This window comes from Alosa sapidissima, chromosome 20, assembly GCF_018492685.1.
Source record: "Alosa sapidissima isolate fAloSap1 chromosome 20, fAloSap1.pri, whole genome shotgun sequence".
NCBI lineage: Eukaryota > Metazoa > Chordata > Actinopteri > Clupeiformes > Clupeidae > Alosa > Alosa sapidissima.
In genome coordinates, this window is record NC_055976.1 from 11,535,364 (window position 1) to 11,607,452 (window position 72,089).

General features: G+C 42.1%; 2 protein-coding genes across 2 annotated transcripts; both read left to right on the top strand.

Annotated features, from left to right (window-relative positions):
• The first annotated feature begins 2,396 nt into the window (after window positions 1-2,396).
• LOC121694833 (myosin heavy chain, fast skeletal muscle-like) lies at window positions 2,397-13,918 on the top strand. Its single transcript, XM_042075211.1, has 38 exons — window positions 2,397-2,612; window positions 2,721-2,864; window positions 2,943-3,099; window positions 3,201-3,228; window positions 3,364-3,481; window positions 3,570-3,662; window positions 3,976-4,039; window positions 4,124-4,222; window positions 4,304-4,407; window positions 4,489-4,627; window positions 5,605-5,723; window positions 5,882-6,031; window positions 6,126-6,296; window positions 6,386-6,686; window positions 6,789-6,859; window positions 6,945-7,032; window positions 7,113-7,230; window positions 7,330-7,453; window positions 7,558-7,694; window positions 8,669-8,924; window positions 9,039-9,281; window positions 9,365-9,541; window positions 9,626-9,771; window positions 9,859-9,949; window positions 10,032-10,421; window positions 10,510-10,755; window positions 10,850-11,046; window positions 11,165-11,348; window positions 11,429-11,594; window positions 11,677-11,801; window positions 11,891-12,199; window positions 12,354-12,557; window positions 12,669-12,794; window positions 12,892-13,062; window positions 13,148-13,252; window positions 13,331-13,426; window positions 13,581-13,712; window positions 13,802-13,918. Exons 1-38 carry the CDS (start codon window positions 2,409-2,411, stop codon window positions 13,820-13,822), a joined length of 5,814 nt encoding a protein of 1,937 aa, XP_041931145.1. The 5' UTR covers window positions 2,397-2,408; the 3' UTR covers window positions 13,823-13,918.
• Window positions 13,919-39,590: 25,672 nt separating this feature from the next.
• On the top strand, window positions 39,591-52,417 carry LOC121694830 (myosin heavy chain, fast skeletal muscle-like). The gene is made up of 38 exons (XM_042075208.1): window positions 39,591-39,806; window positions 39,915-40,058; window positions 40,144-40,300; window positions 40,402-40,429; window positions 40,565-40,682; window positions 40,771-40,863; window positions 41,203-41,266; window positions 41,351-41,449; window positions 41,531-41,634; window positions 41,716-41,854; window positions 42,832-42,950; window positions 43,109-43,258; window positions 43,353-43,523; window positions 43,613-43,913; window positions 44,732-44,802; window positions 44,888-44,975; window positions 45,065-45,182; window positions 45,281-45,404; window positions 45,509-45,645; window positions 46,655-46,910; window positions 47,025-47,267; window positions 47,361-47,537; window positions 47,622-47,767; window positions 47,868-47,958; window positions 48,039-48,428; window positions 48,517-48,762; window positions 48,853-49,049; window positions 49,157-49,340; window positions 49,790-49,955; window positions 50,047-50,171; window positions 50,262-50,570; window positions 50,748-50,951; window positions 51,057-51,182; window positions 51,278-51,448; window positions 51,534-51,638; window positions 51,717-51,812; window positions 52,125-52,256; window positions 52,346-52,417. Exons 1-38 carry the CDS (start codon window positions 39,603-39,605, stop codon window positions 52,364-52,366), a joined length of 5,814 nt encoding a protein of 1,937 aa, XP_041931142.1. The 5' UTR covers window positions 39,591-39,602; the 3' UTR covers window positions 52,367-52,417.
• Window positions 52,418-72,089: the final 19,672 nt, after the last annotated feature.

The window sequence follows — 72,089 nt, forward strand, 5'->3', positions numbered from 1 at the left end:
AACAAGCTACTTGCATTCTGGGAAAGTAAATCTTTCGGCGGGCATTTACAGCACACACCTGTGCCATAGCATTTTAATTTCTATGGCACAGGTGTAGCTCCTTTCATGGTCTTATTTGTATATTTTTACAGTGCATGAAAATGCACTGTTCTGTTATCCGAAGTCTTATTATTACAGGGCATGTAATTTCTGTGTTTAAAGGATAATTCCGGTGTGATATTGACCTAAAGTGTGTTGAAACATGATACCGAGTGTGAACGTATGTCTCATAGCCCATCTCGGCTTGTCCCATGCACTCCAAAATCTGGCGCTAGTTAGCCGATGCTACCAACAGCTTTTTCAATGGTGGTGCTTCGGCATCAGGCTAGCCATGCAAATAAATCACTGTTTTACACCATTTACGAGGCTCAATGTATCTCCACACTTCATTGGTAGACTTCCGAGGGCCCTGACATTTAAAACGAGACATTGAGAACTTTGAAAAAGCACTGGTAGTTTACTTACAAGACGATTTATACAGACAGTATCTTCACGAAGTTTAGCGTTTGCAGCCATCTTGAATTTAGTCACGATAAGTTGAGCGACGAGTAAGAATGTTCATTCTTACTTGTCGCTCGACTTATCATCAGCGGAAGTCTACCAATGAACTTTGTAACGTAGGTCTTGAAAAGGACACCTGTGCAATGTATTTTTCGTTTCTGAGATATTAACAAAAAACAAGCTTATTTTTCCCCATAGACTTTGCATTGGCACTATGACATCACAATGGCCTAATTAAACTGATTTGCACCTGTATCAATTGCCAGCTGCTCAACTAGGCCCCCTCTAAGAGACAATTAAACTGATTGCACCTGTATCAACTGCATTCTGCTCATTAGGCCAACTCTCTCTGTGTCTCTGTATTCTACAAGGATATAAGGCACATTCCATCCAACTTTCTATCCATCCATCTTCTTCGAACCATTCACTCATCCACCCATTAAACTATCTAACTAACTTGATATCTAACTAACTAATTTCCCCTTGGGGATCAATAAAGTATCTATCTATCTATCTATCTATCTATCTATCTATCTCATGTTTGTCTCACGTTTTAAGCATACAGTCTGACTCTCTTTAGACTACAGATCCTGTTCACACTGCATGAAAAGTGTGATTTTCGTCCCCGTAAACGACCGGAGATCTCCCTCATTTTCGGTAGTTGACGACATTTTGCAACCAACTGTTTCCTCTGCCTTAAAAGCAGAGGAAAGATTGATTAGGCTATATATAAGTAGCTACTTGCCATTGTGTGTGCATCCATGGTAAGTCGTTTTAACATTTAAAGTTATGGCAAGCCATCTGCAATTAATTATGCCTAGAAGCAATAAAAGTACAGATATTGATAATAAACTAAATGCCTGTATTGAAGTATTTTGATTCCCGGCGCTAATAGGCATTTTAACAGCAACTATGCACAAAACATTAGGCTACCTCCCGTCAGAGCACCTTAATTAGCAATAACATGCGGTGATGGTTCTGTAGCCTCCTTAACAGCTCGGGAATATCAATGCAGCAGAGGTATGTTTGTCACCTACATATTTATGTTTTTACAAGCAAACTTTTTGCATCAGCTTCAAATTCATTGTGACGCTATACGGGTCTCATGAATGATAGATTAATGTTATTATGTAGGTTGGAAGTTATCAGAACATACTGTGAAACAAAATTTTTGCATTACAACTTTGCTGATAACATTTCAAATAAATGCCAGTTTTTGTGTAAACTAGACGTGTTTCATAGCCTTTCGCTTGTGTGTAGTTATTTGCTAGATTTGGACAAGAGCTTGTGATAGCATGGGCTCACACAAACTGTCAAACATAGTCCACTAGCCTATTTGGTGCACCCCTCTTCTTTAAGCTTATATCTTAATGTGTCTATCAACACACTGTATAGAACTAACTCTAACTGTATAGAATGTGGTGATATCAGAGCAAGATGTTACAGATGGCAGATAGGCAGAGATTTCAGTGGCATCAAATTAAGGCACCAAAATCCATGTTGTTATTCGATGTCATTGCTACTGTCTGCCATACTGCCAATCCTATATTCAATGTATTTGAATAGTATAATGTGGGATGGGATTACATTTCAGGACAATAATAATGCAATAAATTGGTTCCATTATTATTTAGATATCAAAGGACTGTTTTTTATTTGACATTTTAATAAATTGCAGTTTGAGGACCCTATGTACATTGATAAGCTTCATATATTGAAGTCTGACAAACAACTGTGGTTTTGTCCACTAATGACTGTCAACCACTTTATTTACAGTACCGTATCTGTACATGTCTGATTGTGCAAAGCATTTTATGTTGAAAACTGTCTGCTCTTCATGTTTATGATTAATGCAGTAACCAGCAACCATGGGGGACGGTGATATGGCCACGTATGGCAAAGCTGCCATCTACCTTCGTAAGCCCGAGAGGGAGAGACTTGAGGCCCAAACCAGGCCCTTTGATGCAAAGACTGCTTGCTTTGTGGTTGATAAAGAGGAGTTGTACGTCAAGGGTACAATTAAAAAGAAGGAAGGCGGCAAAGTCGTCGTTGAAACGGTTGAAACCAAGGAGGTACTTTAAGCAAGGCTGTTGAAATTGCTCTGATGTAAAAATTACATTTTCACAGAAAGTTTATTGAATACATCTCTTTGATAACGCTGTTTTCTACATTGGTTTTAGGAAAAGACAGTGAAGGATGACGAAGTCTTCCCCTTGAATCCTCCCAAATATGACAAAATTGAGGACATGGCCATGATGACCCACCTCAATGAAGCGTCTGTCCTGTATAACCTCAAAGAGCGTTATGCAGCATGGATGATCTACGTAAGCCTTACACTTTTAAATAAATTAAGAAAATAAAATGAATTTAAAAAGCTAAAAAAACTATTTTCTTCATTCTAGACCTACTCTGGACTTTTCTGTGTCACTGTGAACCCCTACAAGTGGCTCCCAGTATACGACCAAGAAGTGGTGGATGCCTACAGAGGCAAGAAGCGTGTGGAGGCCCCGCCCCACATCTTCTCTGTCTCTGACAACGCATTTCAGTTCATGCTCCAAGGTATGCTTTCAGTTTTAAATCCATCACTAAATAATACATTATATATTTGATTAGTTTATGTAAAATGAACCATTCATATCAATCTCTATTTTGCCCCACAGACAGAGAGAATCAGTCTGTCCTGATCACGTAAGTGTCCATGCATCCCTTAAAACTTTTTACATTATTAAAAGGCTAAACCTTTACATCATCTTCTATGTACTGTGTACTGGTACACTTTGTAATTATGATATAAAAAATTGCAATATCTTCTGTTTAATACAGCGGAGAATCTGGTGCTGGCAAGACTGTAAACACCAAGCGTGTCATCCAGTACTTTGCAACAATTGCAGTGGCTGGTGGGAAGAAAGATGCATCATCCGGCAGCAGTGGAAAAATTAAGGTACAGGACCACTTGCATATTAATAGGCTAATATTCACATAGCAACACAGACATTAACTTCAATGACGATATATGTATTGACTTGCAGGGCTCTCTTGAAGACCAGATTATTGCCGCCAACCCATTGCTGGAGTCTTATGGTAATGCCAAGACAGTGAGGAATGACAACTCTTCACGTTTTGTAAGTTTAGTTTATCATAGAATAATTAGATAGAATCAACTTTTTAGGGTTTTTGTTTTAACTCAAACTTATCATGCACTTTGTTTTATATCTATTAATATCTCTTTTTCAAAACATCCTCCAATGTCTACTTAAACCTCTACACTATCATCTTTTGCTTTTTTTTATTAGTAAAGGCAGTATTTATTGTTACTCTTAGGTCTATTACTGAATATTTATTGAATACTTGAGTATTTTCCTCATGTGTAACCTGCTTTGGTTAAAAGCATGAGCTAAATGAATACATGTTATGTCAAAATGTAATCTCAAACAGGGAAAATTCATCAGAATTCACTTTGCCACATCTGGAAAACTGGCTAGTGCTGATATTGAGACTTGTAAGTATAATTGTTCCAAGTAGAAATGTTCTTTTATTGCCTTAAATGTATCAATTGACAATACATCCTTCCCTGCGTAAAAAGACCTGCTGGAGAAGTCTAGAGTGACATTCCAGCTTCCTGATGAGAGAGGCTACCACATCTTCTTCCAGATGATGACCAACCACAAGCCTGAAATTATAGGTACGGTTTTTGGTTTTCACCAAACGTTCAATCAATAAATGTAATTCTGAATTTGTAAATTATTTTTTTTAATCCCGACAGAAATGTCCCTCATCACATCCAACCCCTATGACTTCCCAATGTGCAGTCAGGGTCAGATCACTGTGGCGAGCATTGATGACAAAGAGGAGTTGGATGCCACAGATGTAAGTCTTCAAATAATGGGTTTTCCCCTCTTCAGTTTCTTGAAGATAGTTTTAAAATAATCAAACAATTTATCATTCTAGGATGCCATTGACATCCTGGGTTTCAATGCAGAGGAGAAAGTCACCATTTACAAGCTGACTGGTGCTGTGCTTCATCATGGCAACATGAAATTCAAGCAGAAGCAGCGAGAAGAGCAGGCTGAGCCTGATGGCACTGAGAGTAGGTTACAACACTCTACTAAATCAGTCAGTTCTAGTAATAACTACAAGGTACTTGAGTATAAGTTTAAGTTATTGAGATAATTTTTTTATGTTAAATTAAAGTTATGGAGTGTCTATTTACACCCCTGGTACGAATAGCCTTGGCCACACAGCTGAGCTATTCACACCGGTGACATAACAACAAAAAGACATTGCTCACGTGCACAAAAAACATGGCGGACATTCTTTTGCAGAAAGTGAAGAATTCTGAAAGGTTTCGGCACTAATATCTGTTCAGATTAAGTTTAAGATTGCATTAAGTTTAAGATTGCAAAAAGTTGTGTTTTATTTTCATACTCTTGTCACATACAACCGTCAGTTTGTTAGTTAACAGAAATCTTGTGAATATGACGTTCAGGCCTATAAACTATAAGTTTACCCGCAATCACCATTTACATGTTGAAAAGGATAGTGCAGTGGTCACAGATGTGGGCTAACATGTGGGAGACCAGGGTTCGTTTCCCGTGTGATGCATTTTGGCAGAGTGAGTGTGCATGTGTATCAACGTCTCAGGAGAGAAGGCGCGCAATTTGAACAAGAAATCGGTTCTCAAACGGAAGTTTTGATTGCAATAATTAGCTAGTTCATGCACCAGGGTGTAAATAGCATACAGTACTATATACACCAGGGTATGAATAGCATCCACTTCTAACAATACAAACAGCATGCCTTATTCAGAGTGTCTAATACACAGCTGAGCTATTCACACCCTGTTACGTAACAACAAAAAAAACATGTTGCTTGTTTTTTTATTATTATTATTACATTGTGTGATCAATATGCCAGAATAAATCACAGGGGTGCAAATATCTAGGGAGAGGAGACTGAGGTGGACAAACTTGTTTCATATGTTGTCCCAAATTTGTTTGGAGTGTGGAGTATGAAATTGGTCGCTATACATTTCACCAAAATGCTTCACTGTTGCACATTTTTTAGCTGCTGACAAAATCTGTTACCTCTTGGGCCTGAACTCCGCTGACATGCTGAAGGCTTTATGCTACCCAAGAGTGAAAGTCGGAAATGAGTATGTCACCAAGGGTCAGACTGTGCCACAGGTATTATTTTAGTCACTAAAGAGTTTACTTAAGATCACAATCCACATTGCAGTATTTGGACAGAATTACTAGTAGTAAAATGACCTGCTTTTGTCCTTATAAGCATTTTACTTTTTGGTCTCTGAGCATAGGATGACCCCTGCTATATTCTGTTTCAGGTCAACAACTCAGTTTCGGCCTTGTCCAAGTCCATCTATGAGAGGATGTTCTTGTGGATGGTCATTCGTATAAACCAGATGTTGGACACTAAACAGCCAAGGCAGTTCTATATCGGTGTGCTGGATATTGCTGGCTTTGAGATTTTTGATGTAAGCATAAGTTAACACCATTTTTCACTCACACCACAATGTAGTATAATCTCAGTAGGGAACATTAATATTACAAACTGTTTTTCAATCACAGTACAACAGCATGGAACAGCTATGCATCAACTTCACCAATGAGAAACTGCAACAGTTCTTCAACCACACCATGTTCGTTCTGGAGCAAGAGGAGTACAAGAAAGATGGCATTGTATGGGATTTCATTGACTTCGGCATGGACTTAGCCGCTTGCATTGAGCTCATTGAGAAGGTCAGTTTTAATCAGTCAAATGAGCCAAGTGCTAGATTTGTATTGTTTTATAATAGCCACTTTTAAAACTAAGCTCATTTTTCCAACAGCCTATGGGAATCTTTGCCATCCTTGAAGAGGAGTGCATGTTCCCCAAGGCCTCTGACACCACTTTCAAGAACAAGCTGTATGACCAGCATCTTGGCAAAAATAAGGCCTTTGAGAAGCCCAAGCCTGCCAAAGGCAAGGCTGAGGCCCACTTCTCCCTGGTGCACTATGCCGGCACTGTGGACTACAATGTTACTGGGTGGCTGGACAAGAACAAGGATCCACTGAACGATTCTGTTATACAGCTGTACCAGAAGTCGGGAGTTAAACTCCTGCCTGTCCTGTACCCACCTGTTGTTGAAGGTAACAAAAAACTACACAAGTCTACAAGCTAATGTAAAAATACCCATTGATGAATTTATATATATGTATACCTCAATAATTGAATAATGTTTATGTCAACAGAGACTGGTGGTGGTGGTGGTAAGAAGAAGAAGAAGGGTGGCTCCATGCAGACAGTGTCATCACAGTTCAGGGCATGTATATTAATCCAATAACAAACAAATCAATCATCTAAAAGAAAGGTGAGGGCATGTTTTGATTGCATTCTTATCCCAACAGGAGAACTTGGGCAAACTGATGACCAACTTGAGGAGCACCCATCCTCACTTTGTGCGTTGTCTGATTCCAAATGAAATTAAGAAACCAGGTAAAGTGCGCTTGGAAGTCAATAAAGATGAGTGCATTACTCATGTATTGCATTGAGATCTAATGACATGTATTTGACAGGTTATATGCAGAACTTCCTGGTCATCCACCAGCTCAGGTGCAATGGTGTGCTGGAGGGTATCAGAATCTGCAGAAAGGGTTTCCCAAGCAGAATCCTCTATGGTGACTTCAAGCAGAGGTGAACTGAGAAAGCCAATGAAGTATTACACTTATTCAATACTGCATTTATAGAGGAGAAAAGTAATGTTCTATATGGACATTTATTTATTCTGTCCAGATACAAAGTGCTAAATGCCAGTGTCATTCCTGACGGCCAGTTCATTGATAACAAGAAGGCTGCTGAGAAGCTCTTGGGATCCATTGATGTTGATCACACGCAATACATGTTTGGACACACAAAGGTAGATAGGTTTCATGCAATCTATTATCTGTATCTCATGAGTACAAACTAGAGCACAGCTTTTTCTGTGTCAGATAGATGCTTATATTTTCATTCATCCCTCAGGTGTTCTTCAAAGCTGGTCTGCTGGGTGACCTTGAGGAGATGCGAGATGAGAAACTGGCTTCCCTGGTCACAATGACTCAGGCTCTCTGCCGTGCATACCTGATGAGGAGGGAGTTTTCAAAGATGATGGAAAGGAGGTAAATTTGTATATCAAAGGAACCCAGAAGTCTAAAAGACTGCTATAGTATGAGTAGTAGGCCTATTAATTGTAAAGTGTACCTCGTTATCCCTACATGAAATGTATTTCTCAAAATATGTCTGAGAATTTCACGATATCACAATAACAAAAGTGTCTCGATATTGTCATGGACATGTGACGGTATCAAACCATAGGTTTGGTATCAAGCAATAGGTCTTCTGGGCAAAAAAACGGTTTAGTTTCAGCTGCCATGGAGCAGAGTGAAGGGAAAATTAAAAATACAGAGACCATCATCCTATTCGTGCCTATTATCCTTTGCGCTTTGCTCGTTGGTTGCCTGTACAGATCTAGGCCTACAGCAAAAATGGTAGATGCCGGTGTTGGCGAGACAATATAAAGCATGAATACAAGAGTTTCAAGTGTCAAGTGTTTCTCATGCTATTTTTTCATCTGCGCCTCCTCCGGTCTATATTTGATTAGACCTGTTATAAGAGTTGAGCTGATGACGGGATCTGTCCATTTTCATTATGGTATGGTTATGGTATTTAACAGACGCTTTTGTCCAAAGCCACCTACAAATAACAACAATACAATAGTTAAATTTAACAGTACAAGACATGTACAGGCTACACACACACACCTTATGCAACTATGCAGTGCCTCCAAACGAGAGTTTGAATTCACGGAGATGTTTTATGTATCAACCGAATGACTTAACTCATTTATGAATGCACCATTAGGCTACTTTCTGTCTAATGTAGGCTATTGGTGTCTTAGTTCATAGACAAACGGAGTCAGACTGAAACATAGCCAAAAAAAGGTAGAACTGCGAAGGAGATCGGTGATCTGGTAGTAAATGATCATATACGATTTTGATATGGATGCATCCCTTCTTTCTACACAATTCATGTAATTATACAGTCATTCTACAACCTATATTTAAGGATACATTTCACCACCCTTCTTGTGTAGGGAGGCTGTCTACACCATCCAGTACAATATACGCTCATTCATGAATGTCAAGACCTGGCCATGGATGAAGGTTTACTACAAGATCAAGCCTTTGCTGAAAAGTGCTGAAACTGAGAAGGAGCTGGCCGACATGAAGGAGAACTTTGGGAAACTCAAAGAGGAGTGTGCAAAGGCAACAGCCAGGAAGAAGGAGCTAGAGGAGAAGATGGTGTCTCTGGTGCAAGAGAGGAATGACCTGGCGATGCAAGTGTCATCTGTAAGTGTATATTGTATCATTTCAATATTCACAATCATACCACTACCCAGTCTCAGCATTGTGTTTTCAATACAAGTTATATATTGTCATGCTCCCATCATCAATTTACAATAGGGAAATGAGGGTCTCAATGATGCTGAGGAGAGGTGTGAGGGTCTTATCAAAAGTAAGATCCAGCTCGAGGCCAAGCTCAAAGAGACAACCGAGAGACTGGAGGATGAAGAGGAAATCAATGCTGAGCTGACTGCTAAGAAAAGGAAACTGGAGGATGAGTGCTCTGAGCTCAAGAAGGATATTGATGATCTGGAGCTGACGCTAGCCAAAGTGGAGAAGGAAAAACATGCCACCGAGAACAAGGTTGGGATTTATAAAGGGTTGATTAATGTAGTCTGTAGCATCTTATTTACACTGTTCACTGATGTAAAACTTTCTATGTGCAGGTCAAGAACCTAACTGAAGAGATGGCCTCTCAGGATGAGTCCCTTGCTAAGCTGACAAAGGAGAAGAAAGCCCTCCAAGAGGCCCACCAGCAGACTCTTGATGATCTTCAAGCAGAGGAAGACAAAGTCAACACTCTGACCAAATCAAAGACTAAGCTTGAACAGCAAGTGGATGATGTAAGTACAAAAATCAACATTTGACAACATTACACTGAAATTTGACCATTTACCACATACTCACCTCACACTTTAAATTGTCAGCTTGAGGGTTCCCTGGAGCAAGAAAAGAAGCTCCGTATGGACCTTGAGAGAACCAAGCGAAAGCTTGAGGGTGACCTGAAGCTGGCCCAGGAGACCATCATGGATCTTGAGAATGACAAGCAGCAATCAGAGGAGAAGATAAAGAAGTAAAGGCATTATTTATTATAAAATATCACTGTTCTATTCCCATGTATGCAGCCAACTTCAAAAATGATTCTTCCTTTTTAAATCAGGAAGGACTTTGAAACAAGTCAACTTCTTAGTAAGATTGAAGATGAACAATCGCTTGGTGCTCAGCTACAGAAAAAGATCAAGGAGCTTCAGGTTTAATTATTCTCCACCAACTCAAACTCTGATTGTTTTTGCAGTTTTCTGTTGTACTAACATAATATTTTTTTTTCAATAGGCCCGCATTGAGGAACTAGAGGAAGAGATTGAGTCTGAGCGTGCAGCTCGTGCCAAGGTTGAGAAGCAGAGAGCTGATCTCTCCAGGGAACTTGAGGAGATCAGTGAAAGGCTTGAGGAGGCTGGTGGTGCCACTGCTGCTCAAATTGAGATGAACAAGAAGCGTGAGGCTGAGTTCCAGAAGCTGCGTCGTGACCTTGAAGAGTCCACCCTTCAGCACGAAGCCACTGCGTCAGCTCTCCGTAAGAAGCAGGCAGACAGTGTGGCTGAGCTGGGAGAGCAGATTGACAACCTCCAACGTGTCAAGCAGAAGCTTGAGAAGGAGAAGAGTGAATACAAGATGGAAATAGATGATCTCGCCAGCAACATGGAGGCTGTTGCTAAAGCTAAGGTTGATGAGATGTTTACCCTCATGTTATTGTTTAAACAAACCAACTTACAATAAACGTTTTTCTACTAATGGGCATTTTCATAAACAGGGAAATCTGGAGAAGATGTGCCGCACCCTCGAGGACCAACTCAGTGAAACCAAGGCTAAGAGTGATGAGGCTGCCCGTCAGGTCAATGACCTCAGTGGTCAGAGAGCAAGACTTCAGACTGAAAATGGTGAGCTTGGCCGCCAGGTTGAGGAGAAAGATGCTCTTGTGTCTCAGCTGACCAGAAGCAAGCAGGCATTCACTCAGCAAGTTGAGGAGCTGAAGAGACTGAATGAAGAGGAAGTCAAGGTACTGATACCTAAGCATGAAATGAAGAAATTGGATTACATCAGTCACATTTGGGGAAATGCTTTCATAAACACCCTTACTTGTTAACTAACAGGCCAAGAATGCCCTGGCTCATGCTGTTCAGTCGGCTCGCCACGACTGTGACCTTCTAAGGGAGCAGTTTGAGGAGGAGCAGGAAGCAAAGGCTGAGCTTCAACGTGGCATGTCTAAGGCCAACAGCGAAGTTGCTCAGTGGAGGACCAAGTACGAAACTGATGCCATTCAGCGCACTGAGGAGCTTGAGGAGTCCAAGTATGTGCTAAAGATGCAAAAACACAGTTTTGGACATATTTTGTTCACGAAAACAATTGTTTTTTTTTTTTAAAAATCATCATATTTCCTGTCTTAAATCTGATGTTTTTTCCTTCAGAAAAAAGCTTGCCCAGCGTCTCCAGGAGGCTGAGGAGCAAATCGAGGCAACCAACTCAAAATGTGCCTCTCTAGATAAGACCAAGCAGAGACTCCAGGGTGAGGTTGAGGACCTCATGATTGATGTGGAGAGAGCCAATGGTCTAGCTGCCAACCTTGACAAGAAGCAAAGAAACTTTGACAAGGTAATACATCCAAAACATCATTCAGATATGGAATGTAGGTAAATAAGTATAAGACTCACAAAAACAACTCCTTCTAAAAGGTCCTGGCAGAATGGAAGCAAAAGTACGAGGAGGGTCAGGCAGAGTTGGAGGGTGCCCAGAAAGAGGCTCGTTCTCTCAGTACTGAGCTGTTCAAGATGAAGAACTCATATGAGGAGTCTCTTGACCACCTTGAGACCCTGAAGAGGGAGAGCAAGAATTTGCAACGTGAGTCAAAAACAACCCAATACATATCCCACTCAAAAAATATTAAGACTATCTTTGCTGTAATATAACTGCATATTTGCAGAAGAGATTTCGGATCTGACTGAGCAACTTGGTGAAACTGGAAAGAGCATCCATGAGCTTGAGAAGTCCAAGAAGACTGTAGAGACTGAAAAGACTGAGATCCAGACAGCCCTGGAAGAGGCTGAGGTAAAAAAATCAGGAGGGCTTTCCTACACAGTGAGAAAAATGTATTAAGATGCTGTTTATATTTAAAAATTCTTGATTTTCTTGTTTAGGGAACTCTTGAGCATGAGGAGTCCAAGATTCTTCGTGTCCAACTTGAACTCAACCAGATTAAGGGTGAGGTTGACAGGAAGCTTGCAGAGAAGGATGAGGAGATGGAGCAGATCAAGAGGAATGCCCAGAGGATAGCCGACTCCATGCAGAGCACTCTGGACTCTGAGGTCAGGAGCAGAAATGATGCCCTGAGAATCAAGAAGAAGATGGAGGGAGACCTCAATGAGATGGAGATTCAGTTGAGCCATGCTAACCGCCAGGCTGCTGAGTCCCAGAAACAACTGAGAAATGTGCAGGGTCAACTCAAGGTCAGTTACGCAATAAAGCAGTACAAGGATCCTACCTTACCATAATTACTATTTGTTTAATAGTTCAAGAATGTCCATAAATCATTATATGATTTTGTCCAAACTCTTTCTTGGTAGTATGGCATGTCTTTTGTCATTCCATGTTTTTTATTAGGATGCCCAACTGCACCTTGATGATGCTGTCAGAGGACAAGAAGACGGGAAGGAGCAGGTTGCCATGGTTGAGCGCAGGAACACCCTGATGTTGGCTGAGATTGAGGAGCTCAGAGTTGCTCTGGAGCAGACAGAGAGAGGCCGCAAAGTGGCTGAACAGGAGCTGGTTGATGCTAGTGAGCGTGTTGGCCTCCTGCACTCTCAGGTGGGGATATATTTTTCTCACCCCCAAAAAATCTTTTTCATCGTACTCGCAGTTCTTTCAAAATATTTGTATATACCATGTAACATATTTGAAATTATTTCTGAATGTTAGAACACAAGTCTGATTAACACCAAGAAGAAGCTTGAGGCTGACTTGGTTCAGATCCAAGGTGAGGTTGATGACATCGTCCAGGAGGCTAGAAATGCTGAGGACAAGGCCAAGAAAGCCATCACTGATGTGAGCAATGTTTTGTTTTGAACGTTAGTACTTTATATTATGAGCTAAATACTGTACATAGCTTGTGTGATCTAAAACAAAATTTCCCATTATTCAGGCTGCCATGATGGCAGAGGAGCTGAAGAAAGAGCAGGACACCAGTTCTCATCTGGAGAGGATGAAGAAGAACCTGGAGGTCACTGTGAAGGATTTGCAGCACCGCCTGGATGAGGCTGAGAATCTGGCCATGAAGGGTGGCAAGAAACAACTCCAGAAACTGGAGTCCAGGGTAAGTGATTAAATTTGTGTGAGATATTCAGAATGTAATAAATAAAATGAAGACATTGTGAAATGAAAATCTTGCTTATGTAAAGGTTCGTGAGCTGGAAAGTGAGGTTGAGAATGAACAACGACGTGGTGTTGATGCTGTCAAGGGAGTCCGCAAATACGAGAGGAGAGTGAAGGAGCTCACCTACCAGGTACAAAGTTTCTTTAACCACTATTGAACAGCATTTATCTTGTGGAGGACAATGATTGACAGATTTTTTTCTTTTCAGACTGAGGAGGACAAGAAAAACGTCAACAGACTGCAAGACCTGGTTGACAAGCTGCAGCTGAAGGTCAAAGCCTACAAGAGACAGGCTGAGGAAGCTGTAAGTTGTTTCTTGTGTTGCCTATATGGTCAAATGTATTGCCTTTCGCATTAATAAAATTGATAATGTCTAATATGAAAACACTGTACTAAAATAATAAAAGATAAACAACTTTTTGGTTCATCTGCACTCAAACATACTTTCTCATTATTAGGAGGAGCAATCCAACTCCCACCTGTCTAAGTTCAGGAAGGTTCAGCATGAGCTGGAGGAGGCTGAGGAGCGTGCTGACATTGCTGAATCCCAGGTCAACAAGATGAGAGCAAAGAGCCGTGATTCTGGAAAGGTAAATCTAATTTGCCATATTTTAATGTATTATAAGCCTTCATATGTTCATAGTCAATTTAATTTCATTCCTCAATTTCTCTTTCTCAGGGCAAGGAGGCTGCAGAGTAAATCCTGTGAAATCTTCTAACCAGTCACTCATTTGGATTAATATCCTGATTACTGTGACCACTCTGTAACTCCTACATAATAAAAGTCTCTTCAGAATATGAGTTTATTGTTTTTTTTTTTTTTTATTACAATCAGAATTAATTGTGGTCCGAATTTGTACCATGTTTTGACTCCCCTATTTGCATTTAAAATCACTTTAAGATTTAAGATTTAAGATTGTTGACTAAAACAGACTTGTTTGCCAATAATGAACAATGCGGTAACACTTTCTATGAAGGTCACGGTTATAATGAGTTATGCACAGGGGTTAAAGTGGGTGGGGGACGGGGAAGAACGCAGTTCCGCCACCTCAGTTAAATTAATAATAAATATATTCTTTCATACCAATGATATAGTGCGATGATATTGGTAAAATAAATAGTGAGTTAATTTTTCGTGTGTACAGAGGTGACCAAGAAGCTAGCAATTCTTGTACAAAATGTATTGCTACACCACGATACTCAATATGTTGTCCAACGGTAATTTTTCCCTGTTGCACCGACACTGTATTTTAGGGTTCCCCCACCTGCCAAATCCCACTTTAACCACTGGTTATGCATACATTCATTACACCTTATAATGCGATCATAAGTAATTATAATAATAATTAAAATAGTTCACAAACAAGCATGAGACTCTTTAGCAATCTTCATAATGCATTATGAACTGTTGCTTTAATGCAGGGGTGGGCAAAATGTTTGGCTCAAGGTCCACATTGGGTTTTGAAAATTGGCCGGCAGGCCGCACCCAACACCCCCCCCCCCCCCCTCACATACACACACACACACACAAATACATTTTTTATAGCCTATCATTTAGTATCAACAGTAATTTTGTTTTAAAATATGAATTGCTCTTTAAAAAATACTGCTAATTTGATGCTGTTTAACAAACGTATAAATTGTGCACTGTCGCTTTAACACCAATTCACGTTTAGTTCTCAGTGATCTTCTGCCCGCTCTGCTATGGCTAGTGTTGTACCTGGCTGTGCCCTATCTCAGTTTATAAATGGTCAGTAGTGGGAACTACTGTTGCCCTCATGATTTCCTTTTAAAATACCGTTTCTTGGTAACACTTTACAATAAGGGTACACAATTTAGCATTAGTTACAGTAAGTATTATTTAAGCATTAACACACACTTAATTCATCATTATTCTTTAGAGAACATCTCCTCTCATAGCACCACTTACAACAAGTCTTGCTGATCCTAGCACTTACAGCCATCTTAAACTGACATGTAGCTGTTAAAAATAGCACTTATTGATGCATTTATTCTTACTGTACTCTACCGTTTTTAAATTGTCCTAAAATTGTTGAGAATTGCTTTAAAACTTAAACTGTTTACCATTTTGTTAGTCGCTTTGGTTAAAAATGCGTCAGCCAAATGTAATTTATTATGTATGTTTACAACATTACTTAAGGATTAACAAATATGTTTTTCCTCATTAATAGTCTTATTTAGTAGGTGTTATCAGTGTGTTTTCTTTTCTTATAAATGATGAATTCCTAATGTGTATACTGAATTTATGATGATTTCATAAGGTACAAACCATACTCATAATTCTTAATGTGTACATATTAAACTCATGATTAATTCATAAGGTACAAGCAGTAAACTAATTCACAATTCCATATGTTTACATACTAAATACATGTTGAATTCATAATGAGCTAGAGATTATGTCAATGTTACTTTAGATGAATACCTACCATTTAATTGCCAATTCAATGTTATTCAGACTTCATCATAGACCTACTGTTTGCCAGCTGGTCGACAGTACTGTGTGCAATGATGTGTTGTGTCTGTGACAAGTGAACCTTTTAGAAGTCTTGTGGTATCTACAGCTTGCTGAAATTGTATTGTTCAGCAAATTTATTTAAGTTACCGTCCCATTCAGATGACACTTTTACTACATGAAATCTTTTTAACCTTAATGGATGTTTTTTCTTGAGCTAATCATTAGGTAAGTGTAACCTAGATTAAAATAGTTTAATTTAATGTTAATTTGAATAAATAACAATAATATACACAGACAAATTTCATAATATTCGGCATATTACATAATATTAGTTCATAATTCAACCAGGTTAAATAAAAATTAAAATGAATATCCAAGTTTTAGTAATACATCCTATTAGTTTTGTCATGTTAAAAAGTTTCCTAGTACTTTAAGATACTGTTGTATAAGAATGGCTGTAGCACTTCCTGTTGTGGGTAAAACGTCAGATTGCAAGTGTAATGGCTTGCCTATAATTCAAGTAATATATAATACACTTCAATAGTATGCTGAGCTCTTGGAGTGACGACCGACCACCTTAAGTATTATTCCACACTGGTTTTTATAAACTGATGCATACATCAATACAATCGTAGGTAGCATAGCGTCCCCTACTGGTTTGGTGTGATAAACCATAGTAGGCTATTACCAATACATCACAGCAAGAGATCAACGCAAACGCTAACGTAAGGGAAAAATTTTGTGCTTTGTTGGATTAGGATTTTGGTAAAAGTGGACTCACTTCAAACCAACAACTTTTTTCCTTCTGGATGAGAGATAAGTGGTTTTATTCATGACAGAAAAAAGAAAAACTAGATGTACCACAGAGCGGTACAAAATATGACCGCTGCCCAGTCCAGCACATTTTTTCAACAAAAATAATGCATATATGATTCTAACTGTCTCCCTGAATTGCATTATGCACACTCAATTCTCACTGGTATCTGCTAGACAACAAGTACCAAAACATGATTAGTTCATAGATTTCACATGTAAAATACATTTTATACAACCCTACCCCCATCTTGCCTGTTCATAATTCTGAGAAATTCTTGAATTGTGTGCATGTGTGCGTGTACATGTTTATGTTTATGTGTGTGTGGGTGGGTGTGTGTGTGCGTGCATGTGCTTGTGTGTGTGCATGTGCATGCATGCGTACATATGTCTACTGTGTGAGTACTGTACTGTATGTGTCATACGTATGATTACTGTGAATGTATGTGTGCGTGTGTATCTGTTTATGCACATGTGTGCATATGGAATGGGTTAACATGACCCCTGGAGGCAAATATACGCAAAAATTTGGTCATCCTAGGCCCTACGGTTCTCAAGATATTCACAGAAAACTCTGTTGGTGTACGGTCACTAAATGTACACATAAATTATTTTATTGTATGGCCCCCCCATAAACGAAAGTCCACAAACTTGGCATGCATTCGAAGGGTGTCATAATGATCCTACACTTTCAATTTTGTGCAGTTTTGACCATGTCAGCCAGAGATATTGTGATTAAAACACCTAATTTTTTGCTTTTTAATTTTTAACTAGGTGGTGCTATATATGAAATAAGTGGTAATGGGATGGGTTGACATGGCCCCTTAAGACCAACATACAAAAAAAAGGTGGTCCTCCTAGGCCCTACGGTTCTCGAGATATTCACAGAAAACTGTGTCCGGCCACTTACAGGCCAGTTGGTGTACAGTAACATAAATTAATTTATTGTGTGGCCCCCCATGAACGGAATTCCACGAAACTTGGCGTGCATTCAGAGGGTGTCATAATGATCCTACACTTCCAATTTCGTGCAGTTTTGACTATGTTAGGTCACAGATACCTGCGAATACAACACCTCATTTTTACTTTTTTGTTTTTAACTAGGTGGCGCTATACATGAAATGAGTGGTTATGGAATGGGTTGACATGGCCCCTTAAGATCAACATACAAAAAAAAGTTGGTCCTCCTAAACCCTACAGTTCTCGAGATATTCACAGAAAACTGTGTCTGCCCTACCCTCCTTTCGGGGGGGGGTCCAGTCCAGGAAAACGATTGTTCCATGCTATCCATGTGGGGCTACATGCCCACCAAGTTTCGTGTACCCCGGTCTTTCAGTGTCCCAGGAATCCTTGACGGAAATTTGGCCATGCGAAAAAGAAAAAAGAAAAAAAAAAATCTGACTAAACCGAGGAACACAATTGTCTCTCAGATTTGGAGCATTTCTACCACCTGCTGCTTCCCTGCTTGGCTCCATCCTGCTCCTGAGGATTGCTTAACAAAGTATGCCTTGATTTCCTATCATATTTTGACTCATTTTAGCTGACACATTTCCTATCAGCTGAATTTGTTCAAAAAAGAAAACACTAGAAAATACAGTCTACACAGTTACATTATTGGGAGTTCTCTTGCTCCAAAGCAAGGAGAAATGGCATTTAGCTATTGTAGCCGGCCCAACTAGATTACGCAGCTGTAACACCTGTTCAGCCTGCGCAGCCCTCTGTCCCGTTGGCTGCGTCGACCACGCCCACTCCAGTCTTGCTCCGCCTGCTCCAGTCCACTCCGCTGCCGGAGTTCTAAGCACCGGCAGTCTATCAACTAATTAGCCACTGGCTTTAAAATGACTCTGTCTCCCTTGCCTCAGTGTGAGGTATTGTATATAGACTGGCGAACTTCAGGAAAAACTCAGGAATCAAGTTTATTCTGTTACAAGCAGAGAGGGTACAAAAAAAATGGTGTTTTGTACAGGCCTGGAAGGCCTAGGTAGGCCTGTACCCAACTTCTCCCTCTTCCGTTCTACATCCTTCTAGTCTTAGTCTAAGTCCAAGTCTAAATCTGACAAACATTGCAGTTTAGTTACTTTTGTAAGGGTTAAACAAAGGAGAATTTTGGCGCCAAAACAAGCCCACTTGGTTGGCTCTCCACTTGGCATCAGAAACACCTACTCACACCCACTTCACACCTATCTGAATAGCATGAGGAGAGATAGCTTATATATCAGAAATATCACTTATAGAATGTTCCAAACATTCTCACAATCAAATCATTACAATCCTTGTACTGAGACTATCACAATGATACCAGACATGAATACATTTACATTTCATGACACATGGATACATTATATCAAGGTAACATCCTTTGTCCTGTGTACCTGATAGCCCTTGAACCACTACATTAGCGTTTCATTGGGGGAGGGGAGGGTGTCTTTGTTTTAAACCAAGAAGGGCCACATGGATAACAGAAACTAGTCTAGAAATTAAATTATTATTAATTTTAACAGTAAAATTATTGCTATCAGAGCCGTGTGTACCCGTTATCCATTCCCGAGACGGAGGCAATGGAGAGTTACATCGACGAAGCGCTGAATCAGGGATTTATTCGTCCGTCTACTTCACCTGCTGCTTCAGGGTTCTTTTTTGTGAAGAAGGACGGAGGTCTGAGACCTTGCATAGACTATCGCAGTTTGAATACTAGCACAGTCAAGTTCAGTTATCCGCTCCCTTTGATCCCCGCTGCGCTGGAGCAGATGCACAAAGCTATCTTCATACGAAACTTGACCTCCGCAGCGCCTATAACCTGGTTAGAATTAGGGAGGGCGACGAGTGGAAAACAGTGTTTGTCACCACTAGAGGACATTACGAATACCTCATTATGCCATATGGATTAACTAACGCCCCCTCCGTTTTTCAGTCCTTTATGAACAAGATTTTCCGAGACATGATTAACAAATTTTCAATTGTTTTTATTGACGATCTTCTGATATACTCTTCAGATCCAGTTCAGCATGTGACCCATGTCCACCAGGTGTTGTAACGTCTCAGGGAGCACCAGCTGTTTGTCAAAGCAGAGAAGTGCAAGTTCAGCCGGCCAACAATTTCGTTCCTGGGGTATGTTCTTGGACCAGAGGGAGTTTGCATGGATGACCACAAGGTGAAGGCAGTTCTGGAATGGCCAGTCTTACACACAGGTGAAGGAGCTACAGCGGTTCCTGGGATTTGCAAACTTCTACAGACGCTTCATTCGCAATTTCAGTGCAGTAGCGGCACCTCTCACCGTCTTTATTCGAAAGGGTCAGAAGCTTCTTAAGTGGAATGACCAGGCTCAAGAGGCTTTTGACAAGCTGAAGAATCTCTTCTGCTCCGCTCCGGTCCTGAAGCAACCCGACCCCGCACTGCCTTTCGTGGTGGAGGTGGAAGCTGTATCCCTGCACTTATTATTCTTACAAACTCTCACCAGCTGAACGAAATTATGATGTGGGTAACAGAGAACTCCTTGTAGTAAAACTGGCCTTAGAAGAATGGAGGCCATCGCAACCTGGAGTACATCAAAGGCGCAAGGAGAATGAACGCATGACAAGCCAGGTGGGCCTTATACTTCACACGTTTCAATTTTGTTGTTACATATCGCCCTGGGTCTAAGAATAGCAAAGCTGATGCTCTGTCACAAAGATTTTGTTCCCAGGACGCAGTCCTGGGTCGACACTAGGGATATTCTGGACCCGAATATGATGGCGGCGTTCCACCGGAGCCGTCCAGACCGCCCTGCACCTCGTCGCCGGGGACGGCCGTCGACTTTAAGGTTGTCGGAGCCTCCCGTGAAGAGTACTGTAACACCTGTTCAGCCTGCGCAGCCCTCTCTGTCCCGTCGGCTGCGTCGACCACGCCCACTCCACTCCAGCCCTGCTCCTCTTCGCCGGAGTTCTAAGCACCGGCAGTCTATCAACTAATTAGCCACTGGCTTTAAAATGACTCTGTCTCCCTTGCCTAAGCATGAGGTATTGTTTCTGTTGGAATTTACTAAACCGTGAGATTATTGTATTGCGAGATTTACGACGTTATTGTTCTTTGACCTTGTTCCGTACCCTGACTTTGATTCTTGGACCTGAGATTTTGGATTATTTGCCTTACTGTACCTGTGAAACTGTGTATGACCTGGATTGTGCTACTGGATTTTGCCACTGGATTTGCCCTTTGTGTCAATACTTATAAAAGTCTTCTCCGCATCTGAGTCGTATTCATCACAGCAGCACTGCTCAATCAACGTAATACACTTCCGCATTTGAGCTTGGCTTTAAATAGCAGCCATTGTTGGCTTCTTTGCGGCCTGACTTCTCGGAGTGTACCCCCCTTTAGATCACTGGTTGTTGACAGATAAGCTTGGGTTTTTGGCCATATGATGGGTCCCAGAATTTAATGTTTCATTAATTTATGTAATAGGTTCCTATTGTCGGCACTGAACCCCAGGCAAACATTCCGCCACTTCCCCCTGTTTAAGCCTTGGTAGTCCTGATCAGGTGCGTTTTATCTTGCATGCACGCATTGCTTTCTTGTGTTTTGATGGTTTTAGTATTTTAATCTGCCGATCGTTAACAGGAAGGCTTGGTGCGACGATGACTGGGTGAAAGACGAGCTTTCTTAGAGTTGGTAGCCTACAAGGTAATATTCACCCATTGTTATGGAACGCACTGAATGCCTGTTCTATGTATTTACTGCAATATGTGATGTTAATATTGGCTCCGTTTGCTTTTAGGAAGAACTCCCGTTAAAGGAATTATCCGGAGTAAAATGCACTTTAGATCAATTTACGGATGATTGGGAGTACATACGTTGAGTTGACATCAAAATCATGTCATTCGGATGTGTTTTGAGAAAGTTTGATTTTACTGTTTTTAGTCAAAACCCGGGCATGTCATTTCGCCGCTACAAACCGCTATTTTTATACCTCTTCTACAGTTCCAAACAACATTACACTTACGTGGTAGTGAGTAGAGGGTCCCTTAAGCCAAACCGAAGTATCCAGAGGTCTTTATGTGGTCGGATGTGCTGGACTGGGCGGCGGTCATATTTTGTACCGCTCTGCGGTACATCTAGTTCCTTTAATGCCACTGCTGATTTGCCATATGTATTTTGTTTTCTGTGATTGGTGTAACTTGTTTGTGTTGTCTGCGATAACTGGTTGCCCGTTTAACACTATCGCTGGTTAGGCTACACGGCTGGTGTAGGCTACGCTTGGCTTGTCCTGTCGCGTATGAATGTATGTCCGTGTCCTTGTTTTTTTTGGATACATGTGTTGGTTTCTTTGTTTTGTTTGTCAAACCAACTGTGTTCGTTCAATCCCTCTAAAAAAAGTGCATCTAAGAAACAGTCTCTTTCTCTCGTAGCCTATTAGTTCCGTTGCTGGAGAGTTTACACATCAGGCCCACGGATGGTGCAGGCCCTTTTCTTCCTCCCCTCTGTTCACTGCATGCTTAGCGAGTCTTTCTGGTGTTCACCCATAAATGTGTGACTGCACTATTTGCTTGCTGTGAGTGTAGATAACTGTGTGTTTGGTGTGTGTGAATATTTTCTCTTGCACAGGTGAGGGGTGTCTTGGGGTCTTCCTTCGCCCTCCAGTGGCTCACCTGATGCTCTCTCTCTCTCCACGGCGGTATTGACTAGAACATAAATATCTATATCTAGGCTATCTAGTTTTTCAGACTGCATTTATTGGATGGGATTGATATGATATCAGTAGCTCTATTTATTGTTACATATTTATTGGACCTGTAATAAAATATATAGTTTTACTAATTGGCTTCCTTCCCCAGCTTATTGTCCCACTAAAGGTCAATAAAGTACTGAACTTGAGAATCTGATCTCTGCTCTCTTCTGTTTTACTTACGAACTTGTTAAACTTGTTTAGAACTGTACGGTGGGATTTCCTCCCCTCTTTTTGTCCCTCTGGGTGGCATAGTCGGGTCATTGTAATTTCGGGACTAATGCTGGCCCCGGTCACACTATTATGCCACACAGCGCTGGAATCAGCCCAGTAACAGTTCTTAAAAAGAAACCCAAAACTGAAGCTTTTTCATATAGCATTTGTCGATGACTGAATTTACTTTAGATGGGTTATGTAAAATAAAAAGGTTTATTACAGTGCATGAAAATGCACTATTTGCTTGCATTTGCTTGCAGTCTGCATCAGCCTTTAGAGGGAGGGAAAGTGAAAACCAGCGCCCCAAGTGGTTGCGTTCCTATCGAAGAGCAGCTCCAATGTTAAGTCCCATAGACCTATTTTAAAAATCAGCGATGTTATCCACCAAAAATATTGTTCAGTGTCTATACAGTAATAATCTTCTAATTGTGAAAATGTCAGACCCTATTTTGCCTTATTTAAGAAAATCGAAATGGCTCCTTTTGTTTCATAAACGAACTACAAAAGAAGTCACGTGACTTTACCCTTCGACGTTAAACGGTAGCATGGTTTGTTTATTAGCCTGGTTAGTATGGACACTTAACAAGGTTAACACCACGCGCTTTACATCACGTTCCGTTATAACAAAAATATGTTAAGCAAATTGCCGTATTGATTAGTTAGAGATTAAGCGGCCAAACATGTGACGTCACATGCAGCTGTAGTTCCTTATCACCGTGTTACGACAAAAACTCAAAACAATTCAACTGATCCCAAAAATAAGGTATGACCACTTGAAGCAATAGAGGTGACCCCAGTGCCTAACATGTGGAAGGCATTAAATTAAGATCCCAATGTGCACCGAGATATATTTTTTCTAAAAAAAAAAATCCCATCCACTCCGCTAAACTCTAGGAACGCAACCACTAGATGGCGATGATATTACTTTCCCTCCTATAATCACTTTACTTTGCACCTGCCTGTTGCTTTCAGGTGCCGATTTTCGATGTTCCGTATCCATGCATGCGTAGCTAGTCATTCACTTCGCCACAACTTTTAACATGTGATGCCGTCACAGACCAGTAGCTTACCTTACGTCCGCTTCAACCAGTAGCTTACCTTACAACCGCTTCAAATTGTTGCCACTGTTCGGGTTGTCCGCCCGGTCTTATCGACGGAAGAGACAAGTTCCACGGCTTTTAAGGGTTTTCTCTTTCACCCTAGTCTCGTGTTAGATCCTAGTTGCTTAATGATGTTAACGTGTATCGCTGACAACGCAAATATGGTTGCTAAACTTTCTGACGAAAATCACCTATGATTTACCTATGTTCCCCGCTATTTGTATGGGACCGGGGAACATAGGACCCTTTTTGTAGAATCTGACCACGGAAATTGCATGGGATATGCTTGCGAGTGCACATTTCGTGCACAAACGGTAGCAAAGTGTATTTTTCTGTCAATGTTGCTTGCCGTAGCACACCAGGTAGACCTACACATACACGCACGGTGCAATATTGACACAAGCCAGAAGGGCGATTTTCCTAACTTCCACGTTGAGTATAGCGGAGTAAAAGAATAGATGAAGAACATTTTTTATAACATAGGCCTACAATGGTTTTACTTGTGTAGTGCTTCTTTACTGAATACAACGAGTTCAAAGTTAACATTCTAGGTAACTTCGCATTGGCCGCTTCAGCACTAAATTGAGGACAGCAACACACACGAGCTGCACCTCTCACAGAAGAAAAGCGCTACAACTACATGCCTTTTCAAGTTGATATTTAATTGGTTTGTTTTGTTCATTTTTCCATTCGCTGGCACGCTGCAGGGGGGACTGCGCGTTGCTCCGAAGCCCCTTCTGACTCGTCAATAATCCAAAAATGTCCCTTTGGGTCTACAGCCCAGTATAGTTTGATATCTCTTTGTTCCATTAAAATTAATCCCATTCTTCCGACAGCTCAACTAAAGGCTATTTTAGATCACCTCCTTCACCTCTTGTACAGTAAGAATCAACAATGACATGCCAATTGCAAAGACAATGACAAGCTTGGGACTGAAGCCATGCAGACTCGGCTAGATTTAAACACAGCAGGCCGTTGCAGCAAGACAGTGAGCCAATCCTAATATCATAGGAAAACAGGTGGGGCTGTGTCATTAGGCTGATTGCCACTGACACCAGCTACTGTTACATACAAGACTTAAGTGTCTCAATTAAATCAATTAAACGTGACTACTGTATATCGCACTGGGCTCCGCACTGCTCCTCTGTGCAAAGAACTTCAGTTCGCAGTGCCCCCTCTTCCTTCCCTCCTTCCCTCATCACAAACAAAGTGTTTTCCACCAAAAGCTGTCACCGGTCCGCACGTCTGTTGTAACTGTGTTGACTGAAGGGATTGTGTGTTTCTGGTTAAATAAAACGGATATATGTGAATGTGTGTATATGTGAATATTTTCCTCATTTATTGATGTCATAAGCATGCTTTATAGGTATAAGTTAAGTTTATGCCAACATAGCCTAGCATTATTAACTTAAACTCGTCTCTCTTAGCATCTGTTGAACCTTCTTTTCATCTTCTGAAATTATCGATGCGCATTAAACCGCAAATAAGTCAAGCAGCTATTTCAAGCAGCTACTGTTACAATTAAATCAATTAAACGTGACTATATCACACTGGGCTCCGCACTGCGCCTCTGTGCAAAGAACTTCAGTTCACGGCGCCCCCTCTCCTTCCCTCATCACAAACAAAGTCTGGGCACGGAGCAACAACAACCCGCGCCTTGCCGTGCGGCTGCAGTCTACTTGGAAGCAGCGGGGAACATAGGACCCTTTTTTGAAAAAAGGGTCCTATGTTCCCCGGTAGCGGGGAACATAGGGATGACCCCCGTGTATGAAAGGCCAACAGGGACAAAAGTAGGCTACTCTGCTGCAGTGCACTGGTCTATTTCTTAGTGACTGCAGTTCAGGAGACGGGATGTTAGTTGCAATGCTGTTGGTTTTATCTGCAGGGCTGTAGCCTACTAATGTCATTAACCCATAATATTTCCGATGCACCTGAAGGCCATAGATTAATCTTATTTTCATTATCTCATGTATGGCTGATCATTATTGTCTGTTACTATCATTGGTTAAATGTGTCTACATAATATAGGCCCATACATTGTTTGTTGATTTAACTAATGGCAACGTAAATGTATCATGGCTGTTTATTTGCCTGCGTGCTAGGTCCTTTCGAAAATGCTATATTATATGTCTCATCTCTAACCACTCCATTCCTCCTTGCAGGTCTTCAGGCTGTAAGGACTAGAAAAAGAGCTTTCCTCAAACTCTGGCAAAAGAGCAACACCTCTAGCAGGCACAAAGTCTCCTTCAGGCCAATACCGCACTCACTCGTATATTTTTCCAAGCACAATGCACTTAGCTTGTCGTCATTCGTAATCCCCCATTACGTCATGGCAGCCACAAGCACAGGGATGACATTCCTTCCCAGTTCTTCATTACTTAACATCTTAATCTTTCAATTTCAGGAGCAGCTCATCTTCGTTTAATGTAAATGCTTCTCTCTAATTTAAGAGTATGCATCTGTCGGCAGTGGAGTAGGCTACTGTCCCCTAACTCACTGTAATTATCTACTTCATGCATGGATGCGGGGCTGGTTCACGTAGGCCTATAGCCAAAATGTTCATCGAGGGACATTGCTTTGGTTCATATTTAATCTTACTTCATCCAGGTCATGTGTTGTCAACTTACCTCCTTATCTAAGCTATACGCTAACCCTGTACTCTTCATGTCTTTATCCCACCACAGTAGGAGCAGCAGCATTAGTGAACTTGCATTGTTAAATCATTACATTTTGCAATTCACTCTTGAATATCCATATGTCCCCGAATCTCAATCACATAATTCTCAATTGTCATATAATCAAATCAATCAGTCAATCAATTCTCAATCAGCAATTATTAGGCTACATCACCAATTCACACTATTTACTTCTTTACAAGGACTGTGGTGCTGGTTCACATATTCTAAACACCCATTTACTTTCGGCTCTGGAGCAGTGCTTTGTTTTACATTTAATCTTATTTCACTCAGTCAGCATGAGAATTACTCTTTTATCTCTTGTCTTTATATGCTAAACCATCCTCAGCGACCATCCATAAGTGCCAGTATACTCCAGCTATGTATCTGTTGATTGTATTTTGTCTTGTTTTAAGTTATGTTGTGTCCTTAGGTCTGCTGCTGGTTAGTTAACCCTGGCTTCTCAAAGGTCTCGCTAAATCCACTCTTTCAGTCCCCGATAAACGCCTGCCTTTAACCCCTCACCTATTACGTCTTTTGGTGTCAAAATTACACGAACGCTCTCTTTTCACTCCCTATATCAATTCACTCCTCGAAGCCGTGTTCCTCATGGCTCTCTATGGGTTTTATGCGCTCCGGGGATTTTGCTCCGACAACCAGGTTTTTAACCCTTCTCAGGATCTGGCTTTCTCAGCCATCCTCTTCTCCCACTTCTATAGTGGCCTGTATTTCTGAAACATTCTTAAATAGACACCTCAGGTTCTGGTGTCTGGTGTTTAGAGTTTCTAAAGTAATAACTCTTTATGTCCCTATACTTCTATGATCAACTATCTTAAACTTCGCCCACACACTTATCCTAATGCACCTCCCTTTCTTCTACCTACTGGGTTATCTATGTCTAAACAATGGTTCAGAATCCACTCGTCTACAGTGGTTGGTAGTTGTGGGCTCTCAACCTCCCACTACACTGGCCATTTCTTTCGCATAGGTGCTGCAACATCAGCAGCCGCTCTAGGATTACCTGCATCCTCAATCAAGTTGCTCGGAAGATGGTCGTCGGCTTACGAGTCCTATAAGACCTCAGGATAAAGCCCTTCTAGCTGCGCAAATAGCTCTTGCAAGTGTCAATTAAGGTAAGCTACCTTGCAAAGGTCTGGTGGTGGTTATTCGGCTCAGCTAAAGCATTATTTTAATTATGATGGACCCGAGCCACTCTTCTCCAGTCACTACGCACAGCCGGCACTTTAGGCACAGAATAAAGTGTTAATACATTCTAGACACATTCGCACCGCCGCCCTTGGTCTAGCTTCTGCAAGCAAAACCTCGGGTAATCTCACATCACAACAGTTAATGTCTTTTATATCCTACCATCACAACACTTCACTCATCATATACATACGCAACTCGACTCGACAGTCGACTCGAATCGCAATCATCATCGAAGCTCGATCGTTATCGAACCGAATTACATTCTTGCCGTGCAAGAACCGAGCTTACGCAAGCTCTGAGCTTATGCAAACTCCTCGACGCTGCAACCTCTGCATAGACCAATGCTGGTCATTTTCTTCTTTTCACCAGAGAGAGCTCAAGCTTTCTATCTGTTTCTCAATACCTTTTCTCTCTAAACTTATTACCCTTGGACAATGTCTATTTCATGTTTTCCTGTCTCATTTAGCCAACTTTACCTATGCTGCTCATCTTATTTTGGGGGGCCTTTCCAAGAGCAAGGTACAAAAGCATGGCCTCTTTTCATCTTGCCCTTGGATCTGCTTTAGCTCCATTCCATTGCAGGATGCGGCTTGCTCACGGAAACAATCACATTTCATTAGGGGTCGTACTTAAAGGAACACGCCACCCAATGTCAGTAGTAATATATGTTCTTACCTTAACTTTCACGAGTTGAGTCATACCTCTCCCGTGTCGGTACGTGCACTCAAACGCTTTGGTGCGCGGCTGGACTGTGTTAGCATGTTTCTATGCTAGCGGGCTTTGCCGTAACTAGCCGTAGAAGTAATCAAAAACATCCACGTTTTCCCGACTTAAATACAGTTGCACGAGTAGTTGATAGAAATGTCTACACGCAACATGAAACGTGGCGATTTTCCAAGCGAATAAACAGGAGAACTACAATGTGTGGCGCAATAGCACTTGGGAGTACTTCGACCTAGCGTAGTAGTATTGTTAACACTTAATTGTAGATCCTATCCACCACAGAGTTTAGAATCCATGCTGGATCGACCCTCAGCCTCTCCCTCCCCTCTGAGCGAGAGAGAGGCACACACACTAGAGATGCGCTGATGGGCTATTATTTCAACCATAACTGCATAGCAAAACTTATCATCCATCAGCCATCCATCAGCACCAAAGTTTTTTGACCAATTTTCAAAACCGCACCCGCCCACCATCCGCTGGTTGTTTTAATGTAGGCTATATGGGTGATGCAGCGCTGCTGACGTGAGGCTAGAAAGCCCTTGCCTGTTCTAGAAAGACTGATCCAATGCAGCAAATATATTAAAAGGCTAAAGTCGTACATTGGCTATGTTGTAGCCTATCCCCAGAATATCAGCAGCAAAACAGTCTCCAAATAAAATGCACATCGGCCTGTTGCCTATTCTGCCAGCTTGTGACAATATATCGTCCAAAATGCTTGATTGCATTGCATTCTCCACATTTTTAGCTAAATTTTCATGTACCACATCAGCATTTTTGTTCAGTGAATCTTTTGTAAATTGCTTTACAATTACCGTCGGGCCTATAGGCCTATTGCCTGGCTTGCCTCAGATGGAGTGAATAGTGGCAAGAGGCAAGCCGAAGGCTGCTGACAAGGGCCCGATGCTATTGCAATGCAATCAAGCATTTTGGACGATATATTGTCACAAGCTGGCAGAATAGGCAACAGGCCGGAAATGTCAGAATGTAATTTCTTCCAAAAATCTGTGGGGGGGGGCAGAGCGGAATCATTGAGCTGACAAAATTAATTCTTGGCAAAATGTTCATCTTTACAATGGCAATTCGGGCCTGAAGTGAGGCAGGCAGAATAGTCCACCTATCCATATCACTCTTAACGATTTTGTGTATTTCCAAAAAATTATGAGTTGTGGTACGATGTAGAGAAGGAAAAATCTGAATTCCAAGATATTTAAAGTGCTGGACAACAGGGACCTTAGCGGGAGAAGGCAGTGATTTTGCAGTGGCATTCAAAGGAAGAAGAGCAGATTTGGACCAATTGATTTTAAATCCAGAGTAAGCACCAAACTCCTCACAAACCGATAACAAATTTGGTATAGACTGGTTTGGGTTTTCCATAAAAACTAAAATATCGTCTGCAAAAAGAGCTACTTTATGTTCTGTGTTTAAAATGGAAATGGGTTTTATGGAGGCAGATTGTCGTATCATTTGCGCCAAGGGCTCGAGTGAAAGAGCGAAGGGCTCAAGTGACAGCCCTGTCTTGATGACCTAGTGACAGGGAATGCATTGGAGAATAATTGCCCGGTTAGAACTTGAGCTGAGGGGCTAGAGTATAACACCTGAATCATATGAATGAACCCTTTGCCAAATCCCATAATTTCCAATACAGACCATAAAAAGTCCCACTCCAGCCTATCAAAGGCCTTCATGGCATCAAGGGACAGTACACCTAGTGGAACTTTTACATCTGTCGCAGCATCAATAACGTGAAGAAGTCGCCTAACATTATCAGAGGCAAGTCTGGACTTAATAAAACCAGTCTGATCGCAATGAACCAGAAGTGGCATAAACTTTTCAATACGCCGTGCAAGTAGCTTAGCATAGATTTTTAGGTCTGCGTTTAGTAGACTCAGAGGTCTGTAGCTAGCACAGTCTGTGGGGTCTTTTCCTTTCTTTAAGAGAAGTGACATAAGAGCTGTATTAACATCCCTTGAAAAACCACCATTCTCAATTGATGCCATGATCATATCTAAAAGTAGAGGACCTAATTTTTCCCAAAATGTAACATAAAACTCTGGAGGTACTCCATCCAACCCAGGGGATTTGTTAGATTGCATAGACAATGCTGCCCTTTCCAGCTCTTCTAATATTAAAGGGTTGTCAAGGCTCAAAGAATCTTCTGCTGACAAAGATAGTAAATCTAGCTGTTTAAGGTAGTTCTGAGATCCATTTTCATCTAGTTGCCCCTCAGACTGATATAAAGTAGAATAGAAATCTCTAAAAGTTACATTAATCTGTTTGGGTTCTGTTGTAATAAGTCTGTAAGACGTCACTCGTCAGGACCAATGAGGGAACTGGGAGTGGTCGAAGGAAATCGTGAAGCTGTCCGCGCGCTGTTGGAAAAAACAATTGATTATAGAACCCCTGTTAACCTAATGATTCTGACCCCGCTAGATATGGAGAAGTTTCGGTCAACGTAATATTACTATCCATAGTAGGCCGATGTGGGCCTACCCACAATGCTGTTACAAGAATGCCTTCTAGCTATTTAATTAGACGCATCTTCCCCAAGAATAGTGTGCGAGGCCCTCCTCGGCCGATTAATTCGGGAGGCGCCTTCACTTGAGTAATGATCCTAGTGTGAAAGTCGGTCAGAGGCTATAGTGCTGGCCTGGACCACTATGCTCATCTGGACAGAACACCTTACCGAAGCTACAGAGGGTTCAGGGTGTGCTAAGGTTAGCTGTCTAATTCCAGACTACTAATAAAATCAGTGACCCACCACAGTACAATACGATGGCCAGTTCTCCTGGTAGCATGCCTACACTTTCACTGATTTAGCCCCCACGGCCCTGGAGACTAATCCTAGCCGTTCCTCCTGGCCCATCTTCAACTTGAGGGATATCTAAAGAAACTCTAGAAAACTATGCGGGTCAAAGCATAACAATTTATTTGTCAGACACAAGCTATTCATCCAATACATTATAGAAGGTACATCTAAATGAATAATGTGAAAGTCACGAAAACAGGTTAAAGGAACATTTAGGAAACCATATGAAGCAATCAGAGAATGAACATACCAGCTCAGAGGATGATGACTACACACCTTAGTGGTGCGGGAGATTCTGACTACAGAATGGCTCCTAGAATGCTCTGTGAACCTCACTTAAATACGGTAGGCTACCTAGTTTGTGGTTGGTTACATTGATTTGGGATCACATGGTTGGAGGTCATCTGATTTGAGAGTACTTTGATGAGACTTGAGACCATTGTTGTAGTGAGAGTGAATCAATCAAGACATGACAAGGTATACATTTGATTACATTTCCTGTCCCTATAGTTAACTGCTCCTGTGGACATGTGACAGTAGGCCCACAATAGGCCCACACTTAGTAGTTGATCAAGAGTCAATATATGACTGAAAAGATTATCATCAGCCTGGTAATTAGGATCCTTACAAGTCCATCTGCAGATCTAATGGATAGCCAGTAAATGACTGGGTCTGGATGCATGAAAATAGTACCTTTGCCTAGTTCTGTGCAATAGAAATCCGGATTGCTGTTTCAAAATGTTTCAAAAAAATAATTTCTTTTATGACAAGATCACGTTTAGTCTCTATGTCTAAAGAGTAATTACTTTGCAAAAGAAAATCCAGTCTAGAAAATTCCGCTTCAAGGGTTTGTAATTTGGCAGATTTTGTTTTACACAAGGATCCCATAATACCCTAGAGTCATCTACTGAGCCCACATTAAAAGAAAGGAACTCGTCCAACCCAGACAGAAATTGTGCTTTAAACTCCTCATTCTTTAGTAACGAAGTGTTAAAACGCCACCTAGTGGCGCGTTTGGACAAGCGTTTCAGAGTAGCGCGACAGAAGACACCTTTGTGGTCTGACAGAGCAATGGGAAGCAACATAGTTGCATCAATCCTCTGAAAAAGACGGGGGGATGAAAAAAGAAAATCTATTCTAGAAAATGATTTGTGCCTATGAGAGAAGAAAGAATAATCTTTAAGGGTCGGATTCATTGATCGCCAAACATCTACAAGACCTAGGCTCTGTGCCCAAGATCGTAGAGCAGCAGTGGCCAACTCTTGATCCCTTGAGGCTCTTGGATGGGAGCGATCCAGAGCAACATCCCACACAGCATTCATGTCAGCACCGACTACTATTGAATACTCCGTCAGTTCTAGCATATGACGCGTTGAACTATCATAAAAATCTTTCTCGTGTTTGTTCGGAGCATAAACCGAGACAAAAGCGACTTTCAGTCCATAAAGCTCTGCTTTGACAATTGCCATTCTGCCTACAGTGTCTGCCCTGACGTCCAGCACCTTAATCGGAAGATTACGTCTAGCTACTACTGCCACTCCCCTAGTTTTCGCATTGACTGATGAAGACGCAATGACATGGTAGAATTTATTTGCCAGGCGCTTAGAATCATGGCTTAACAAATGTGTTTCCTGTAGAAGGGCGATGTCAATTTTCCTACGGCGGAGCAGTGACAACACACTAGCCCGCTTATGCGGTGCATTTAAACCGCCAGCATTCCATACTAAAACAGACAGTTCACCCATTATCGTATCGGTAAAATCTAATGACAAAACAGGGAAATGGAAAACATTGGCAGCAACCGAAGACAACAATCCCGTGGAAAACTCACCATGGTAGTTAAAGATCCCATGGCAATTTTTGCAAAGAGTAGGTGGTTCCCTGATTTGCTTTATGTACACATACATAAAGACACACACACATTACACATGCACACACATACATGCACACACACGATACGCACAAACACGCACATGCACACAAACACATATACACACACACACACACACACACCCATACAAACACACCTACATACACAAATACACGCACACAAAAAAACACACACAAAACACATATACACAAAAACAACCACTCACTCTGCACACACTCAATTACAAACACACAAAAAAGGAACAAAGTAGGAAATGAACACATGAATTTGACAAGCGTGACTTATTTTTGTGGAAAAAATGTGCTGGACTGAGTGGCGGTCATATTTTGTACCGCTCTGCGGTACATTTAGTTCTTCTTTTTGTAACGCGTTTTTGCAGCTTTAACCGCTTAACTTCATTCAAACTGCGTTGCGTAGGTCTTACTTAGGACATGTGTGCTTTGTATTTTTCCTCTTTGTAACTTTTATACTTTTTAAACTATTAATTAAAAATGATTAACAACCTAACAACCACCATAGCAGCCAACATGATTACCCTAGCAACCAGCATAGCAACCACTTTATTTAGCATAGCAACAACCATATCTACCATAGCAAAAGTAGATGTAAAATACATGCCAATCGTCCTCTGTACCTACCCGCTGCAGTAGACCATAGGATGTGAGGATGCGCTCCACAACATAGCTGTAAATGAAAGCAAGGACTGAGGTGTCAAGGCCAACATGCTTCCAGGTCTGCACCAGGTATGACGCTGGGGTGCCATTCTGCCGCTGTCACACTGGGGGCAGGCCGGTTTCCATCGCTCCCGAGTAGAGCGATTTACAGTGGCGGGATGCTGCCATCAGCCCAGATCTCCTTTTCCTGTGGCCGAGGGCGGGCTTCTTCATTTCAGGTTGGCTCCGTCTGCTGGGCCCAGCAGGTGGCCATGGGCGAGCGCGCTGTCAGAGAGCCGTCTTGGAAGGAGACTCATCATCGCCAGGGCTTCGGGTGCAGCCTTCTCCTCCCGTCTAGTGGGGGTCGACATCCCACTTCTGACACCAGTGTAACAAACCACAATGTTTATCGCAGAATCGATTTATTGGTTCAACACACTCAAACACATGAACACCCCATGCCGGGCCAGCTGCGGTGCTTATGCCCCAGTAATGCACATTTGCTTCAGGCTGTGCTGACAGCACACACTGGTTGACCCTGGTACCAACCACTCTAGCAAATAGCACACAGCCACCACTGTCACGACAATGCATCAACACAACCAACAATGCAGGTAATCAAATACCAACATGTATACACACATTGCACAGCATTATGGGAGTTCAGTTCTGAACCAGCTAGGCTCGGTTTGTTACAATATGTATATTTCAGATTTAGATAATGATAATAATAGAAAAATATAGCCTATAATGGATCATGTAAATCCCAGACTGAAATTACCAATGCAATTTTCTAAATAATAAATCGCCCGTTGACTATAGCTGAGATTGGGGCAGTGAAAATTCAACCAAAATCCAAAAATCACCAGAATCCTCCTCGAATTAATGTGCACTGACATTTTGTACGCATTATGTACTACACTTGTTTTGAGATCAGGCTGACTTGCTATGTTGCTTGATTTTCTGTAATAAATGCAACCTGTAGCCTAGGCTACTTCAGCAAACCCAGACCGGTTCTGGCATCAGTTTCGCTTTTAAAACTCAACAGTGTAGCGTGAGGGAGAGTGCCTGTTGTGGGCTATTTAATTTGCAGCGTATAGGGCATGACATACAAGCTCCCATTGTGAGCACACTGGACCAGCGGCATCTTTAGTAGCATTTATTATTATCCCCCCCCCAGCAATCAGTAGAAATAAGCATTGTTATATACAACAATTCAGCAAGATAGATTTGACCAAAGGCGAATTAAGCCCTGCGAGGACCCTGTCTTCCAGACTTTATTCAAGTCAAGTCGAGTCAGTTTTATTTTTAAAGCGCATTTAACATGCACAGAGTGCAACCCAAAGCGCTCCACAAACAAGACACATAACAACAAGACAAAAGATGCTGGATGGAGCGGCGTAGTCGCCAGCGTGCCCATGACATCAAGACATGACAACTACATTTAAAAAAATAACAAATACAAAAAATGCAGGACGAGCGGCATAGTCGCCAGGGTACCCGTGACACCTAGACATAGCTACAAGACAGACAACAAAACAAATAAAAAGTAAAAAAAAAAGATTAATAGAATATTTAATGTTTAAAAAGGGGGAAAAGACACTTTTCCTGTCTGCTCACCCCGTGACATATGTATTGTGTGTGATGTCTGCTACTGGGACCTTAAATTTCCCCTTGGGGATCAATAAAGTATATATCTATCTATTACATGATGTGCTTACGTAATTGCAAGATCCAACTTTATAGCACCACCAGATCCAACCTGAAGACAGGAATAAAGGAGGCTAAGGCGGCCTATAGGAGAAGGATAGAGGGGCACTTCAATGCGGGGGATCCCAGACGTGTCTGGCAGGGAATCCAACATCTCACGAACTTCAAGGGCTCAAAAGACCGAAGCCCAAGTGCCAGCTGCAATCTGGTCGAGGAGCTCAATCTCTTCTTTGCACGCTTTGAGGTGAATGAAACCAGGACTGAGCCAACACCAGCAACAATATCAACACTCATGCCTACAGATGCTCAAGCTTTTTCTGTAAACACAGAGGTCAGGAGAGCTTTTCGCAGCGTGAACCCCAGGAAGGCTGCCGGCCCTGACGGGATCTCAGGGAGAGTGCTGAAGGACTGTGCCGACCAGCTGGCTGAGGTTTTCACCCACATCTTCAACCTCTCTCTGTCTACCTGCTCCATCCCCAAGTGCCTCAAATCTGCCACCATTGTGCCGATCCCGAAAAAGCCAGGGGCGACTAGCCTCAATGGCTACTGACCAGTGGCGTTACCTCTACCATCATGAAATGCTTTGAAAGACTACTGCTACACCACATAAAAGATTCCCTCCCCCCCATACTGGATCAGCACCAGTTTGCCTACAAGGCCGCGGATGCTATAAACACAGACCTGCACAGTGTGCTAACTCGCCTTGAACATTCTGGTGCCTACGCAAGGCTGTTGTTTGTTGACTTCAGTTCTGCATTCAACTGCATTATCCCTGCAAGACTGGTGTCCAAGCTACATGGCCTTGGCATCAATACCGGCATCTGCAGTTGGATTTAGAACTTTTTAACAGATCACCCCCAGTCAGTTTGCCTGGGCTCACAACTTTCCTCCGTTCTCATACTCAGTACTGGAGCACCCCAGGGCTGTGTGTTAAGTCCCCTTCTCTACACCCTATACACTCACGACTGCACCCCAGTTCATGACCGTAACATCAAGTTTGCAGATGACACTACGGTTGTTGGACTCATTCACAACAATGAGGAGTCCGCCTACAGGGATGAAATACAAAAACTCGCCACCTGGTGCTCCATCAACAAGAGTTTTTACCCAAGTGCCATTAAACACCTGAACAATTGACGGCACTGCACCCTTTGGACTGTCTATTTTAGCTACTTATTTATTTATTACTGTGCATATATTGTCTTGCTGTCTTTTGTCTTAGGTGTAGTTCATGTTCCATGTTTCATGTGTCTTGTTATGTGTCACCACTAGGGGAAGTGCAATTGAATTTCGTTGTCACTATGTGCAATGACAATAAAGGCATTCTAAAAGGCTTCTCCAATATTTTCAGTTAGCCTTTTAAAATTATATCAGATTAGTAAACAGAATGTGCCATTGGATCATTGGGTGAATGGTTGCTGGGCATCTGTAGACTTGGGTAGATATTGCATTAAAGATCAGCCATCTATCTATCTATCTATCTATCTATCTATCTATCTATCTATCTATCTAGCCAAAGTAGGAAACAAATGGTGAACAATAAATAATATCAATATTTTAGAGTCAAGACCTGAATTCATAAAAAAGTGAGCACAAGGCCCGAGTCAAGAATCGTTCCTTCCTCAGAACTCGGATTGCTGCTAAGAAGGTGTGGTGTACAATCATCGTGGAGAAATGGAGAGGCTTGGTAGGTATTATGAGAACCATTTTGAAAGCTGTGATGGCAAATAAAGATGATTCCCTTGATTATTTAAAAAAAAGTATGAATAATTTTGGACACACCATTTTTCATAAAAAAAAAAAAAATGTAAAAGATGAACATGCTTCTTTGTATGAGTCCATGTTTCTACCACATAATGTAATAAATAAATAAATAGTGTCAGAAGGTTAAAGAAGAATACAGAGGAAATTATTGCTTCACTTGTGATACCTACATTAAGCTTCAATTTCTTCACAGTGATGTCCATTTTGCACATTTGGTAGTGCAGTGTGTCCAGGCAGAGAGTGTACAAGAAATCTGTCACTGAACACCAGTAGTAAAACTGCTGTGCTCTTCACTTTTGGAATGTTGCCCTAAAATGCTGCTGCTTCACTCACTGCCAAAACAAAACTAGTGACACATGCTATGTATGCATGGTGGGCATAAATAGAATACAGTACATTAATAGGACATATTAATTACATTGGGAAACACGCTGATGGGATATGATGTCTCACAGGGGTAAATGGCAGATATTAACCATGAATGATGTCTAAATGTATGTCATTGGTAATTGAGCTAAAGTAAACACCTGATAAGTATTTTTAGATAAATTGTTATGGCTGTATTGATTAAAAACATTACAATGTGGTGGGTCCACCAGACCCTTGAACAAGGGCTGAGTAACAAAAACATTAGCACCTTACAAGGGTTAAATTAAAAAATATATTAAAACCCCATGATATCCAAGTTAAGTAACTAATCTGATCCTTCATTACAAAATGACTATGTTAAAACAAACAGCCTGAATGAGATGTTTGATTGACATAATCATGTTTGATCTACGTTTCTAAAAAAGTAGCAAAACAACCAGACTCACAAAGTTAGCCAAACATGATTGGGGTCACCAACGTTTTGTTACAGGGAATAGGGAAACCTGCCAAAAAAGGTTGGGAACCCCTGACATAGACAAACAGACTCATGGGGCAGACAATACACTTTAATTATGATATATGATAACAATTGCATTTGATACTATGTTCATAGTGAAAACATATTCATAGACAACATTACTCAATGTGCCAATTCATTTAACTTCTTTTTGCAGTTTTGTTTTCTGCTCAGTTAAAAATAGTCACAGGTTTGACCATAATGAGCATCTCCAGATATCAAATCCTAATGTATCTCCAGATGTCAAATCGTAATGTATCCCATAAATTAATCAGTTGAAATACACAAAAAACAATTCCACAAAGTGATTAATAAAAAACAACATATTTTAATTATGGCCCCTTAATTTGAGGTAAACCATCTAGTCTGCTGTTGTACAGTATGTCTCAGTGAGGTTGAGGTGATGTTTAAATAGATTCAAACACACCTTGCCTTATTAGAGCTCTGCTTAGTTGACAGAATACGGCCAATATAAGGACCTGCAGGGAGGGCTGCAAAAGGTGGGGGTCCAGTGCACAGTAAGTCTTTCCTTGCTTTCACAGACAGGCAGATAGGAGGTGGCTCCTATTAGAGAATGTGTTATGACAAACTGCATCTCTAAAGCATGTAATTAATAAACTTAAGATTACTACATTAAATGTATTGATACACTAAAATACTTGTCTTTCTATGTTTTTATCATTTTTAGATACTCATAACAACTGTGGAAATTTCATCTTCTTTTGGGAGGAAAAGGTAAGGCACATCTGATTTACAGTACATCTGATTTATCTGAACAGCTAAATGATTAAAACAAGATACTTGCATTCTAGTAAAGTAAATCTTTTGAGGGCATTTACTGATTATTGCTACAACACAGGTCTTATTTGTATAGAAATATTCAAGCTATGCAGATTGTGTCCAATATGCCTACACCATTAATTACCCAATGTCACTGGTTATAATTCTAAGGACTTCACAGGTCTTAAATGGAAGCTTAAACATCCCCACCCTCCACCATAAGGCGGGGATCACATCAGCCAGTGGCAAGCGGCAGCGGCAAACGTAACGCAACGCTCAGACCATAATAAGTTTTAAGTATAAGTATAAGTATATATACTTTTTTGATCCCGTGAGGGAAATTTGGTCTCTGCATTTAACCCAATCGGTGAATTAGTGAAACACAAACAGCACACAGTGAGGTGAAGGACACACTAATCCCGGCGCAGTGAGCTGCCTGCTAAAATGGTGGCACTCGGGGAGCAGTGAGGGGTTAGGTGCCTTGCTCAAGGGCACTTCAGCCGCAGCCCACTGGTCGGGGCTCGAACCGGCAACCCTCCGGTTACAAGTCCAGAGTGCTAACCAGTGGGCCACGGCTGCCCCCTGTTTTAACTTGTTCCTATGCAACACAAACGGTTTGTCAATTGAATACGCTCGTGTTGCGCTTTGAAAGTTGAACCAAGTTCAACGCTCAGCTAGTTCAGCGCTATCGTTACGCCAGCTTTGCCACCGTTCCGCTGCCGAAACATAGAGAACAAAAAGAAACCTGCCGCTTGCCACTGGTTAATGTGATCCCCGCCTAATTCATTGATATCTGGATATGTTTGTATATTCAATGTGTATGATGGGGATGAGATTACATTTCAGGACAATGATGCAGTACATAAATTGGTTCCATTATTATTATCAAAATACTGTGTTGTATTTTACTTTTTAATGCATTGCGCAGTTTGTGTCCCCTTTTGATAAGATCCCTACATGTCCCCTAATGACCACTTTATTTACAGTACCGTATCTGTACATGTCTGATTGTGCAAAGCATTTTATGTTGAAACTGTCTGCTCTTCATGTTTATGATTAATGCAGTAACCAGCAACCATGGGGGACGGTGATATGGCCACGTATGGCAAAGCTGCCATCTACCTTCGTAAGCCCGAGAGGGAGAGACTTGAGGCCCAAACCAGGCCCTTTGATGCAAAGACTGCTTGCTTTGTGGTTGATAAAGAGGAGTTGTACGTCAAGGGTACAATTAAAAAGAAGGAAGGCGGCAAAGTCGTTGTTGAAACGGTTGAAACCAAGGAGGTACTTTAAGCAAGGCTGTTGAAATTGCTCTGATGTAAAAATGTCATTTTCAAAGAAAGTTTCTTGAATACATCTCTTTGATAAAGCTGTTTTCTACATTGGTTTTAGGAAAAGACAGTGAAGGATGACGAAGTCTTCCCCTTGAATCCTCCCAAATATGACAAAATTGAGGACATGGCCATGATGACCCACCTCAATGAAGCGTCTGTCCTGTATAACCTCAAAGAGCGTTATGCAGCATGGATGATCTACGTAAGCCTTACACTTTTAAATAAATTAAGAAAATAAAATGAATTTAAAAAGCTAAAAAACTCTTTTATTCATTTCTTCATTCTAGACCTACTCTGGACTTTTCTGTGTCACTGTGAACCCCTACAAGTGGCTCCCAGTATACGACCAAGAAGTGGTGGATGCCTACAGAGGCAAGAAGCGTGTGGAGGCCCCGCCCCACATCTTCTCTGTCTCTGACAATGCATTTCAGTTCATGCTCCAAGGTATGCTTTCAGTTTTAAATCCATCACTAAATAATACATTATATATTTGATTCATTTATGTAAAATGAACCATTCATGTCAATCTCTATTTTTCCCCACAGACAGAGAGAATCAGTCTGTCCTGATCACGTAAGTGTCCATGCATCCCTTAAAACTTTTTACATTATTAAAAGGCTAAACCTTTACATCATCTTCTATGTACTGTGTACTGGTACACTTTGTAATTATGATATAAAAAATTGCAATATCTTCTGTTTAATACAGCGGAGAATCTGGTGCTGGCAAGACTGTAAACACCAAGCGTGTCATCCAGTACTTTGCAACAATTGCAGTGGCTGGTGGGAAGAAAGATGCATCATCCGGCAGCAGCGGAAAAATTAAGGTACAGGACCACTTGCATATTAATAGGCTAATATTCACATAGCAACACAGACATTAACTTCAATGACGATATATGTATTGACTTGCAGGGCTCTCTTGAAGACCAGATTATTGCCGCCAACCCATTGCTGGAGTCTTATGGTAATGCCAAGACAGTGAGGAATGACAACTCTTCACGTTTTGTAAGTTTAGTTTATCATCTAATCTCTTACATGTTTTTTGTTGTTTTGTTTTTAGATAGAATCAACTTTTTAGGGTTTTTGTTTTAACTCAAACTTATCATGCACTTTGTTTTATATCTATTAATATATCTTTTTCAAAACATCCTCCAATGTCTACTTAAACCTCTACACTATCATCTTTTGCTTTTTTTTATTAGTAAAGGCAGTATTTATTGTTACTCTTAGGTCTATTACTGAATATTTATTGAATACTTGAGTATTTTCCTCATGTGTAACCTGCTTTGGTTAAAAGCATGAGCTAAATGAATACATGTTATGTCAAAATGTAATCTCAAACAGGGAAAATTCATCAGAATTCACTTTGCCACATCTGGAAAACTGGCTAGTGCTGATATTGAGACTTGTAAGTATAATTGTTCCAAGTAGAAATGTTCTTTTATTGCCTTAAATGTATCAATTGACAATACATCCTTCCCTGCGTAAAAAGACCTGCTGGAGAAGTCTAGAGTGACATTCCAGCTTCCTGATGAGAGAGGCTACCACATCTTCTTCCAGATGATGACCAACCACAAGCCTGAAATTATAGGTACGGTTTTTGGTTTTCACCAAACGTTCAATCAATAAATGTAATTCTGAATTTGTAAATTATTTTTTTTAATCCCGACAGAAATGTCCCTCATCACATCCAACCCCTATGACTTCCCAATGTGCAGTCAGGGTCAGATCACTGTGGCGAGCATTGATGACAAAGAGGAGTTGGATGCCACAGATGTAAGTCTTCAAATAATGGGTTTTCCCCTCTTCAGTTTCTTGAAGATAGTTTTAAAATAATCAAACAATTTATCATTCTAGGATGCCATTGACATCCTGGGTTTCAATGCAGAGGAGAAAGTCACCATTTACAAGCTGACTGGTGCTGTGCTTCATCATGGCAACATGAAATTCAAGCAGAAGCAGCGAGAAGAGCAGGCTGAGCCTGATGGCACTGAGAGTAGGTTACAACACTCTACTAAATCAGTCAGTTCTAGTAATAACTACAAGGTACTTGAGTATAAGTTTAAGTTATTGAGATAATTTTTTTATATTAAATTAAAGTTATGGAGTGTCTATTTACACCCCTGGTACGAATAGCCTTGGCCACACAGCTGAGCTATTCACACCGGTGACATAACAACAAAAAGACATTGCTCACGTGCACAAAAAACATGGCGGACATTCTTTTGCAGAAAGTGAAGAATTCTGAAAGGTTTCGGCACTAATATCTGTTCAGATTAAGTTTAAGATTGCATTAAGTTTAAGATTGCAAAAAGTTGTGTTTTATTTTCATACTCTTGTCACATACAACCGTCAGTTTGTTAGTTAACAGAAATCTTGTGAATATGACGTTCAGGCCTATAAACTATAAGTTTACCCGCAATCACCATTTACATGTTGAAAAGGATAGTGCAGTGGTCACAGATGTGGGCTAACATGTGGGAGACCAGGGTTCGTTTCCCGTGTGATGCATTTTGGCAGAGTGAGTGTGCATGTGTATCAACGTCTCAGGAGAGAAGGCGCGCAATTTGAACAAGAAATCGGTTCTCAAACGGAAGTTTTGATTGCAATAATTAGCTAGTTCATGCACCAGGGTGTAAATAGCATACAGTACTATATACACCAGGGTATGAATAGCATCCACTTCTAACAATACAAACAGCATGCCTTATTCAGAGTGTCTAATACACAGCTGAGCTATTCACACCCTGTTACGTAACAACAAAAAAAACATGTTGCTTGTTTTTTTATTATTATTATTACATTGTGTGATCAATATGCCAGAATAAATCACAGGGGTGCAAATATCTAGGGAGAGGAGACTGAGGTGGACAAACTTGTTTCATATGTTGTCCCAAATTTGTTTGGAGTGTGGAGTATGAAATTGGTCGCTATACATTTCACCAAAATGCTTCACTGTTGCACATTTTTTAGCTGCTGACAAAATCTGTTACCTCTTGGGCCTGAACTCCGCTGACATGCTGAAGGCTTTATGCTACCCAAGAGTGAAAGTCGGAAATGAGTATGTCACCAAGGGTCAGACTGTGCCACAGGTATTATTTTAGTCACTAAAAAGTTTACTTAAGATCACAATCCACATTGCAGTATTTGGACAGAATTACTAGTAGTAAAATGACCTGCTTTTGTCCTTATAAGCATTTTACTTTTTGGTCTCTGAGCATAGGATGACCCCTGCTATATTCTGTTTCAGGTCAACAACTCAGTTTCGGCCTTGTCCAAGTCCATCTATGAGAGGATGTTCTTGTGGATGGTCATTCGTATAAACCAGATGTTGGACACTAAACAGCCAAGGCAGTTCTATATCGGTGTGCTGGATATTGCTGGCTTTGAGATTTTTGATGTAAGCATAAGTTAACACCATTTTTCACTCACACCACAATGTAGTATAATCTCAGTAGGGAACATTAATATTACAAACTGTTTTTCAATCACAGTACAACAGCATGGAACAGCTATGCATCAACTTCACCAATGAGAAACTGCAACAGTTCTTCAACCACACCATGTTCGTTCTGGAGCAAGAGGAGTACAAGAAAGATGGCATTGTATGGGATTTCATTGACTTCGGCATGGACTTAGCCGCTTGCATTGAGCTCATTGAGAAGGTCAGTTTTAATCAGTCAAATGAGCCAAGTGCTAGATTTGTATTGTTTTATAATAGCCACTTTTAAAACTAAGCTCATTTTTCCAACAGCCTATGGGAATCTTTGCCATCCTTGAAGAGGAGTGCATGTTCCCCAAGGCCTCTGACACCACTTTCAAGAACAAGCTGTATGATCAGCATCTTGGCAAAAATAAGGCCTTTGAGAAGCCCAAGCCTGCCAAAGGCAAGGCTGAGGCCCACTTCTCCCTGGTGCACTATGCCGGCACTGTGGACTACAATGTTACTGGGTGGCTGGACAAGAACAAGGATCCACTGAACGATTCTGTTATACAGCTGTACCAGAAGTCGGGAGTTAAACTCCTGCCTGTCCTGTACCCACCTGTTGTTGAGGGTAACAAAAAGTTATATAAAGTAAAAGCTAACACAGGAATAGAGCTCAACAGTCCCACCACTCCTCCGAGAGAGTTTGGTTTCCCATTCTCCAATTGACATCTGGAATAATCCATATATAAAAAGTTTTAAACCCTGACTTTATAATAAATTATAAAGCTATAATGTGGCTCATGTTGGGCAAAAAAAAAAAAAAAAATCAAAAAAAAAAAAAAAGGCAAAGGTACAAGACTCTGTACATATTTACATTTCAGAGGGAAGGAACTATCATCCCATAAGTCTTTTTTCGAACTGACACATTCGAACATTTGCAGCCTAACGATAGTTTAACATGCTTCTTTTTAACAGTTTTCATCGGACAGCCACACATTGGTTCTGACAGTCTTAGTATCCATCTTGATTCCAGCAAGTAACAAGCTGACATGTGGCATAAACATTTCCATGGCAACAGTGATCTCTACCAATCAAAGGCTCTGCTTTTACAGGCTTTTACATGTTAGGATTTTGGGTAGTGTAGTACTTTTCTGTTAAATGGCGAATATTTTTTTTTCTTTCTCAAAACAAGGTTGATGCCCCATGAAATGTTAATGTCTATATGAGCATGTACAATCGCTTAGACATGTCACTGCTGGTTTTAAGTCTACCATGGACAGTTATGATTTTATGGCTTATACTCCAGTTGTCAATTGATAAGTTGTATTGAATTCTTTATTCCAGAATCAGCGGTGGGCGGGAATGTTGAGCTCTATATCCAGTCTATAAGCTTTCTGTGCATGTAAACTCAAGAGTCACATTTTTCACTTGTTTGTATGTCAACAGAGACTGGTGGCGCTAAGAAGGGTGGTAAGAAGAAGGGTGGCTCCATGCAAACAGTGTCATCACAGTTCAGGGTATGTATATTAAACAAATAACAAACACATCAATCATCCTAAAGAAAGGTGAGGGGATGTTTTAATAGCTTTGCTATCTCAACAGGAGAACTTGGGCAAACTGATGACCAACTTGAGGAGCACCCATCCCCACTTTGTGCGTTGTCTGATTCCAAATGAAATTAAGAAACCAGGTGAAGGACGTATGGTAGTCAATAAAGATGTGTGAATTATTTATGTAATTACATTGAGAATAGAAGATCTTATGACATGTATTTGACAGGTTATATGCAGAACTTCCTGGTCATCCACCAGCTCAGGTGCAATGGTGTGCTGGAGGGTATCAGAATCTGCAGAAAGGGTTTCCCAAGCAGAATCCTCTATGGTGACTTCAAGCAGAGGTGAACTGAGAAAGCCAATGAAGTATTACACTTATTCAATACTGCATGTAGAAAAGAAAAAGTAATGCTCTATATGGACATTTATTTATTCTGTCCAGATACAAAGTGCTAAATGCCAGTGTCATTCCTGACGGCCAGTTCATTGATAACAAGAAGGCTGCTGAGAAGCTCTTGGGATCCATTGATGTTGATCACACGCAATACATGTTTGGACACACAAAGGTAGATAGGTTTCATGCAATCTATTATCTGTATCTCATGAGTACAAACTAGAGCACAGCTTTTTCTGTGTCAGATAGATGCTTATATTTTCATTCATCCCTCAGGTGTTCTTCAAAGCTGGTCTGCTGGGTGACCTTGAGGAGATGCGAGATGAGAAACTGGCTTCCCTGGTCACAATGACTCAGGCTCTCTGCCGTGCATACCTGATGAGGAGGGAGTTTTCAAAGATGATGGAAAGGAGGTAAATTTGTATATCAAAGGAACCCAGAAGTCTAAAAGACTGCTATAGTATGAGTAGTAGGCCTATTAATTGTAAAGTGTGCCTCGTTATCCCTACATGAAATGTATTTCTCAAAAATATGTCTGAGAAGATCCTAATACACTTTCTACTAGGGATGTAACGATATTGTCAATTTCACGATATCACAATAACAAAAGTTTCTCGATATCATCATGGACATGTGATGGTATCAAACCATAGGTTTGGTATCAAGCAATAGGTCTTCTGGGCAAAAAAACGGTTTAGTTTCAGCTGCCATGGAGCAGAGTGAAGGGAAAATTAAAAATACAGAGACCATCATCCTATTCGTGCCTAATATCCTTTGCGCTTTGCTCGTCGGTTGTCTGTACAGATCTAGGCCTACAGCAAAAATGGTAGATGCCGGTGTTGGCGAGACAATATAAAGTATGAATACAAGAGTTTCAAGTGTCAAGTGTTTCTCATGCTATTTTTTCATCTGCGCCTCCTCCGGTCTATATTTGATTAGACCTGTTATAAGAGTTGAGCTGATGACGGGATCTGTCCATTTTCATTATGGTATGGTTATGGTATTTAACAGACGCTTTTGTCCAAAGCCACCTACAAATAACAACAATACAATAGTTAAATTTAACAGTACAAGACATGTACAGGCTACACACACACACTTTATGCAGTGCCTCCAAACGAGAGTTTGAATTCATGGAGATGTTTTATGTATCAACCGAATGACTAAACTCATTTATGAATGCACCATTAGGCTACTTTCTGTCTAAAGTAGGCTATTGGTGTCTTAGTTCATAGACAAACGGAGTCAGACTGAAACATAGCCAAAAAAGGTAGAACTGCGAAGGAGATCGGTGATCTGGTAGTAAATGATCATATACGATTTTGATATGGATGCATCCCTTCTTTCTACACAATTCATGTAATTATACAGTCATTCTACAACCTATATTTAAGGATACATTTCACCACCCTTCTTGTGTAGGGAGGCTGTCTACACCATCCAGTACAATATACGCTCATTCATGAATGTCAAGACCTGGCCATGGATGAAGGTTTACTACAAGATCAAGCCTTTGCTGAAAAGTGCTGAAACTGAGAAGGAGCTGGCCGACATGAAGGAGAACTTTGGGAAACTCAAAGAGGAGTGTGCAAAGGCAACAGCCAGGAAGAAGGAGCTTGAGGAGAAGATGGTGTCTCTGGTGCAAGAGAGGAATGACCTGGCGTTGCAAGTGTCATCTGTAAGTGTATATTGTACCATTTCAATATTCACAATCATACCACTACCCAGTCTCAGCATTGTGTTTTCAATACAAATTATATATTGTCATGCTCCCATCTTTAATTTTCAATAGGGAAATGAGGGTCTCAATGATGCTGAGGAGAGGTGTGAGGGTCTTATCAAAAGTAAGATCCAGCTCGAGGCCAAGCTCAAAGAGACAACCGAGAGACTGGAGGATGAAGAGGAAATCAATGCTGAGCTGACTGCTAAGAAAAGGAAACTGGAGGATGAGTGCTCTGAGCTCAAGAAGGATATTGATGATCTGGAGCTGACGCTAGCCAAAGTGGAGAAGGAAAAACATGCCACCGAGAACAAGGTTGGGATTTATAAAGGGCCAATCAATGTAGTCTGTCGGAAAATGAAGCATCTTATTTACACTTTTCACTGATGTAAAACTTTCTATGTGCAGGTCAAGAACCTAACTGAAGAGATGGCCTCTCAGGATGAGTCCATTGCTAAGCTGACAAAGGAGAAGAAAGCCCTCCAAGAGGCCCACCAGCAGACTCTTGATGATCTTCAAGCAGAGGAAGACAAAGTAAACACTCTGACCAAATCCAAGACTAAGCTTGAACAGCAAGTGGATGATGTAAGTACAAAAATCAACATTTGACAACATTACACTGAATTTTGACCATTTACCACATACTCACCTCACACTTTAAATTGACAGCTTGAGGGTTCCCTGGAGCAAGAAAAGAAGCTCCGTATGGACCTTGAGAGAACCAAGCGAAAGCTTGAGGGTGACCTGAAGCTGGCCCAGGAGACCATCATGGATCTTGAGAATGACAAGCAGCAATCAGAGGAGAAGATAAAAAAGTAAAGGCATTATTTATTATAAAATATCACTGTTCTATTCCCATGTATGCAGCCAACTTTAGAAATGATTCTTCCTTTTCTCCAATCTTATTTTAATCAGGAAGGACTTTGAAACAAGTCAACTTCTTAGTAAGATCGAAGATGAACAGTCACTTGGTGCTCAGCTGCAGAAAAAGATCAAGGAGCTTCAGGTTTAATTATTCTCCACCAACTCAAACTCTGAGCGTTCTGCAAGTTTCTGTCTTACTAAGATAATATTTTTTTTCCATAGGCCCGCATTGAGGAACTGGAGGAAGAGATTGAGTCTGAACGTGCAGCTAGAGCCAAGGTTGAGAAGCAGAGAGCTGATCTCTCCAGGGAACTTGAGGAGATCAGTGAAAGGCTTGAGGAGGCTGGTGGTGCCACTGCTGCTCAAATTGAGATGAACAAGAAGCGTGAGGCTGAGTTCCAGAAGCTGCGTCGTGACCTTGAGGAGTCCACCCTGCAGCATGAAGCCACTGCTGCAGCTCTCCGCAAGAAGCAGGCAGACAGTGTGGCTGAGCTGGGAGAGCAGATTGACAACCTCCAACGTGTCAAGCAGAAGCTTGAGAAGGAGAAGAGTGAATACAAGATGGAAATTGATGATCTCGCCAGCAACATGGAGGCTGTTGCTAAAGCTAAGGTTGATGAGATGTTTACACTCATGTTATCTTTTAAACAAGCCAACTTACAATAAACTTTTTGCTACTAATGGGTATTTTCATAAACAGGGAAATCTGGAGAAGATGTGCCGCACCCTTGAGGACCAACTCAGTGAAACCAAGGCCAAGAGTGATGAGGGTGCCCGTCAGGTCAATGACCTCAGTGGTCAGAGAGCAAGACTTCAGACTGAAAATGGTGAGCTTGGCCGCCAGGTTGAGGAGAAAGATGCTCTTGTGTCTCAGCTGACCAGAAGCAAGCAGGCATTCACTCAGCAAGTTGAGGAGCTGAAGAGACTGAATGAAGAGGAAGTCAAGGTACTGATACCTAAGCATGAAATGAAGAAATTGGATTACATCAGTCACATTTGGGGAAAAGCTTTCATAAACACCCTTACTTGTTAACAGGCCAAGAATGCCCTGGCTCATGCTGTTCAGTCGGCTCGCCACGACTGTGACCTTCTAAGGGAGCAGTTTGAGGAGGAGCAGGAAGCAAAGGCTGAGCTTCAACGTGGCATGTCCAAGGCCAACAGCGAAGTTGCTCAGTGGAGGACCAAGTACGAAACTGATGCCATCCAGCGCACTGAGGAGCTTGAGGAGTCCAAGTATGTGCTACAGATGCAAAAACAGTTTTGGATATGGATTTTGTTCACTAAAACGTTTTAAAAAATCATCATGTTTTCTGTCTTAAATCTGATGCTTTTTCCTTTAGAAAAAAGCTTGCCCAGCGTCTCCAGGAGGCTGAGGAGCAAATTGAGGCTGTCAACTCAAAATGTGCCTCTCTAGATAAGACCAAGCAGAGACTCCAGGGTGAGGTTGAGGACCTCATGATTGATGTGGAGAGAGCCAATGGTCTAGCTGCCAACCTTGACAAGAAGCAAAGAAACTTTGACAAGGTAATACCTCCAACACATCATTCAGATGTAGAATGTAGGCAGGGATGTAGTGTAGGCTAAACGGAAGTACAGTTTATCCACCTCTGAAATGTCAGAAATAGACTTTATCCACCTCTTTTTAGAGTTTATCCACCTCTCAAAGGGTTTATTCACCAATTGCAACTTTTAACATTCAAAAATCACACTTTTTTATCCACATGCCCAATATGTACGCTCATCAACACTCTAGGAACCATTTAATACCACTGGCATTGTTATAAACATTGTACAATAACCTTCGCCATCATCAGACATGTTCTGAATACCTTTTTTTAAAATCTGACACCGCATGGCGCAGTCCACCTCACCGTGATCACAGAATTCATAGTTTACCCACCTCTTATTGTACCACTACATCCCTGAATGTAAGTGAATAAGTATAGCCTCACAACAACAACTCTTTCTAAAAGGTCCTGGCAGAATGGAAGCAGAAATACGAGGAGGGTCAGGCCGAGTTGGAGGGTGCCCAGAAAGAGGCTCGTTCTCTCAGCACTGAGCTGTTCAAGATGAAGAACTCCTATGAGGAGTCGCTTGACCATCTTGAGACCCTGAAGAGGGAGAGCAAGAATTTGCAACGTGAGTCAAAAACAACCCAATACATATCCCACTCAAAAATATTTTTAAACTTTCAGACTATGTTTGCTGTAATATAACTGCATATTTGTAGAAGAGATTTCGGATCTGACTGAGCAGCTTGGTGAAACTGGAAAGAGCATCCATGAGCTTGAGAAGTCCAAGAAGACTGTAGAGACTGAAAAGACTGAGATCCAGACAGCCCTGGAAGAGGCTGAGGTAAAAAAAATCAGGAGGGCTTTCCTACACAGTGAGAAACAGAAATTATGATGCTGTTTATATTTAAACATTCTTGATTTTTTTTATTAGGGAACTCTTGAGCATGAGGAGTCCAAGATTCTTCGTGTCCAACTTGAACTCAACCAGATCAAGGGTGAGGTTGACAGGAAGCTTGCAGAGAAGGATGAGGAGATGGAGCAGATCAAGAGGAATGCCCAGAGGATAGCCGACTCCATGCAGAGCACTCTGGACTCTGAGGTCAGGAGCAGAAATGATGCCCTGAGAATCAAGAAGAAGATGGAGGGAGACCTCAATGAGATGGAGATTCAGTTGAGCCATGCTAACCGCCAGGCTGCTGAGTCCCAGAAACAACTGAGAAATGTGCAAGGTCAACTCAAGGTCAGTTATGCAATAAAACAGTACAAGGATCCTATCTTACCATAATTACTATTTGTGTAATAGTTCAACAATGTCCATAAATCAATATTACTGTACATTGATACTGTATATGATTTTGTCTGAACTCTCTCTTGGTAGTATAGCACATCTTTTGTCATTCCATATTTCTTTTATTAGGATGCCCAACTGCACCTTGATGATGCTGTCAGAGGACAAGAAGATGGGAAGGAACAGGTTGCCATGGTTGAGCGCAGGAACACCCTGATGTTGGCTGAGATTGAGGAGCTCAGAGTTGCTCTGGAGCAGACAGAGAGAGGCCGCAAAGTGGCTGAACAGGAGCTGGTTGATGCCAGTGAGCGTGTTGGCCTCCTGCACTCTCAGGTGGGGATATATTTTTCTCACCCCAAAAAAATCTTTTTAATCGCAGTTCTTTCAAAATATTTGTATATACCATGTAACATATTTGAAATTATTTCTGAATGTTAGAACACAAGTCTGATTAACACCAAGAAGAAGCTTGAGGCAGACTTGATTCAGATCCAAGGTGAGGTTGATGACATCGTCCAGGAGGCTAGGAATGCTGAGGACAAGGCCAAGAAAGCCATCACTGATGTAAGCAATGTTTTGCTTTGAACTAGTACTGTATATTATGAGCTAAATACTGTATTTAGCTAGTGTGATTTAAAACACAATTTCCCATTATTCAGGCTGCCATGATGGCAGAGGAGCTGAAGAAAGAGCAGGACACCAGTTCTCATCTGGAGAGGATGAAGAAGAACCTGGAGGTCACTGTGAAGGATTTGCAGCACCGCCTGGATGAGGCGGAGAATCTGGCCATGAAGGGTGGCAAGAAACAACTCCAGAAACTGGAGTCCAGGGTAAGTGATTACATTTGTGTGAGATATTCAGAATGTAATAAATAAAATGAAGATATTGTGAAATGAAAATCTTGCTTATGTAAAGGTTCGTGAGCTGGAAAGTGAGGTTGAGAATGAACAACGACGTGGTGTTGATGCTGTCAAGGGAGTCCGCAAATACGAGAGGAGAGTGAAGGAGCTCACCTACCAGGTACAAAGTTTCTTTAACCACTATTGAACTGCATTGATCTCAAGGAGGACAATGATTGACAGATTTTTTTCTTTTCAGACTGAGGAGGACAAGAAAAACGTCAACAGACTGCAAGACCTGGTTGACAAGCTGCAGCTGAAGGTCAAAGCCTACAAGAGGCAGGCTGAGGAAGCTGTAAGTTGTTTCTTGTGTTGCCTATATTGTCAAATGTATTGCCTTTCATATTAATAAAAATGATAGTCTAATTTGAAAACACTGTCCCAAAAATAATAAAAGATAAACAACTTTTCGGTTCCTCCAAACACCATCATCAGTTGTAATTAATGCAACAGGATGAACACCAAAACATTTTGTATCTCTTAGTCCTTTCACTCCAGTGTTTTCAAAGTGAACTTTTTTAAATAACTACCATCACCTGGACCTTAAATGAATCTTCATAGACACAAATAGAAGCCTCTGCACTCAAACATATTTTCTCATTATTAGGAGGAGCAATCCAACTCCCACCTGTCTAAGTTCAGGAAGGTTCAGCATGAGCTGGAGGAGGCTGAGGAGCGTGCTGACATTGCTGAATCCCAGGTCAACAAGATGAGAGCAAAGAGCCGTGATTCTGGAAAGGTAAATCTAATTTGCCATATTTTAACATATTATAAGCAATCATATGTTCATACTCAATTTCATTTCATTCTTCAATTTCTCTTTCTCAGGGCAAGGAGGTTGCAGAGTAAATCCTGTGAAATCTTCTGACCAGTCATTCATTTGGATTAATATCCTGATTACTGTGGCCATTCTGTAACTCCTACATAATAAAAGTCTCTTCAAAATATGAGTATATTGTTTTTATTCAGAATCAGAATGAATTGTAATGACAATTTGTAACAATATTTGCATTTAAAATCATTCAATCAATCGAGATTTCCTGGTCTGTTGGCTAAAACCCTGTGACGGCTCAACAGAGACTTCTGCTACTTCTACATCCATCGAGATCAGTTTATTACAATCCATAAACAGCAAACTTGCAATACTGGAATATCTGCACGCAGATATTAAGGACTTAAAAGCCAGCCTCAAATTTTCCCAATCACAGATCGACACACTCGCATTAGAAAACCGTGAACTCAAAGGAAATATCACAAACTTATCCGACCAGGTTAATCAACTCACCCGCGAAAATCGGATCATGAAAGAAACAATCCTAGACCTCCAGTGCCGCAGCATGCGCGATAACCTCATTTTTTCCGGAATTCCCCTGCCAACTTCTAAAGATACACCTGACGACCCAGAGAAAGCAGTTAAATAATTCTTGCAGTCATCTCTCAAACTACTGCCAAAAACAGTTGACAAGATTACCTTCCACCGTGTACACCGTCTCACTTCCAAAGACAATAAAAAACCTCCTCTGATTATTGCCAAGTTCGAACACTTCAAACACAAAGAACTCATCAAAAGCAAAGGAAAAGAACTGAAAGGCACTTCATTCGGACTAAACGACCAATTCCCACAAGAAATACAGGAAAGAAGAAGAGCCCTCTTGCCCATAATGAAACAACTTGGGCAAGAGGGCAAACGAGCAGCACTGTCAGTCGATAAACTGTATGTCAATGGAACTCTGTATCGCAACCCCAATATCACCACCTGGCTATAGCACATTATACCTCACGCCAACACTCATCTTGATTATAACATTGTCACCCTCAACACTCTCTAACCCACTGTAGCCTACTGATGCTTGCACCTCTCTCTTCTTATGTTTCACTCCTTTTGCTCCCCCTACCCACCCATTCTCTTTTGCTCTCTCAATGCTTAATGTTATTCATTGTGTTTTGTCTATACATGTTTGCTTGTGTGTCTTGTCTGTTTGTTTGTTATGTCTATAGGCTAACGTCAAATTATGATCTGTATGTTTTCAATGCTAAACAGGAAATGTTCATGCGGTCACCACTCCAGAACCAAATTCCTACCTCCTTATTCTCTATATTCTTCTCAGCCCTTACCCTTTACATCTCATTCACACACCACATTACATACCTATTCCTCCACCCTCCTTTCTCCCTCTATCTCACTGACACCTGCACACACTCTCACACACACACAATACCCATCTTATCAAACATTTTCATAACTGTATCACAACATGGTACCACTTACATTCCTGATCTGGAACATCCGTGGGATTGGATCTCAGGCGAAGAGGCTCAAAATCTTAAATCATTTGGATAGTTTAAAAGCTGACATATGTCTCCTACAAGAAACTCATCTCTCAGAATCAGACTACACCCGTATCAAATCAGGACAATTTAATCACATTTTCTCAGCTCATTACAATACAAAACAAAGGGGAGTTTGCATTCTGATTAACAAAAGAATCTCATTCATCCATAACGCCACCATCACAGACCCAGAAGGACGTTTTGTCATCATAAACATCTCAATTCACAATACCCCTGTAACAATTGTTAATGTTTATGGCCCTAACACAGACAACCCAGTTTTCTTTCAGAACCTCTTCACCCCCATCTCAACTCTATCTGGCTGTCCCATCATAATCGCAGGCGACTTCAATACAGTGGTAGACCCCACAATTGACAGATCTGATCACTCTAAAAGCAAACGAATCTGGCAATCCACAAAAACAATAAAACAGTTCATGAGTGATTCTGGCCTTGGCGATTGTTGGCGGCTTCAGCACCCAGACTCCAAATGCTACTCTTTTTTCTCTCCGGTCCACCACTCTTATTCCCGTATTGGTTATTATGACCGCCGCACAGCGAAGCGGCGGTCATATAGGTTTAGTCAGGTTTTTTTTTCTTTTTTTCTTTTTTGCATGTCCAAATTTCCGTCAAGGATTCCCGGGACACTGAAAGACAGAGGTAGACGAAACTTGGTGGGCATGTAACCCCATATGGATAGCATGGAACCATCGTTTTTCGTTTTGATCTGTAGCCCCCCAGCTGGACTGCACCCCCGAAAGGAGGGTAGGGCAGACACAGTTTTCTGTGAATATCTCGAGAACCGTAAGGTTTAGGACCATTTTTTTTTGTATGTTGATCTCAAGGGGCCATGTCAACCCATTCCATAACCACTCATTTCATGTATAGCGCCACCTAGTTAAACACAAAAAAGTAAAAATGAGGTGTTGTAATCGCAGGTATCTGTGACCTAACATAGTCAAAACTGCACAAAATTGGACGTGTAGGATCATTATGACACCCTCTGAATGCACGCCAAGTTTCGTGGAATTCCGTTCATGGGGGGCCACATAATAAATTAATTTATGTTACTATACACCAACTGGCCTGTAGGTGGCCGGAGACAGTTTTCTGTGAATATCGAGAACCGTAGGGCCTAGGAGGTCCACCTTTTTTTTGTATGTTGGTCTTAAGGGGGCATGTCAACCCATCCCATTACCACTTATTTCATGTATAGCGCCACCTAGTTAAAAATGAAAAAGCAAAAAATTAGGTGTTTTCATCACAATATCTCTGGCTGATGGTCAAAACTGCACAAAATTGAAAGTGTAGGATCATTATGACACCCTCCGAATGCATGCCAAGTTTTGTGAACTTCGTTCATGGGGGGCCTTACAATAAAATAATGTATGTGTACATTTAGTGACCGTACACCAACAAGGATTCCCGGGACACTGAAAGACTGGGGTACACAAAACTTGGTGGGCATGTAACCCCACATGGATAGCATGGAACCATCGTTTTTTGATCTGTAGCCCACCCGCTGTACTGGACCCCCCGAAAGGAGTGTAGGGCAGACACAGTTTTCTGTGAATATATTGAGAACCGTAGGGCCTAGGATGACCAATTTTTTCCGTATGTTTGCCTCCAGGGGTCATGTTAACCCATTCCATGTGCACACATGTGCATAAACAGATACACACGCACACACATACATTCACAGTAATCACACAGTAGACATATGTACGCATGCATGCACAGGCACATATGCAGGCACACACACAAGCACGCACACACACACACACACACATAACATAAACATGTACATGCACACAATTCAAGAATTTCTCAGAATTATGAACAGGCAAGATGGAGGTGGGGTTGTATCAAATGAATTTTACATGTGAAATCTATGAACTAATCATGTTTTGGTACTTGTTGCCTAGCAGATACCAGTGAGAATTGAGTGTGGATAATGCAATTTAGTGAGACAGTTCGCGCACCTGCGTGGGCCACCGTTATTATTTCTGTTTACTGCTCTGGCAGCCGGAACGTGTGTGGGCCTGATCCAGTTTACCAGTTGTCCACTAGTGTACGTCGGCGCGTGCGTTCACGCACTGGTGACCGCCTTCTTTGTACATCTGTTTTATACCCCGTCGCCGCTGTCCGCAGCTAGCTGGGCCAGTGTGAGCCTGCTAAGCGTGTCCGCACGCTGCTTCAGGCCACCCGTGTACGGGTATTACACCACTGGTGTATCTCTTTTACGGGCTGCTGCTTGCAGACCCAGTGCGTTGAACGGCCAAGGTAAGTGCCTTATTGTATTGTATTGCATTGTGTTTTTCTGTGGTAGGCTATGGTGGCACACTACTAGAGTCTACAGGGCCACGATGGTCCCCAATGACGGGCATAGAGAGTGTCCCGCTTGCCTTGGGGCCGCCCACCTCCTGGAGGATGTCGACAGCCCCTGCAGCGCAGCCTGTGACCTTCCTAGGGAGGAACGGCTCCGCCGGGCAGACCAGGCATGCGGACACGTGCGTGAGGGCAGACGGGACAGGTGGCGCTCACCCGACCGACCGTCCCACTCGCATAGGCATGGCCGTAAGCATACGCACAAGCGTAAATGGGACCAGCAACATGAGTCCCCTTCCAGGCATGGTCAGGTGGAGGTCCCTGGACCTGCTAAGCGCCCGGCTCCAGCTGCCGTGACTGAGAGTGGTGGCACAGAGTCGCTTCAGATTCTCTCAGCTCTCCAGGCTCTGGCTAGGAGGATGGACTGGCTGGAGGGTCTCCAGGGCACGTCATCCTCTTCTCTGCCCCCTGGCCAGGAAGGTCTCTCCTCATCCAGGCCTGAGAGCCATGGTGCGGATGTTGATCTGGGTGATGTGGATGTGCTGTCACTCCATGCCCCTCGCTCTACGATTGATGACGTAAGCGGGGACGGCCTCCTGGAGGAGCTACATTCAGACATGGTGGAGCCAACTGATGAATCCAAGGTGCCGGGGGAGGTCCCTGTCGGCTCCTTGATGTCACGGGTGTTGAGTGCCTCCAAGATCCTGGGTCTTCAGGCCCCTATGCCAGACATGACTTCCCTTGGGGGCGTCTCGCACAATAGCCCACCACCCTGTATACCTGTGGCAGAGGATTACACGAAGGTGCTGCAGACGGCATGGGGTAAGACGCTACAGCGCCCCCAATTCAATCCAGGTTGCCGTCAGCTGGCAAAGGCTGCCTATCCGGCCGACTCAGGGCTGTGGGATATGCCACCGGTCGAGCAGTCCATCGCCGCCTGGACTTCCCTGGGGCCTGCCAATGCATCTCCCAATCCACGCTGCCCGCGTAAGGAGTGTGCCAAGACGGACCGTCTCATCAGTCACTGCTTTGACGCATCAGCACGGGCAGCCCGTATGGGCAACGCCCTGGCTATCACTCTGGCGGCTCTGCGAAAAAAGATGAGCCCGGAGGACCATGATGCAAGGGCCCTGGTGGATGCCGCACTGTCAGCCCACTCCCAGCTGACGCATGATGTAGGGAGTGCTATGGCCTCTGCGGTGCTGTGCCGTAGACAGGTGTGGCTTGCCCAAACCTCTCTCCCTGATGCCATCAGGACAGACCTGTTAGGTCTCCCCGTGGTGCCTGGGCATGTGTTCCATCCAGACTCCCAGGGGGTGCTGGACAGAGTGAAACAGGCTGGCGCTTCTAGAGAAACTGGTCAGCGTGTGTGCCACAGGCGGGCTCCGGTTCCCCACAGGGCAGCATCAGGTAAGTATGGGCGGTGGCAGCCCACCCGAACACCACAGGTAAGTATCAACTATGCTGCCCCACGGGACCGGCGCTTTCGTGCACCAGACCAGAGCTCAGCCCCAACTCCCTGGCCCAGAGGACAGCGAAGACCTCGACGGGGCGCAGGCAGAGGTGCAGGCCACGGTGGCGGTTCTGCCTAGGGATCCGGGGCTGCCCGTCGATTGCCCTTCCCAGCTGTCCAGGACCTCCTGGGAAGGGATTGTGCCAGACTCTTGGGTTGTGGCTACGGTGACTCACGGTTACCGCCTACAGTTGACGGCGGCCCCCTACGTTTTCAGGGGTCAAGATAACGTCTGTGAAAGACCCCCTTTTAAATTCCGTGCTTGTCAAGGAGGTCCAGGGGTTGCTTCTGAAAGGGGCCATCTCAGAAGTACCGCCGCACGCACAGCACACTGGGTTTTATTCCAAATATTTTGTTGTGCCCAAAAAAGACGGAGGTTACCGGCCGGTCCTCGACCTCAGGCCTTTGAACCAGTACCTCAAGGCGCTGCCATTCAAAATGGTCCACACTGGAATAGTGATTCGGTCCATCCAGGAAGGGGAGTGGTTTACGTCTCTGGATCTAAAAGACACGTACTTCCACGTCCCTATCTGCCCAGCACACAGGTCCTTCCTCCGCTTTGCCTTCCAAAGCAGGGTGTTCCAGTTTCAGGTCCTCCCATTTGGCCTTTCACTGGCCCCCAGAATTTTTACTTGCGTGGTGGTAGCCGCGCTAGCCCCCCTCCAGGTCCGGGGCCTAAAGATCCTACCGTACCTGGACAACTGGCTAATTTGTGCCCCATCTCAGGTGCAGGTGGTGCACGACACCGAAGCAGTTCTGACCCATATCCAGGCCCTGGGTTTCACGGTCAACTGGAAAAAAAGCAATTTGCAGCCCTGCCAGCAGGCGGATTTCCTTGGTGTCCTCCTCAACTCGGTCAGCATGACGGCGTCTCTCACTCCACGGAGGGCAGACAGCTTGACCGAGGCTCTGACAGGCTTTCGGCTGGGCAGACTGGTCACTGCCCACAAAGTCCAGAGGCTGTTGGGCTTAATAGCTGCGGTACTGCCATTGGGCCTGCTGAAGGCACGCCCCTGCAGTGTTGGTTCAATGCCTTTCAGCTCCACCCGAGAGACGACAGGCATGTGAAGTTGCGGGTGTCTCCTGCTTGCATCCGAGCCCTGCGTCCTTGGAGGGACAGGAGGTTCTTGCACCAGGGTGTTCCATTGGGGGGCCTTCCTCACAAGAGGCAAGTCATCTCGACAGACGCTTCTCTGACAGGCTGGGGAGCTGTCTGGGAAGGGCTGTCAGCGAGGGGCGTGTGGCCTCCCTCCTGGACATCAGAGCACATCAACGTCCTCGAGCTGAAGGCCATCCATCTCGCCCTGCAGAGGTTCCTGCCAGGGTTGCGAAGCCAACATGTTCTGGTGAGGACAGACAGCACCTCGGCGGTGTATCATGTCAATCACCAAGGCGGCACGAGGTCCCGGCGGTGCCTCCAGGTGGCGTAGGAGTTGCTGTCATGGGCATGGCCACGTCTGGCTTCAGTGAGGGCAGTATTCATTCCAAGCGTGGAGAACAGGGCGGCCGACATTCTCTCCAGGACCGGGCCACTCCGGGGGAATGGAGATTGAACCCAGAGGTGGTCAGCCAGGTCTGGGCTCAGTATGGGACTGCACAAGTGGGCCTGTTTGCGTCGGCGGAAACGACTCACTGCCCAGAGTGGTACTCTCTCGTGGGACAGGGAGGCAGTTTGGGCCTGGATGCTCTGTCACAAGACTGGCCGACAGGCTTGTTGTACGCTTTTCCTCCATCCCCTCTTGTACCTCAGGTCCTGCGGAGGATCAGGGAGGGCCAACACACAGTTCTGCTGGTTGCTCCACGGTGGCCGGCGAAGCCTTGGCTTCCCAGACCTTCTCCGGCTCCTGCAGGGTCAGCCATGGCAGTTACCCTGCCGGGCGGATCTCCTGTCCCAAGCAGACGGGCAGATCTGGCATCCGAACCCAGGTGCCCTGTGCCTGTGGGTTTGGCCCCTGCAGAGTCCGTCATTGAACAGCTAGCTGAGTCTGTGCTGGAGACTCTGAACAACGCCAGGGCTCCTTCTACTAGAGCTTGTAATGCACTCAGGTGGAGGATCTTTTCGGATTGGTGTGCCAGCTTGGGTCTTGAGCCAGCGGTTTGCCCTGTGCCACAAGTTTTGCGCTTCTTGCAGTCCTATTTGGATCAAGGCAAGGCGGTCAGTACTGTGAAGGTTTATGCCTCGGCCATTTCAGCCTTTCACCAGGGTGCAGATAACAGACCCTTGGGTAGGCATCCACTGATTGGTCAGTTTTTGAAAGGGGCCCGCCGGTTGCGTCCAGTGCGCACTTTGCGGGCACCGAACTGGGATTTGCCCACTGTTTTAAGGTCACTTACTGAAGGCCCATATGAGCCCATTTTAGATGCAGATCTGCGATCTTTGTCTCTTAAAACTTGCTTTCTCCTGGCTCTTTGTTCGGCCAAGCGCGTCGGGGAGCTGTGCGCCCTCTCCGTCAGCGAAGACTGCCTAAAGTGGCAGGCAGGGGGCACTGGCGTGTCACTTTGGCCTAATCCAGCCTTCCTGCCTAAGGTTCTAAGTCAGCAGTCTATCAACCAGGTTCTGGAGCTGACCCAATTCCAGCCGTCTGCTGCCTCACAGGCAGAGCGCGACAAGTTGCTCACTCTGTGCCCAGTCAGGGCTTTGAGAGCTTATCTGGCCCGTACACAGTCGTTGAGGAGGGAACACTCTCAACTTTTTGTCTGTTATGGAGCGGCGAAGCAGGGGCTACCGCTTTCCAAACAGCGGCTGTCACATTGGCTGGTTGAGGTTATTTCCCATGCCTACCGGGCTCTGGGAATGCCAGTCCCTTCGGGTACAAGGGCTCACTCCACCAGGAGTATGGCTACGTCTTGGCCTGCCCTTAAGGGGGTACCAGCAAGCGATATCTGCAGCGGCTTCATGGGCAACGCCTTGCACTTTTACCAGGTTTTATAGGGTGGACGTCACTCGCCCAGCTCCGGTTGGCGACGCTGCCCTCATGTCCGTGACCGAGCGAGGTTTTAACGGTTAGCTTAGAGCTCCTCGCGACTTTTTTGGTATGTGTCATCCCTTTTTTAGACCGTAGTGACGGTCAGAGTGAGGTCAAAACAGATCGTAAGTTACGCATTATGGATCTGTGAGACCGAGGGATGACCGTCACTATCCTTGTCGCTCGGACCATCCTGAGGCGCTCAAGGTAGGAGACTGAACCGGGAGCAATCTCCGCTATTTACAAGCTCGAGTCGTTCTGCTTCCGGAGGTCATGGGCATGACTTTGTTGACATATGGTCTCGGTGATAGGCAGAACGAAGGTGATCATTCCTATTTTAGACCGTAGTGACGGTCATCCCTCGGTCTCACAGATCCATAGTTACATGCGTAACTTACGTTTTATTCAGTCATTTGAGCAATATTAGGGTAAGTGTTGCTTTTTCCAGCCTATGTTTTCGATGGTATCCCATTGTCAGTCAATAGTGAAAGTAACTGCATATAACTGTCTTGTCGTTGACTGACACCAAGGTGAAGTTAGTTTCACTTCGAGTGCAAATGTGTGAAGGCTATGCTAGGTTTTAGTAAAGCATGGTTTAGTGAAATGACTATTCCATACGGTCTCGCAAGCAGCCTCCTTCAAATGTGCCGTTGAATGTCAAAATACCGATGCATTTATTTGACATTGCGCTTTGCGCCATTAAAGGTAATAGCAGATCTCATTCTAATTGGTTTAAATGATGTTATACGCAGCAAACACACCCATGACTGATTACAAAACCTAGGAACACCTTGTTGCGCCATGCGCTCGACGTTTGATAACGAAAACACTCCCTATGTGGACTGGACATCCTACTAAATTTGAATAAGCTTTTGACGAGTGACGATGCTCTTTAGACTGTCATGATCAACGTGATCACAAGGTAGTAAATGTACGAAAAGTCGTGTGACGATATTCTCCACGGTCTTTCCGCCATATTGGATCTTTTCTAAATGAGATTTACTATTGAATTAATTGTACTGATAGTTGATTATTTACTGTGTTTCATGCTATGAATGACTACAATTTTGAAACAAAGATCAATTATATCATAGGTTTCTCATGGTAAATGAAATCATGAGTCATGACTCATCATAGTTTGTGTTTGCGAAGGTGTTTCTCCGGCAGATTTGTTAGCACTAAAAGCTAGCAAAAGAAGTATGTGATGGTTGCTAGCATGTGACACACTCCACCACAAGAAAGCAGAAACACATCGTAGAGTGAGAGCCATGTGGGGTAAGTTAAACTACGTAAATTTAGTAAATAATAATAATGTTGTTGTTGTTGTTTTTTGTTGTTTTGAATAAAATATAGGGATACTTATCCTGACCAAAACTTCTTCATGCTGTAAAACGACTAGAATCACGCAAATTTAGTGCAATTTTCCTAGTAGGCCTACAATTCAATGTCTTATACAGTAAGGGTAAAAGACGTGGACAAATACGTAATAATTAGCCAAATAAATCATTGTTCACGACACGTTATGGTTAAATTATCGAAATGAGTGCGATGGTGATACAATCCTGCTTTTCAATTAGTTGATATGGTGTTTGACATGAAATTATAAGCAGGTCAGTTTTACGTAATAAGCAATTTGTTTCTTTGGGTCTGGGTAATTCATGTGACAAATTCTGTTATAGGCTACTACCGTTTTTCTGAAAAACAAAGCAGTACAACAACGTTTCTATCTCCAAAATAGCACATTTCTGCAGTGTACTACGTAGTGCAATGCAGCTTTGTCCAAAGTAGCCTATACTGTATTTACCTGCATAAGAACTACAAATACTCCTCCAAATTTGTACAGTGTTGACACTTGAAGTTGTGGATAGTTTAGTAGCCTATTCCAGTATTTGAATAAATACCCACACCAGTGTTACGCTTGTCTCACCTATATACAATACATGTCTATGAATTGCAGTAGTGATACAATGAGAAAGGAAGGAGAAAGGAAGTGTTGTTTAGCAGTGTTGGGAGTAATGCATTAAAAAAGTAATGTAATTACAGTAATGCGTTGCTTTTTGCTGTAATGCAGTAACGTAAGAAATTACCAATACAATTTCAGTAATATTTTACTCTGTACAATTCTCAGTAACTGAAGTTACTTTGCTTTTTAATCCAAAGTTGAGAAATGCTCAATTGGCACCAGAGACGATTATCCAAGAATTAAAAAAAGTAATCTATGCTGGTCCTGGAATTGCCTTGTTTAGGTGACTGTAGAAAGGGAATTTGAGTTATCTCTGCCATTCATGCAATAGATCTAACATGGTTAGGCTACAGTATACTTCTCATTTCAAGCAGTGAGAATAACTAAAATGTTGCTTTTACAGACAAAGATAGTAGCTATTATTCTCAAACTATTTGCATTAAGTCTACACCACTGTAAGTGGAAGGAAAGGCAAACCAGATGATGAGAACCATTTAAAATCAACATACAATTTCACTATGGCTATATTTACTATATTAAAGGACAAGTTCGGTATTTTACACTTAAAGCCCTGTTTTCAGATAGTTTATGATTAAATAGAAGGTTTAAGATTGAAATTTGGACACATGCTGCTGTCCTGAGAATTTTCGGTTTCTGTGGTAGCGCCCCCCCTCCTCCAGAACGCTGCATAGGTGCACTGGAACAATCCTTCCTAAAACGCATTAAACTTTCGTTTACAAAGACGTGAAACTCACCGAGTGGTCAGGGGTGTTCACTGATATGCTCACACAAAAATCGCTGCAAAAGATTCTTTCCAACAGGTTTTATCGTAGTTTTTGTCCAACTCCATTGACTTGTATTGGATGTGCTGTGAGGTATGGTATTACTCCGCTGCCGGAAACGGATATGGGGTTGTTTGTATTCTTTCTGTAGTCTTATGCAGTCGCGGTATCGTAGGCTAGTACGCTATCCAAATTATTGTCACGTCCAACCATGGCTAATGCTAAAATGTCTTGGAACTTGCACGATGTGAATGATAACGTAATGATTCACGTAGGCTTTCATCATGAAAGTTCCACAGCCAAAAAAATAGTAAACGTACAAAATCATGTAGCCAAATTATTCATGTAGGCTAGGGTTAGTGTTAGGCTTATGATGTGAACATGACAAGTTATGGACATAACAAATAAGTTCTTACCCCAAGTTCTTCCAACTCTGTCGTCCCAGGAGGTAATGTGAGAACCGCTGTATTTCTCAGGCGAAAGAGCTTTTTGGGCGATTTCTTTCGACCTCCAGCGAAGTTCAGTAAAATGCAGACCGCAGAGACACGGTGATCAGCTTTCTGCAGATTCTCAACAGGTGTGCTCACATCCAATCCCAGAAATTCCAGTCAAACGTTAGCCTTTCTGGATCGTTGAAAGGAAGTCTGTGACAACTTTTTTTGCTACGAATTTTCCCACAATTCGGAACTGCACAAAATCGCCTCATTTTTAGCTGTCTGTTGCAAAATACTTCAAGACAGCGATCTTCTGCTTCTTCTGTGTATTCAATGAAATGCCAGTGGTTTGCTTGTAATTGGCAAGACGGTGTAAGGTGCATTATCGCCACCAACTGGGCTGGAGTGTCTATTATTCAAGCGCTCAACGGAAGAATGTACGGGTGTGAGGCGTTTGGAAAAATAGCTCCACAGTTTTACAACTCATGGTAAACACCTGTTGGAAAGCATCTTTTGCAGCGATTTTTGTGTGAGCATATCAGCGAACACCCCTGACCACTCGGTGAGTTTCACGTCTTTGTAAACGAAAGTTTAATGCGTTTTAGGAAGGATTGTTCCAGTGCACCTATGCAGCGTTCTGGAGGAGGGGGGGCGCTACCACAGAAACCGAAAATTCTCAGGACAGCAGCATGTGTCCAAATTTCAATCTTAAACGTTCTATTTAATCATAAACTATCTGAAAACAGGGCTTTAAGTGTAAAATACTGAACCTGTCCTTTAAGTTGTGAGTGACCTTTGACCTTTGGGACCTACATTGTCCCATGAGCCATAACTGCAACCATTATATTGTTCTTTTGTTAGCCTTAAGCCTAGCTCAGTCATTATGCCATACCACATCACCTCCTGCCGTGTAAAGAGCTGCATTGAACACATGAAGATCTATTGAGAACAACAAATCCACATTTTCTGTTATTTTGGTGAAAGTAATGTAAACGTAGTGTAATGCCTTACAATTAAAAGACAGCAATATTGTAATGTAACAAATTACTGACAGTAACAAGTAATAAATAATGCATTACGCTTTTGAAGTAACTTGCCCAACGCTTGTTGTTTAGTGATGGTCATGTAATGTTTTCTTGACATATCTTTGTCTTTTTTTTTCTCCCCTCTACTATGTTTTCACAGATCCTTGCTCCTGATATCCTGATGTACAGTATGGGTTGCATTTCATTATATGACTCCAACAGAACACTCACAGAAAGGAGAATGGTGTCAAACTACAAGACAGCCAGCATGTAAACAAGGCCTTGTTTGTCCTTTTTTGGCTACTCATTTGTTTACTTCCTGAAGAGGCTGAAGCATGCTGGCCTTGACACCTCAGTCCTTGCTTCCATTAACAGGTTACGGAGCGCATCCTCACATCATGATCTACTGCAGCGGTGGAAACAGAGGACAATTGGCAGGTATTTTATGTCATTTTTACATTACTTTTACTGCGATTTTGCTATGGTAGATATGGTTGTTGCTGTGCTAAATATAGGCCCATATTGTAGATTGTACAACTCATACATTTTGACCTATACTATTAAGGGACAGCTGAATTGACCACCTAAACCATATATTTTCTGAAAGCCTATAGCCTCTAGATATCAGTTAATATCAATTAAGACATGTCCCACCTTCCTACTGACTTTGACATATCATAATGCGTACATAGGCTATATTTTAGATCGAGAAACAAATGGTTCAGCTGATGCATTTGGGCCTATACTATTAAGGGACAGCTGAACTGACCACCTACACCATATATTTTCTGAAAGCCTATAGCATATAGTATATTGTACTACTCATTATATAGTAAGTAATGGAAATTCAGGTGTTTTGTCAGGGAAAAGTCATAGAATTTTACATTTGACTTACAGTGGGAACCCTGTTTGTACTTTTACTCTGCACAATGACAATAAAGTTGAATCTGATCTAATGTAAATGATTATTTAGTGCCTGTAGTGCTGCTTTGTATTAGCATACTTTTGCTGTTTGTTTTATGTGTATTGGACAGCCCCCTGTTTAAAGCAATCACAAACTTAAATATTTTGATTGATCTTGATTAGTGCTGTCAAACGATTAAAATATTTAATCACAATTAATCGCTGAATTCCTATAGTTAATCACGATTAATCACATATTTTATCGCATTATTAAAATTCTATTATTTTGCATTGCTGAACTTTCCAGGAGTCCATATTAACAATATATAGCAATTATTGTGTATCTTGATTAGGATTGAAATGAAGGCAAAGCAAGTTACTTTATTATGACCGCTGCGCAGCGAAGCGGCGGTCATATAGGTTTAGTCAGTTTTTTTTTGTTTTTTTTTGTTTTTCGCATGCCCAAATTTCCGTCAATGATTCCCGGGACACTGAAAGACCGGGGTACACGAAACTTGGTGGGCATGTAACCCTACATGGATAACATGGAACCATCGTTTTTCGTTTTGATCTGTAGCCCCCCCGCTGGACTGGACCCCCCGAAGGAGGGTAGGGCAGACACAGTTTTCTGTGAAAATCTCGAAAACCGTAGGGTTTAGGAGGACCATTTTTTTTTGTATGTTGATCTCAAGGGGCCATGTCAACCCATTCCATAACCACTCATTTCATGTATAGCGCCACCTAGTTAAACACAAAAAAGTAAAATGAGGTGTTGTAATTGAAGGTATCTGTGACCTAACATAGTCAAAACTGCACGAAATTGGAAGTGTAGGATCATTATGACACCCTCTGTATGCACGCCAAGTTTTGTGGAATTCCGTTCATGGGGGGCCACACAATAAATTAATTTATGTTACTATACACCAACTGGCCTGTAGGTGGCTGGAGACAGTTTTCTGTGAATATCTCGAGAACAGTAGGGCCTAGGAGGTCCACCTTTTTTATGTATGTTGGTCTTAAGGGGGCATGTCAACCCATCCCATTACCACTTATTTCATGTATAGCGCCAACTAGTTAAAAATTAAAAAGCAAAAAATTAGGTGTTTTCATCACAATATCTCTGGCTGACAAGGTCAAAACTGCACAAAATTAAAAGTGTAGGATCATTATGACACCCTCCGAATGCATGCCAAGTTGTGTGTACTTTCGTTCATGGGGGGCCTTACAATAAAATAATTTATGTGTACATTTAGTGACGTACACCAACAAGGATTCCCGGGACAGTGAAAGACCGGGGTACACAAAACTTGGTGGGCATGTACCCCCACATGGATAGCATGGAACCGTCATTTTTCGTTTTGATCTGTAGCCACCCCGCTGGACTGGACCCCCCGAAATGAGGGTAGGGCAGACACAGTTCTCTGTGAATATCTTGAGAACTGTAGGGCCTAGGATGACCATTTTTTTCCGTATGTTTGCCTCCAGGGGTCATGTTAACCCATTTCATGTGCACACATGTGCACAAACAGATACACACACACACACACACACACATACATTCACAGTAATCATACGTATGACACATACTCACATAGTAGACATATGTACGCTTGCATGCACAGGCACATACGCAGGCACACACACAAGCACGCACACACACACACACCCACACACATAACATTAACATAACACATACAATCAAGAATTTCTCAGAATTATGAACAGGCAAGATGGAGGTGGGGTTGTATAAAATGAATTTTACATGTGAAATCTATGAACTAATCATGTTTTGGTACTTGTTGTCTAGCAGATACCAGTGAGAATTGAGTGTGGATAATGCAATTTAGTGAGACAGTTAGAATCATATAGGCCTTTCAGCGTGATTTCTTTTTGTGGAAAAAATGTGCTGGACTGGGTGGTGGTTTGCGGTACATCTAGTTAACTTAACTTTAAGACGTAGGTCTATTTGATTATTTCAAATCAAATTTCAAAAGATGTGCAGCAAACCTGAGGCAACACAATATATTCTTCAGAAATATAGCTAATAAAGGGCATAACAAACATAAAATACTATATTCATTATCTTTGAGTTCAGTTGAAAATAAGGAACTTTTCGACATGAGTGCACTGCCATTTTATAGGCTATGGTGCACTGTCACTTGCCACACACATCAGCGCTGAAGTTTTTAAAATGCAAACACTAGATAAACAATGGATTTTATGGAGCGGCATCGACCAAATATAACTGAATCGTGATTTACACGGCGGCAAAGTGTTATGCAGGTGTGCAGAGTTTTGAAAAGAATGGAATCTAATATACAGTAAATGAATGTCGAAAGCAGAGGTGCATCGGTGTCCATAGCAATTTAAAACACCATTCAGCTGACCGGGAGTTCAGAACTGCGTTGGTGTTTATTATACGAATCTACTCTTTGGCCGGCTCGTAAGCCCAAACAAGTGTGTGCAGCATGCCTTTACGTAGCCTACTAAAGGCGCATCATAAAGATAGGCTACATTTAATCTGCATCACGCACCATTTTAGCGGAAAACAAGTTAACATTATATCATTGATTCCAATGACAGCTAGCCTAATTACACCGATGTTACATCTAGTTATTAATTTACTGGCCATTCAATCATTTTACTAACAGGGCAGTTATGAAGAATTATGTGTATGTAATTTACTCATGTCGAAACTTTGTACATTAACCCATTCAGCACGTAGCTACCATATCCCATGTAAAACAGTTAGCTTACTAGCTAGCTAACTGTGGAACTTCAGTATAACAGGCATAGCCAATTATCTCACCTAGTTGTAGGAAAAAGGCTACGTTCATATTACAAGTGATAGAATGAATGTGTGACTTATGTTTAGTTGAAGTTATGACATGTAAAGTTAAGCTTGCCGAACTTATAGTCAGCCACGGGCAGTTTGACTGTGTGATTCGTGACACTCCTGTTAGTAGGCTATAAACTGGAAAAAGCAAAAAATAGGAACATAATGGTCACATAAATCCCATAAAGACACAGATAACTCTTACACCAACCTTATTTTGTGCCTTTTATTCACGTTTGTTTCAAGATTTAGTAAGTATAAGCCGTTTTCGCTCCCCACTTTGATGCATAGGTTTCCATTATCCAAACAGCTCCCTTTCCCCTAAAAGGGGGTGTGTACATGCAGCACGGTCTTGCTAGATCCAGTGTGGTGTTGTAGTTGTTCTAACGTTACTAGTTGTTGCAACAGCATGTGAAAAAACAACAAAGTTTGTTACACCGAAAAGAACGTTAATCTTGCGATAAAAAAAATTACGCTGTTAAAATAGGTTTACGTTAACGCCGTTAATAACGCGTTTAACTGACAGCACTAATCTTGATACACAGATGTGTGTTGTGCTGAATTAAACTGAATTTCACTTATCTTGGTGCTGTGGGAATTTTGATGCACAAGAAATCTTCAGACATGGCCGTTCAGAGAACATTTTTTTGACAGATGTTGACCAACAAAAGTTCTTAAATCATACACAAACCATTAAAACATCCATATTTTGATTGATTATGATACACAGAGGTGTGCTCTGCTGGAATAAACCCAATTTCACTTATCTTAGGTGCTGTGGGAATTTTGATGCACAAGAAATCTTCAGAAATGGCCGTTCAGAGAGCATTTTTTTGACAGATGTTGACCAACAAAAGTTCTTAAATCATACACAAACCATTAAAACATCCATATTTTGATTGATTATGATACACAGAGGTGTGCTGTGCTGAAATAAACCCAATTTCACAGATCTTACCTGCCATGGCAAGTTTGATGCACCGGACATACTCAGAAACTACATTTGAGACACCCCTATGGCCAGACAGGCCTAGATAAGTGTCACACCCATTATTTCATGAAATGTCAACATGTGGCACATATTTTGATACAGGGAATGATAACAAACTTGTTTGTCAAATTTGAGACCTCTAGCTGCTTGTATGTTGTCAGGAGGCGGAGCCAAAGATTGGAAAATGTAGATTTCTAGGGGGTGCTATACAGTCTGTGAATGTGTGAGGTGTGATTTTACGTATCTCATATATTTTATGTAATAGATAGATGTCACATGCCAAATTTAGTCTGTTTATGAGGTATGCAAGTTAGAAATGCTAACCCTAGGTTTAGATGGCCATAATTTGCATAGGTCAGACAGGCCTTGATAGGATTACACCAGTTAATTCAAGATAGTGCCAACATGTGGCACATATTTTGATACACGGGATGATAACAAATTTGGGACATCTAATGGCTTGTGTGTTGCCAGGAGGTGGAGCCAAATATAGGAAATATTGGATTTCTAGGGGGCGCTATAGGGGGGGGGGGGCACTTTTTGGCGCACGTGGAAACACTTAATTATAAAAAAAAATTACACGCACATGTTGAATGAAATTTGACTTGCTGCAATTAGTAAATCAAAATACAATCAAGACAATAAAAAGACCAAAATGTATTAATTTATGTTGCCTAACAAAACCTATACAACAGAAAACGTTCGTCTTAACACATAGATTTGCAATTGCAAACTTTACAGAAATTATTTGTAGCCTATGTGGTCGTCCTCACGTTATCTATCATTGACTTGGGCTACAGCGTAAAACTTTATCAGGTGACCAGTCGGCTAAAAATGCTTAGTTGTTTGATGCTGTATGGGACATTTTACTGCACAACAAAATGATTACACGTTGGGCTTAGAGGGCACTGTACGATTTTACTTGATCTGTAAGACAATAAAGAGACCAAACAGTACGAGAAGGAGTTATAGTGGGCTACTGACTGTTGTCATTACATGAATGCAGATGGGCATTTTTCACAGGTAATGGGGAACTTCCCGTTTCTTCTGTCACAAATGAATGTGTTAATACATGTTGCCTAACAAAACATATAGGCACACGGCGGCTCAGGAGACCTATAGCCTCCCGCCTCGTCGTGGCTCTCGTCGTGTCGAGTCCATTTAGTCAGCCTACAACACAAAACGTTCTTCTTAACACATAAATTTGCCAAATCTACCGAAATTATTTGTATGTGGTCGTCACGTTGTCTGTCATTGATTTGGGCTACAGCGTAAAACTTTATCTAGCTTCATCTAAGTTTATCAGGTGACCAGTCGGCAAAAATGCTTGTTTGGTGCTGAGTGAGACATTTTACTGCACAACAAAATTATTACATGTTGGGCTTAGAGGGCAGTAAGATTTTGCTTGATCTGTATGTTACCTGGCTGATGGGGCACGGTAGAAGCAGCCTGTCAGCGACCATGCCTGCTATCTGAAGACGCTTACTGAACTGCTATGGTGCTGCGCATCTGGCGTGCCCTGTGCGCGACCGCGCGAGTTCACGTGACAAGGCTGGTCAGGTGTGCGCAAGGAGGTGTCTCATTTCGGGGCATTGTTTCAGTCGTTTTTAATGGCTCAGGTTTTCAAAAGATCATTTCAAAACCGACCTCAGTAAAATCTTAATAATATTAATAATTTAAAAAAAAAGTTTCAAAAGGGCATCTTCGTTGATAAAGGGCAAACTTCCTAGTGCTTTAGCACCACCTAGTGTCTATGTATGCACGCCTATGATAGGGTTACACCAGTCATTCAACTAATACCAACACGTGGCACATATATTGATAAGGGGGTAAAAACATAATTGTTTGTGAAATTTGAGACCTCTAGCTGCTTGTGTGTTGCCAGGAGGCGGAGCCAAAGATTGAAAAAAAAAAAGGATTTGTAGGGGGTGCTACAGAGTCTGTGAATATGTGAGGGTGAGTTGGCATAGCCAACCTAGCAACAACTGAAAGTAATTGTGGTGAATAATTACTTAATATTAATCTTAGACTTGCAAACTTCAGGAAAAACTCAGGAATCAAGTTTATTCTGTTACAAGCAGAGAGGGTACAAAAAAATGTGGTCTATGGTCTATGTAGGCCTAGCCCAGGCCATGGCACAAGGCCATGGCCTCTGTTGGATCACCCTCTCTCTCTCAGTTCTCCATAGTCTAAGTCCAAGTCTAAATCTAAATCTGACAAACATTGCAGTTTAGTTACTTTTAAATGCTTTAAACAAAGAAGAAAATGGCGCCAAAACAAGCCCACATGGTTGGCTCTCCACTTGGCATCAGACACACCTACTCACACCCACTTCACACCTATCTGAATAGCATGAGGAGAGATATCTTATATATCAGAAATATCACTTATAGAATGTTCCAAACATTCTCACAATCAAATCATTACAATCCTTGTACTGAGACTATCACAATGAAACCAGACATGAATACATTTACATTTCATGACACATGGATACATT

What these genes read in the sequence shown, in the direction of transcription:
- LOC121694833 (XM_042075211.1), top strand. Translation starts at nt 2,409, where the DNA reads ATGGGGGACGGTGATATGGCCACGTATGGCAAAGCTGCCATCTACCTT. An exon ending in ATGACAACTCTTCACGTTTT is followed by an intron (nt 3,663 to 3,975) that starts GTAAGTTTAGTT and finishes AATCTCAAACAG; the next exon opens with GGAAAATTCATCAGAATTCA. An exon ending in AGGGTCAGACTGTGCCACAG is followed by an intron (nt 5,724 to 5,881) that starts GTATTATTTTAG and finishes ATTCTGTTTCAG; the next exon opens with GTCAACAACTCAGTTTCGGC.
- LOC121694830 (XM_042075208.1), top strand. Translation starts at nt 39,603, where the DNA reads ATGGGGGACGGTGATATGGCCACGTATGGCAAAGCTGCCATCTACCTT. An exon ending in AACATGCCACCGAGAACAAG is followed by an intron (nt 47,268 to 47,360) that starts GTTGGGATTTAT and finishes TTCTATGTGCAG; the next exon opens with GTCAAGAACCTAACTGAAGA. An exon ending in ATGTGCAAGGTCAACTCAAG is followed by an intron (nt 50,571 to 50,747) that starts GTCAGTTATGCA and finishes TTCTTTTATTAG; the next exon opens with GATGCCCAACTGCACCTTGA.